We start from the raw sequence: 72,089 nt of genomic DNA, 5'->3' as shown, positions 1-72,089 counted from the left end.
CAAAGTAACAATGCGGAAGCGATCGAATCGCGATATTGACTGTCTAGGCATGGTTGAACTACAAACACGACCCGTGTACCACATTCCTAGTGGAATGACTAACTGATCGGCTATGGGCGCTGCTCATGCATGGTTGTTTATATCTTTGGGTGGCTTTAGTGACATCTCTGAACTGTCAAAGTGACTGTCTGTGATAACAATACCCACAGTCAACGTCTATCTTCAGGAGTTCTGAGAACTAGGGTGATGCAAAACGTTTTTTGATGTGTGTATGTTTTAATTGATCTTGATGCTATAATTCATGTTTATTCTGCAATATTAAAACAAATATAAAGAAACAACTCATTCGAGAGAAACGGTGTGTCATTTTGCCACACCAGGCAGGAAAAAATGCCATGTTGACAAAATAATTGTTTACACTATAAAATCATAACTTCACAAATGTTATTTTGAATTTTTTATGCATATGTTACTCTTAGAAACACAGTCTAATGTAAAATGGCATTTATGTAACTTTAAATTGTACAAATGAGCTGTAAAAGACAATTAACATATCCCTAAGTCACTTAGGTCTCCTTTTCCTTGACGACCTATACCATTCAATTCGTAATTTTCAGATACAAAAAACCAATTCCCATCTCCTTGGTAACCATCTCACTCTGTACTTCAACCAGAATGTTCACAGACTTAATCTCGCGAAGTCTGTTCACATATTTTGTTAATTTTTAGTTTGAAAACAAATCTACCGTGGAACGAAATACTACTCAGTTTCACATACCTTCCTGTGCGAAGAAACGCTGCAGTAAATTTCGTCATTGTAATACAGAAACATTCACTGAAAACAGTACACTTAAAATAAAATGGACAGTACGCTAAAAGTCCTATAAAATGATGCCGTCACCAGTCAGTTGGTCGAGAAATTGGTTTCAAATACAATGATGTCACGCAGGGTGCGTATTATGTATGGTCTAAATTACAGTTTCTTACCTCATGAAACTAACAGCTCCTAGTACACGTTCGCTTTCACGTCGTGTGTGATGTCACTATGTTAAGGAGGATGGAAAGCTTCGGTCATGGAGAAGAACCTTCCGCGAAAATTTTAGCTCTTGCACGTGCGGGCCCGCGCCCTAACCTACTTTTCACGAAGCCATTGCTGTCACCCTGCCTCACCTTTCTGCCGTGAAGACCGCCTCAGTTTACTGCTAGCTAGCGGCAGTTTCCGGGGATTGCCATCGCTCAACATGCTGTCACTGGCACCCACCAGACGCCGCCACCCACTGTTTGCTAATAGCTCTACGCCAAACACAGAGCCTGTGGCTGTATGTCTCGTAAAGGAAGAAGTAATCACGTTCTTCTTTGTCAACGCGTAGAAAAAGGAGTATCAAACGTTCACATGAGCAGTATGAACTACTTTACTAAGGAAACTGCAACTTTTTCATTTGTAATTATTTTCTGTGAGCCACTGTTACAGTCATTTCTTGTATGCACGGTGTAAAGTGTAATGTTTGACCCAGTGCCCGAATGTCAGTATGCTGCACATACAGAGGAGTACGGTTTTTTCCAGCTGCCAAAGAAATATATATACAGGGTGTTACAAAAAAGTACGGCCAAACTTTCAGGAAACATTCCTTACACACAAAGAAAAGATGTTATGTGGACATGTGTCCGGAAACGCTTAATTTCCATGTTAGAGCTCATTTTAGTTTCGTCAGTATGTACTGTACTTCCTTGATTCACCGCCAGTTGACCCAATTGAAGGAAGGTAATGTTGACTTCGGTGCTTGTGTTGAGATGCGACTAATTGCTCTTCAGTACTAGCATCAAGCACATCAGTACGTAGCATCAACAGGTTAGTGTTCATCACGAACGTGGTTTTGCACTCAGTGCAATGTTTACAAATGCGGAGTTGGCAGATGCCCATGTGATGTACGGATTAGCACGGGGCAATTGCCGTGGCGCGGTACGTTTGTATCGAGACAGATTTCCAGAACGAAGGTGTCCCGACAGGAAGACGTTCGAAGCAATTGATCGGCGTCTTAGGGAGCACGGAACATTCCAGACTATGACTCGCGACTGGGAAGACCTAGAACGACGAGGACACCTGCAATGGACGAGGCAATTCTTCGTGCAGTTGACGATAACCCTAAGGTCAGCGTCAGAGAAGTTGCTGCTGTACAACGTACGTTGACACGTCACTGTATGGAGAGTGCCACGGGAGAACCATTTGTTTCCGTACCACGTACAGCGTGTGCAGGCACTATCAGCAGCTGATTGGCCTCCACGGGTGCACTTCTGCGAATGGTTCATCCAACAATGTGTCAATCGTAATTTCAGTGCAAATGTTCTCTTTACGGATGAGGCTTCATTCCAACGTGATCAAATTGTAAATTTTCACAATCAACATGTGTGGGCTGACGTGAATCCGCACGCAATTGTGCAATCACGTCATCAACACAGATTTTCTGTGAACGTTTGGGCAGGCATTGTTGGTGGTGTCTTGATTGGGCCCCATGTTCTTCCACCTACGCTCAATGGAGCACGTTATGATTTCATACGGTATACTCTACCTGTGCTGCTAGAACATATGCCTTTACAAGTACGACACAACATGTGGTTCATGCACAATGGAGGTCCTGCACATTTCAATCCAAGTGTTATTACGCTTCTCAACAACAGATTCGGTGACCGATGGATTGTTAGAGGCAGACCAATTCCATGGCATTCACGCTCTCCTGACCTCAACACTCTTGACTTTCATTTATGGGGGCATTTGAAAGCTCTTTTCTACGCACACCCGGTACCAAATCTAGAGACTCTTCGTGCTCGTATTGTGGACGGCTGTGATACAAGACGCCATTCTCCAGAGCTGCATCAGCGCATCAGCGATTCCATGCGACGGAGGGTTGATGCATGTATCCTCGCTAACGGAGGACATTTTGAACATTTCCTGTAAGAAAGAGTTTGAAGTCACGCTGGTACGCTCTGTTGCTGCGTGTTTCCATTCCATGATTGATGTGATTTGAAGAGAAGTAATAAAATGAGCTCCCTAACATGGAAAGTAAGCGTTTCCGGACACATGTCCACATAACATTTTCTTTCTTTGTGTGAGGAATGTTTCTTGAAAGTTTCGCCGTACCTTTTTGCAACACCCTGTATATAAACGACGCGGTACTGTGCTTCTCCGTACTGAAACACCGCCAGCACCGATGTTAAACATCTGTGGAGTTCTTGACCTAATGTGTTTGCAGGTCACTCACGAACACAAACTCTCACAAGAACTAATTTTATTCGTTGCAGCCCTAAATGTCTTAGTACTGCTACCCTCTGGAAAGCTGTGGAACCTACTAGTCCTACATTAGTAGGTACTCACATAAAATGCTGAGGAAAAGCCTCACAACTGCCCACCGAGAAATTGGTGGTGTTCCAGGAACGAGATACGGTTCTGGAAATTCGTCAGTCAGAGACGAATGGTGAAATAATTTTACTGACAAAAGTGAATACAGATGGGGAATCTGAAGAGGTAGCAGACTTTGGAAAGGGGCTGATTATTATGGTCTATCACGCTGGAACGGGCATGTCAGGAACGCTTAAGCTGGTCGGCTCTTTACGTGCTACTATCGTTATCCTCTATGTGAAGTGGCTGAAAGACAGTAAAACGACGAGCGGGGGACAAGGTGTTGAAGATTCATTAACCACAGGGGGCTGAAGGCTTATCCACTTCGTGAAGCAGGACAGGCAACGACCTGTAGCTTATATGACGACAGACTACAATAATGGTGAAGGTGCAAGTGTTTTAACCTTGTTGTTCAGCGCACACTATTGAACATGACTATCCACTACAGACGAACGTTACACTTTGCTATTTTCACACTACCACATAGTTACGACTGAAGGTAGCACGAGGTCTCTAGATTGGACCATGAACCAGTGGAAACGTTTCATGTGTCCAGACGGATCACATGTCTTGCTCACCAGGTAGATGTTCATTCCCAGACAAGCTCTTATCCAGGTGAACGATTTCTCGAAACATGTAGCACTGCAAGCATGCAGGCCAGTTGAGTCAATATTATTTTACTAAGTGAGATTCACCTGGTATGCCACGGGATGTGTGGTAATCTAAGGCACTATGCCAGCTATAGGCTGTATGAACGTTACTGCTGGCCACCCATATCCCAACACACTATACATCTCTCCTACACGGATGGCACTTTGCATGAAGGTAACTGCCTGTGTCACAAGGCGAGAATGGTGCCACAGTGGTTTGTTTGACAAGACTGTGAACTGATGGTAATATCTTTTTACCAAATTCGCCACATGTGAACCCGACTTATAACGTTTGGGACGCTATTAGGTACCAGTTCTGTGCACACAAAGCATCACCCTGTAATATACAGGAAATGCGTGACCTAAGCCTAGGCATGTGTTACCACATACGTCTGAGGACCTACCAAAGGCTCATCAAATCCATGCTAAATTGAATCGCTACTGTATAGTGTTCCAAATGCGGTACAACACCGAGCGAGGTGGCGCAGTGGTTAGCACACTGGACTCGCATTCGGGAGGACGACGGTTCAATCCCGTCTCCGGCCATCCTGATTTAGGTTTTCCGTGATTTCCCTAAATCGTTTCAGGCAAATGCCGGGATGGTTCCTTTGAAAGGGCACGGCCGATTTCCTTCCCAATCCTTCCCTAACCCGAGCTTGCGCTCCGTCTCTAATGACCTCGCTGTCGACGGGACGTTAAACTCTAACCACTACCACCGCGGTACAACACGCGATGTTTAGAAAGGATAGATTGCGTGCAACCGGTGGTGGAGTGTTCGTCGCTGTTAGTAGTAGTTTATCCTGTAGTGAAGTAGAAGTGGATAGTTACTGTGAATTATTATGGGTGGAGGTTACACTCAACAACCGAGCTGGGTTAATAATTGGCTCCTTTTACCGACCTCCCGACTCAGCAGCGTTAGTGGCAGAACAACTGAGAGAAAATTTGGAATACATTTCGCATAAATTTCCTCAGCATGTTATAGTCTTAGGTGGAGATTTCAATTTACCAGATATAGACTGGGACACTCAGATGTTTAGGACGGGTGGCAGGGACAGAGCATCGAGTGACATACTGATTGCACTATCCGAAAATTACCTCGAGCAATTAAACAGAGAACCGACTCGTGGAGATAACATCTTGGACCTCAGACCCGAACTTTTCGACTCTAAGTGCAGAACAGGGAATCAGTTATCATAAGGCCGTTGCAGCATGCATGAATATGGAAGTTAATAGGAATATAAAAAGGGAGGAAGGTTTATCTGTTTCGCAAGAGTAATAGAAGGCAGATTTCAGACTACCTAACAGATCAAAACGAAAATTTCTGTTCCGACACTGACAATGTTGAGTTTATGGAAAACGTTCAAGGCAACCGTAAAATGCGTTTTAGACAGGTACGTGCCGAGTAAAACTGTGAGGGACGGGAAAAACCCACCGTGGTACAACAACGAAGTTAGGAAACTACTGCGAAAGCAAAGAGAGCTTCACTCCAAGTTTAAACGCAGCCAAACAGAAGCTAAACGATGTCAAAGTTAGCGTAAGGAGGGCTATGCGTGAAGCGTTCAGTGAATTCGAAAGAGAAATCCTATGTACCGACTTGACAGAAAATCCTAGAAGTTCTGGTCTTACGTTAAATCAGTAAGTGGCTCGAAACAGCATATCGAGACACTCTAGGATGATGGCATTGAAACAGAGGATGACACGCGTAAAGCTGAAATACTGAACACCTTTTTCCAAAGCTGTTTCACAGAGGAAGACCGCACTGCAGTTCCTTCTCTAAATCCTCGCACAAACGAAAAAATTGCTGACATCGAAATAAGTGTCCAACGAATGGAAAAGCAACTGGAATCACTCAACAGAGGAAAGTCCACTGGACCTGACGGGATACCAATTCGATTCTACACAGAGTACGCGAAAGAACTTGCCCCCCTTCTAACAGCCGTGTACCGCAAGTCTCTAGAGGAACGGAAGGTTCCAAATGATTGGAAAAGAGCACAGGTAGTCCCAGTCTTCAAGAAGGGTCGTCGAGCATATGCGCAAAACTATAGACCTATATCTCTGACGTCGATCTGTTGTAGAATTTTAGAACATGTTTTTTGCACGAGTATCATGTCGTTTTTGGAAACCCAGAATCTACTATGTAGGAATCAACATGGATTCCGGAAACAGCGATCGTGTGAGACCCAACTCGCTTTATTTGTTCATGAGATCCAGAAAATATTAGATACAGGCTCCCAGGTAGATGCTATTTTTCTTGTCTTCCGGAAGGCGTTCGATACAGTTCCGCACTGTCGCCTGATAAAGTAAGAGCCTACGGAATATCAGACCAGCTGTGTGGCTGGATTGAAGAGTTTTTAGCAAACAGAACACAGCATGTTTTTCTCAATGGAGAAGCGCCTACAGACGTTAAAGTACCCTCTGGCGTGCCGCAGGGAATTGTTATGGGACAATTGCTTTTCACAATATATATAAATGACCTAGTAGATAGTGTCGGAAGTTCCATGCGGCTTTTCGCGGATGATGTAGTATACAGAGAAGTTGCAGCATTAGAAAATTGTAGCGAAATGCAGGAAGATCTGTAGCGGATAGGCACTTGGTGCAGGGAGTGGCAGCTGACCCTTAACATAGACCGAATGTAATGTATTGCGAATATATAGAAAGAAGGATCCTTTATTGTATGATTATATGATAGCGGAACAAACACTGGTAGCAGTTACTTCTGTAAAATATCTGGGAGTATGGGTGCGGAACGATTTGAAGTGGAATGATCATATGAAATTAATTGTTGGTAAGGCGGGTACCACGTTGCGATTCATTGGGAGAGTCCCTAGAAAATGTAGTCCATCAAAAAAGGAGGTGGCTTACAAAACACTCGTTCGACCTATACTTGAGTATTGCTCATCAGTGTGGGATCCGTACCAGATCGGGTTGACGGAGGAGATGGAGAAGATCCAAAGAAGAGCGGCGCGTTTAGTCACAGCGTTATTTGGTAACCGTGATAGCGTTACGGAGATGTTTAACAAACTCAAGTGGCTGACTCTGCAAGAGTGGCGCTCTGCATCGCGGTGTAGCTTGCTCGCCAGGTTTCGAGAGTGTGCGTTTCTGGATGAGGTATCGAATGTATTGCTTCCCCCTACTTATGCCTCCCGAGGAGATCACGAATGTAAAATTAGAGAGATAAGAGCGCGCACGCAGGCTTTCAGACAGTCTTTCTTCCTGCGAACCATACGCGACTGGAACAGGAAAGGGAGGTAATGACAGTGGCACGTAAAGTGCCCCCCCGGCACACACTGTTGGGTGGCTTGCGGAGTGTAGATGTATTTAGTAAGGGGTCGTAATGTTTTGGCTTGTCATTATTGACAGAGTAGCTAGAGGTGTAGAAAACACCACACAAAAGACTATGTCACAGCTGTTGCTTATCAACATTTTAAGGCACATTTGCAGGCTGAGTGGTTATTTAGGAAAAAGTCGTAGTGATAAGTTGAAAAATAAAGATATATTAAAAAACCACAGATGAAATCCAGGGCTGTGCAAGCATTGCCTGCAGCCGCTGGAAAACAGAGGAAGAATTACGATCGTCAGATGACAAAAGTATAGGACGTTTTGTTTGATAGGTCCTGTTCAGATCGGACGTGTGTGGCATACCGCCATTAACATTGTATTATTTCAATATTTTATTCACGAGTTTCCATCACCGGAACACGTAATCACATGATGTAAATGTGTATTTAAACTATGTTTCTATCTCAGAATAGAATTATAACTAATTCATGTATGTTTTCTTTTGTGTCACTAGTTATTTGTAAGATTGTTGAGTGTTTTGGCTTGGCAAAGAAAGGATCCGTAAATTAAGAAGATAGTCGTCCAGCACGAACCATCGATGTCTTCGGGTGCTGATCTCAAATACGATGTCCGATATACATAAAAGATAAAAGGCGAATCTGCAAGAGCGCTGTCATAATTAACATAACGGACAAAGATGCCTTGCCCAAGCACATAAAGCAAAGTTTGTAAAATATCGAACATAATATCCGTATTGTTATCTCTGTTCTGTGTATGTGAAGTTCAGATACGAAAAATACCAAAATATATATACACTCCTGGAAATGGAAAAAAGAACACATTGACACCGGTGTGTCAGACCCACCATACTTGCTCCGGACACTGCGAGAGGGCTGTACAAGCAATGATCACACGCACGGCACAGCGGACACACCAGGAACCGCGGTGTTGGCCGTCTAATGGCGCTAGCTGCGCAGCATTTGTGCACCGCCGCCGTCAGTGTCAGCCAGTTTGCCGTGGCATACGGAGCTCCATCGCAGTCTTTAACACTGGTAGCATGCCGCGACAGCGTGGACGTGAACCGTATGTGCAGTTGACGGACTTTGAGCGAGGGCGTATAGTGGGCATGCGGGAGGCCGGGTGGACGTACCGCCGAATTGCTCAACACGTGGGGCGTGAGGTCTCCTGGGGTATCGGCGAGGACCATTCGCAAACGTCTCCATGAAGCTGGGCTACGGTCCCGCACACCGTTAGGCCGTCTTCCGCTCACGCCCCAACATCGTGCAGCCCGCCTCCAGTGGTGTCGCGACAGGCGTGAATGGAGGGACGAATGGAAACGTGTCGTCTTCAGCGATGAGAGTCGCTTCTGCCTTGGTGCCAATGATGGTCGTATGCGTGTTTGGCGCCGTGCAGGTGAGCGCCACAATCAGGACTGCATACGACCGAGGCACACAGGGCCAACACCCGGCATCATGGTGTGGGGAGCGATCTCCTACACTGGCCGTACACCACTGGTGATCGTCGAGGGGACACTGAATAGTCCACGGTACATCCAAACCGTCATCGAACCCATCGTTCTACCATTCCTAGACCGGCAAGGGAACTTGCTGTTCCAACAGGACAATGCACGTCCGCATGTATCCCGTGCCACCCAACGTGCTCTGGAAGGTTTAAGTCAACTACCCTGGCCAGCAAGATCTCCGGATCTGTCCCCCATTGAGCATGTTTGGGACTGGATGAAGCGTCGTCTCACGCGGTCTCCACGTCCAGCACGAACGCTGGTCCAACTGAGGCGCCAGGTGGAAATGGCATGGCATGGCATGGCATGGCAAGCCGTTCCACAGGACTACATCCAGCATCTCTACGATCGTCTCCATGGGAGAATAGCAGCCTGCATTGCTGCGAAAGGTGGATATACACTGTACTAGTGCCGACATTGTGCATGCTCTGTTGCCTGTGTCTATGTGCCTGTGGTTCTGTCAGTGTGATCATGTGATGTATCTGACCCCAGGAATGTGTCAATAAAGTTTCCCATTCCTGGGACAATGAATTCACGGTGTTCTTATTTCAATTTCCATGAGTGTATTTATATTGGCGACTTCGTGACTGGACGCATTATTGTATATACTACATTGTTTTCCTTTGTTACATGTTTTATCGGAAACTACAAATTGGATTCGAGACTCTATTGTTGACCAACTAATACCAATAATTGGAACCGATGTCTGGACCTTAAATTATGCTGCAATCTCGGATTCAAGGTAAGACACCGCATCTGCACATCAGCAGTTTGAACAAGTTCTTTGCGAATAGTAGCTTGCTTACTCACTATCAAAATTTCCCATTTACGAAAGTGTGAATTACGAGTTGAATTCCGGTCACAAAACTATTTTCTATCAGGCATATTGTACGACAACAGTTCTGTGCGATTTAAGATAGCAAGCAGCCATTAGATGTAAAAATTTAATCAATACGATTGATAATCACAATCTTTTGTTCAAGCATTGTCACGCTGCGAAATTAATATTTACATTACAACACATGTGTACCAGCGATATTGCGTGTGACACGGTAGTAACCAGGATGCATTCTGCAATAATGAAAAGCCAGAAACGACAAACGGTGACAATTCGACTCCGACATCGTAACAAATACTCAAAATGATGAAAGTTCCTGGCAGATAAAAACGGTGTGCCGGACCGATACTCTAACTCGGGACCTTTGCCTTTCGCGGTCAAGTTTCTACAATCTTTTTCCAATTTATTGATAATATTCCACAGTAGTACATAATTTTCAACTGTTTTTGAAAGTAATAAAGCAAACTGAAATTAATGACAGGTTCCTTAACATTTTAGAAAAAAAATCCAAGTCTAAACCAGATAGTGATGTTCGTTACTTGATCGTATTTGTTTTTCAAGGATCAAATTGTCTCTCGTTTCTTCATGTTCTGAATCGCATCCTCGAAAATGGAGTTCACATGACTGTTCTGATGAAGTTGGCGTATGTATCATACTAATTATTCATCTGAGTTACGCAAGCACGACTCACTCCCCGTCCTCACAGCTTCACTTCTGCCTGTACCTCGTCGCCTACCTTCCAAACTTTAAAGAAGCTCTGCTATTAGTGTCTTATATGATTTTTATAAGAGAATGTGTGAATGTGTGAATTTGAACGTATACCAGAGTATCCTGTCAAGAATTGCAAAATTTTAAGTGCCGTAGGTAGTAAGTCTTTTAGAGTTAAGAAACAGGAATTTTTGACTGTAAAGGTAGGTAATAGAACCGTACAACAGCCATTACTAGTCGTCCAAAACCTGGTTACAGATCGCATATTAGGTTTTGATATTTTATGTGAGAAGGGTAGCACTATTGACTTCTTCAGACGTAAATGTATACTTAGAGATAACGGCAGTGAAATTTCAATTGATCTGGATACCAGGACTAAAACATGAAAAATGTTGTACAGGGTACAAGATTCAATTAATACACGACACTGATGAAGTCGATGCACAGACACACGCACCTGATACCGAGATCGAGGATCTTAAAGTTGTAATTAGTGATAAGTTGTCACAAACCACAGCTGTCACACAAGACGAATGCAATGAACTCTTTGATGTATTGTGTAAATATACATGGTGTTACAAAAAGGTACGGCCGAAATTTCAGGAAACATTCCTCATACACAAATAAAAAAAAATGTTATGTGGACATGTGTCCGGAAACGCTTAATTTCCATGTTAGAGCTCATTTTAGTTTCGTCAGTATGTACTGTACTTCCTCGATTCGCCGCCAGTTGGCCCAATTGAAGGAAGGTAATGTTGACTTCGGTGCTTGTGTTGACATGCGACTCATTGCTCTACATTATTAGCATCAAGCACATCAGTACGTAGCATCAACAGGTTAGCGTTCATCACGAACGTGGTTTTGCACTCTGTGCAATGTTTACAAATGCGGAGTTGGCAGATGCCCATGTGATGTACGGATTAGCACGGGGCAATTGCCGTGGCGCGGTACGTTTGTATCGAGACAGATTTCCAGAACGAAGGTGTCCCGACAGGAAGACGTTCGAAGCAATTGATCGGCGTCTTAGGGAGCACGGAACATTCCAGACTATGACTCGCGACTGGGAAGACCTAGAACGACGAGGACACCTGCAATGGACGAGGCAATTCTTCGTGCAGTTGACGATAACCCTAAGGTCAGCGTCAGAGAAGTTGCTGCTGTACAACGTACGTTGACACGTCACTGTATGGAGAGTGCTACGGGAGAACCATTTGTTTCCGTACCACGTACAGCGTGTGCAGGCACTATCAGCAGCTGATTGGCCTCCACGGGTGCACTTCTGCGAATGGTTCATCCAACAATGTGTCAATCGTAATTTCAGTGCAAATGTTCTCTTTACGGATGAGGCTTCATTCCAACGTGATCAAATTGTAAATTTTCACAATCAACATGTGTGGGCTGACGTGAATCCGCACGCAATTGCGCAATCACGTCATCAACACAGATTTTCTGTGAACGTTTGGGCAGGCATTGTTGGTGGTGTCTTGATTGGGCCCCATGTTCTTCCACCTACGCTCAATGGAGCACGTTATGATTTCATACGGGATACGCTACCTGTGCTGCTAGAACATATGCCTTTGCAAGTACGACACAACATGTGGTTCATGCACGATGGAGCTCCTGCACATTTCAGTCGAAGTGTTATTACGCCTCTCAGCAACAGATTCGGTAACCGATGGATTGTTAGAGGCGGACCAATTCCATGGCCTTCACGCTCTCCTGACCTCAACCCTCTTTACTTTCATTTATGGTGGCATTTGAAAGCTCTTGTCTACGCAACCCCGGTACCAAATGTAGAGACTCTTCGTGCTCGTATTGTGGACGGCTGTGATACAATACGCCATTCTCCAGGGCTGCATCAGCGCATCAGGGATTCCATGCGACGAAGGGTTGATGCATGTATCCTCGCTAACGGAGGACATTTTGAACATTTCCTGTAACAGTGTTTGAAGTCACGCTGGTACGCTCTGTTGCTGTGTGTTTCCATTCCATGATTAATGTGATTTAAAGCGAAGTAATAAAATGAGCTCTAACATTGAAAGTAAGCGTTTCCGGACACATGTCCACATAACATTTTCTGTCTTTGTGTGTGAGGAATGTTTCCTGAAAGTTTGGCCGTACCTTTTTGTAACACCCTGTATACAGGTTTTCAGCAAATGACCAGGTGTGATCAACACGTATATTTATAAGATAGAAGTTAAGCGTCACCAGATTTTCTTCCACAAAACAATTATGTGCCACTGTCTCAACGACCCGCAGTATGGCACGAGTTGAAGCAAATGCTAGAGTGGAAAATTATTTAACCTTCCAAGTCATCTTATTGCAGACCTTTGCTTGTCGCAAAGAAACCCAATGGAAGTATCAGTTGTTCTGGACACTCGTGCAGTTAAATTATTTTACGAAACCAGATAATTTACAATAGCAACTCCAAAAGTTTAGATTGTGGTGTCACCGCCAGACACCACACTTGCTAGGTGGTAGCCTTTAAATCGGCCGCGGTCCATTAGTATACGTCGGACGCGCGTGTCGCCACTATCAGTGATTGCAGACCGAACGCCGCCACACGGCAGGTCTAGAGAGACGTCCTGGCACTCGCCCCAGTTGTACAGCCGACTTTGCTAGCGATGGTTCACTGACAAAATACGCTCTCATTTGCCGAGACGATACTTAGCATAGCCTTCAGCTACGTCATTTGCTACGACCTAGCAAGGCGCCATTATCAATTGCTATGTATATTGTGATGCATGTACAGTCAGACCGATGTTCACCAATTATGGATTAAAGTATTCCACCATCTGCGTCCGTTTTTGTAAGTTCTAATTTCCTTGTCCTGTTCCAGACCTCACGCCAGCCTGCGTGAGCTTAAACGCGTGCCTTTCGGCTTCCTCTAACATTAGTGGGTTGGCTCTCCTGCCAATCCACAACATAGATTCTAGGTATTTTTCCAGCGTAGACTTGACAAATTCATTCTGACAAGTCCCGCTCACCCCAGATTGTAGAAAATATACTGCTGTCATATTTGGAGGGAACTTATCAATTTTGTGTTCTTCCCTTCTGTCTGAACGTCAGTTCTGGCGTGTTTATCACCGCTTTAGACACAGTACTTGGTGATGAATTAGTTGAGTCAGTCACTCACTACATAGATGACTTGCTCATAGCCAGCAAAACATGGTCCGAACAAATAGACACCTTACAAAGGATTCTGCACAAATTTGCACAAGCTGGAGCGACAGCTAATCTCAAAAAGTCGAGATTTGGTTGCAGATAAATCTAGTATCTTGGGCACATTATTAATGCTCACGGTATACGACCTGATCCAAGCAAATTAGACGCAATCAGGAATTTTCCTAGTCAACAGACTAGAAAACAATTTACATCTTTTCTTGGAATATGTTCTTTCTACCGACGATTTTTACCACGCCAACTTTTAAACAGCAAACATCTATGATACCTAAAAAAGAACCAGATGTGGATATGATCTGACCAGTGTCAAAGATTTCGATAGTATTACGCATGCAATAGACAACAATGGAGAGCGTGAACTGGTGAAAATTATTAGTTTTGCGAGCCGCACACTTAGTGAATGTGAACGGTCGTACTCTACCACAGAACTTTAAACACTCTCTATAGTGTGGGGGTTCAGGAAATTTAATTATTATTTACATGGTAAGCACTCAAAGAGTTATACTGAGCACCAAGCTCTCACATTTTTGTTAACCTTTAAGCTAGTACATGTCAGATTATCACGATGGGCTCTATCACTACAGAATTATTCTTTTGAAATTGTACACATTAAGGGTACGTCATAGCCGACGCTTTGTCTCGCCTACCAGGTTTGAATAAGAGTAATTCCGACGTGGAGAATGTAAATGACTACAGAATACTTCTTATGCATGAACACTATCACCAGTACTTCCCTGACTTATGCAGAAATATGTCAACATTGCAAAAATCCGATGCGCACTGGAACACGGTAAGAATTTTACTCACGAATCAACCTGACCATCCTCTATCAAACATATTTAATACATAATGATTTGTTATCGCCGACATCCTCGAGCCACTACTTGGTGTGTCTGCATTCCCAAAGACTCTGAACGAAACCTAATTTGGCACACACATTGTTTAGGGTCGTTTTGGTACCAAGAAGTGCTTAGCGAAACTCAGTACCTATTATTTTAGTAATATGAGACGCAAGAACCACAGTGTACTCAAGACGTGTGTGATCTGCCAGAAATCTAAACCTTTGAACTTATCCAAAAAACTGATCTACATTCCATTTTACCCAGCGAACCTTTAGAAATAAGAAGTACTGACATAAGTGGTCCACATCCCACAAGCAGTGGAGGTGAAAATACATCCTCGCATTTTATGATATATTCACCAAACACGTTGAACTGTATGCCATAAGATCAGCTACTGCTACAACCATCATCCGACATTTCTCATGTGACTACATTCCTCACGTGGGAAAACCAAATGCCATTCTACCCGACAATGCCGCATATTATACTGGATACAAGTGGCGAAAATTTCTAAAAGACAATAGCATTAAAAATATATTAATATCCAGGTTCAGTCCACAATGTAATCCCACTGAACGCGTGTTCCGTTTGGTTAACCGAATCATGAGGACTTACATTTCTAGTAAGCATACCAATCGGGTAACTTACTTGTCGTTATTCGAGTTGGTACACAATAACCTCAACATCTGCGAAACTCCCTACACTCCAAATGAACTCGTGTTCGATGGTTAGGAAGAGAACGATTGGACAACACCACTACCTAAATTTTATTTTCAACATGCAACCCATGAAGAAAAGGTAAGAGAAGTTTGCGTGAGGCTGACTGCGGAAGCCGATAGAAGAATCAAAGCTTATGCGCGCACTGTCAAAAAGAAGCAACAGTACAGAATAGGTATTAAGGTACTTGTGCGTACTCACCATAAATCAACTCTTCAGCGGCGCAACGGGAAGTCGCGTCTGCTGCACGACGGTCCTTACATCATCAGCATTCCACATCCCAATGCATATCTGCTGCATAATCCTAAGACAGACAAAACTATTGGACTATATGCTCACCGTGATCTAAAAGTATACTATGATCAACGATAGACACACCTAAGTTATGCACAACTATCAAATACACGTACCTCACAGTACTTCCACAGAGAAGCTACGTAGTATAAGAATTTTATTTCAGCTGTTCGTGTTAGCAGCAGAAGGGGAAAGAAGAGATTTATCTTCGCCGAATACTTACAGCAGCCACACAAAACTTAAAATTATATATAAACTTCAAAAATGTCTGAAGAAGACATTTTCAGCCTACGAGATTGACTATTTGCACCGTCAGTATTCAACTACTAACGACTGATTGACGTAAAAGAATTATTTTACAGCTGACATGTTCACCCAGAAACCGGATACGCTTCTCACCACTGAACATGCATACTTACAAGCAGTTAAGGCCATGCTTACGAGGCACACTTACACTCGTGTCGCGAGTATTTTTCTTTTGAGACTTATGTTAGCTCATGCTTTTGCCTATTAGTAGATATGTGCTTGGTCTTAATACTGGTGCGAGATGTGGTGTCTAACCATTTTTTATTTCAGGTGCCATCATTTTCACAACGCAAAACAAAATTTAAATCTGTCATGACTGTAAAATTCATGTAAACCTATTTGAAAATGTTTTTATTTAACCAATCGTGCTTGTAAAACACAACGAGAAATATGTTGCGATATTTGTGTAAAATCCAAAATGTAACATAGTTATACGTATTTGTACCTATGTAAAAGAACTTATCTGTAACACATTTCCATGCATGTATCTGTATTTATGTAAAACAGAAACAATGTATGCTCACTTGTGTACAATACCTGTACTTTTAAAATGTTAACATATGAGAAAGTTATTTGATCTGTATAACCAGGAACTATTTGTGGACGTTTTCTGTTCATAACTAAACTTGTAACCACGAGAAACAGGTGTGCCATTCAATACACAGAAAAGGAGAGTATTCAACATACAGGGTGATTCAAAAAGAATACCACAACATTAGGAATTTAAAATTCTGCAACGACAAAAGGCAGAGCTAAGCACTATCTGTCGGCGAATTAAGGGAGCTATAAAGTTTCATTTAGTTGTACATTTGTTCGCTTGAGGCGCTGTTTTCTGTGCCATTTCAGCCAATAAAGTTTTTGGTCCCTTTTTCTTCGAAGGTGCTACTGTAACTGGACTACAGTATCTGGAGATGTTAGAGAATTGGCTGTTCCCTCAGCTCGAACAAGAAGCACAACAATTCATATTTCAGCAGGATGGAGCGCCACCACATTGGCACTTATCTGTCCGTAACTACCTGAACGTCAACTACCCGAGGCGATGGATCGGCCGCCAGGCAGCCCGTGACAGAGCACTTCATCACTGGCCTCCAAGAAGCCCTGATCTTACCCCCTGCGATTTTTTCTTATGGGGGGTATGTTAAGGATATGGTGTTTCGGCCACCTCTCCCAGCCACCATTGATGATTTGAAACGAGAAATAACAGCAGCTATCCAAACTGTTACGCCTGATATGCTACAGAGAGTGTGGAACGAGTTGGAGTATCGGGTTGATATTGCTCGAGTGCCTGGAGGGGGCATATTGAACATCTCTGAACTTGTTTTTGAGTGAAAAAACCTTTTTAAATACTCTTTGTAATAATGTATAACAGAAAGTTATATTATGTTTCTTTCATTAAATACACATTTTTAAAGTTGTGGTATTCTTTTTGAATCACCCTGTATAATGTAATGTATACAGACACAATGAACTATTTATATTTGATGGTGGATGACTTGCAATTAGGTGTGGTACATCAACTCTCCATGGTGGGCCTCCACCAGCACTCTCTAAGCAATAGAGGTCTAACCTCAACGGCAAGCAATACAATGCAAAATCATTTCCCTCCCTGGCCAGCCGGCAATGAACGTTGTTCGGAATGGTTCTCTAGAGTTAGAGCATAACCGACACGACCAGCAACCATCGAACCGTCGGTGTAAACAACGCCAGAGCCCTGATACATGGTAAGGATGGAATAAAAGCGGCGGCGGAAGGCCTCTGGAGGGACTGAGTCCTTCAGGCCCTGTGCCAATCCGAGCTGAAGGCAAGGGCGGCGCACGCACCACGGAGGTGTACGCAGAGGGGCCTGGAAAGGTGGTGGAAGAGGGAAAACCTCAAGCCCTGAGAGCTCTCTGACTCGGACCACAATCGGACAACCCGACCGGGGCCGACGTTCTGGGAGACGGACGACCGACTGTGGGAACAGAAGACGATAATTTGGATGCCCAGGCAAGCTAAAAACATGGGCAGCATAAGCGGCCAGTAAACGTTGGCGCCGTAACTGCAGTGGAGGGACACCTGCCTTCAAAGTAAGCTGTTCACAGGGCTGGTCCAGTGGCAAGGCGTATCCCGCTGTGAAGGATTGGGTCCAGCACCTGCAACACAGGATGTAGCTGCTCATATTTCCGCCTTGCCTCGGTGTAGGTCAGGCGGTCCAGGGTCTTATATTCCATTATCTTCCTTTCTTTCTGGAATATCTTACAGTCTGGTGAGCAGGGGGAATGGTGTTCTCTGCAGTTAACACAGATAGGAGGCGGGGCACATGGAGTATTGGGATGCGAAGGACGTCCACAATCTTTACACGAGATACCAGAAGTACAGCGGGATGACATGTGCCCGAACTTCCAGCATTTAAAACACCGCATCGGAGGAGGGATATATGGCTTGATATCACAACGGTAAACCATCACCTTAACCTTTTCGGGTAAGACATCACCCTCGAAGGCCAAGATGAAGGCACCGGTGGCTACCTGATTATCCCTCCGACCCCGATCGACGCGCCAAACGAAGTGAACACCTCATCGTTCTAGGTTGGCGCATAGTTCGTCGGACTGCAAATGAAGATCCCTGTGGAAGATGATAACCTGGCCCATGTTTAAACTCTTATGGGGTTTGATGGTGACGGAAACATCCCCCAACTTGTCACAAGTGAGCAACCTCCGTGACTGGCCAGAGGATGCTGTTTTGATGAGAACTGACCCAGAGCGCATTTTGGACAAGCCCTCCACCTCCCCAAACTTGTCCTCTAAATGCTCCACAAAAAACTGGGGCTTGGTCGACTTAAACGATTCACCATCAACTCGCATACATACGAGGTACCGGGGTGAATAATCTCCACTGCCTTCTTTAGCCATACGTTCCTCCCATGGAGTGGCCAGGGAGGGAAATGATCTTGCATCGTATTGCCTGCCGTTGAGGTTAGACCTCTATCGCTTAGAGACTGCTGGTGGAGGCCCAGCAGCGAGAGTTGATGTACCACACTTAATTGCAGGTCATCCACCATGATGCCACCCACTCTGTCCAGAGGTTCTCCCCACGGGCGCCACCCAGCCACAGCAAAGACCAACTGGTAGGATGGCCTTTGCCGGGAGTCCTGATGCCCCAGAGGGATAGGCGTCAACTCCTCGGCACATGTGGGGAGGTAGCAGCTCAGGCATCAGCAGTGCAATCCCTGTGTAGTCAGGGGGCTACCACCAAGAGGTCACATGACGACCCCACCACAACGGACTGGCTACTGTGCTGGTTTTCGGGTGTCAAATACCCTTAATAAAGGGAGCAAAGATGGAAGTGCACAATGGAGGGAATGTAGGCTACTCTGAACACACTGCAACCGATGTAGCCGGAAGCTCAGTGTAAGTCCAACTCCATGACAATAACGAATATGCCAGATCTTAGGGCAAGATGGCTATAGAATGCACCACGTAAGGCGTCCTTCCCCAAACAGTAGGCACTAACGAAAAAATTTTGAAATGGAGTGGTCAAACCCCTTTAGGGGTCCTTCACATTAAAGGCCGACATAGTTGAGGCTCCTTTTAGTCGCCTCTTACGACAGACAGGAATACCACAGGCTTATTCTTACACCCGAACCCACAGGGGGGTCTGGAGGCTGGCAGCTGGCCACCACCCGTCATTGCATGTCGTCTGCCCTTATAACACCCACTCCAACCAAGGGCCTTCCCCACATGTGCCACCCAGTATCAGCAAGGACCACCTGGCAGGATGGCCATTGCCGGAAGTCCCAACACCCCAGGGAGATAGGCATCTACTCATTGGCATACGTGGGGAGTTAACGGCGCAAGCATCAGCAGAGCAATCCCTGTATTGTCAGGGGGCTGCAACCAACAGGGTACATGGCGGCCCCAGCACAATGGACTGGCTACCATGCTGGATATAAGGTGCAAAGAAGTCTATGGTTGTCATCGGCGCAGAAAGCGACGCTGCATAGTGCATGGCGGAAACCGCACCCAGGAATTTATCCTCGCCCAAGAGATGGACAATGAACGAAACTGCAATGTGACGATGAGAAAGGGGTCCAAATATTTCAATGCACTATGGACACGATGCACCATGAAAGGTGCCCTTTCCCCATTGTCTCGCTCTTCGGAAAAATTTTAAAGAATGGTGATCAAACTCTACAGGGGACCAACACAAAGGCCAAAACGTGTGAGACTACTTTTAGTCGCCTCTTACGACAGGCAGGTATACTGTGGGCAAATTGTAACCCCCAAACCGGCAGGGGGTCGATGATAAATGAGTAGGCCGAAAATTGAGAGTCTCCTATTCACCCCTTACGACAGGGAGGAATATTTTGGGTCTATTCTAATCCCCAAACCCGCAGGGGGAGGAGGGGGCATGAACTTCCTGTGTAGCGCAGAATCAATAGCGTGCAAGGGAATAGGACACTGTGCCACATCCTGTCCTCTGCAGGCCACCCAGCAGAATGGCAGAATGACACCAGCTTACCCTGGCATTGGAGCAACTTAAGTTGGTCATGTATCAGTTTTTTCAAGAGTGATGGCTGATTTTCTGGGGGAGAAATTGGTAGATGAGGTCACTGTTCGAATGTGCGAGTTGCCAACAGTATATCTACATAAATAATGTATCAGTCCACTAGATAGGGTGCTGGAAGTAAGATGATGCCATAGAGATCAAAGGGGCTGCCTATTAAACATAAAATTTGCGTTATTCGTGTTTGTCACTGTGTGACTGGAATAGAAACCTAAGTTAACGTTCTGTCGCTGCATGCTGAAGAAATAATGGAGAGATTGGTGCCAGAAAGATATACGAGGCGTGAAAAATAAGAATTTATTTTCGGAATGCACTTTTCTCAAGCAGTAGCAATAATGCAGTCACAAGTGGGCATCATGTGTGTTCAGATGATCTACAGTGATTCGAACACATTACGTGCAGATATTAACTTGCCACAGGATAGGACTGAAGATCATAGAAATTTACAACATGAAGCTGGTCACAGAAAACACTGTGGTCCCATGTTCATCTCCCCAGAAGAGCTGCCATGTAATGGAGAAATTGTGAGGTTGTTTGCAGTTACACATCCTAGCATCCTGGATACTGAGAAAAGGTTGTTCCGAATTTTAGGGGGCCTTTCACTACGTTTTCCAGTTGAATCAAAATTCCAGCCAGGTGTGCACATGGCCTGGACTCACTGCGATTTCCTAATCGATCTTCACTGGTCGTCTCTCTGACATCAGTGTACAGTAGTACCAATTTGAGTGCATGATACACACCAGAGGTACCATTGTGTTGCTGTCATAATCAGCTCTATCTGGAACATGCCAAGAATATTCAAGAGAAACGAGTTACACGTTACCTTCTTCAATGAAGTTGATCTCGTGTACTTGAGCCAAGGAAGCAGAATCTTAGCAGGGAAGCAATGCCTGCTGACATATGCCAGGATGTTGCCACACCTGTTGCTGCATCATCGCGAGTTTTTTATAGGTCTGACGAGAAAATTTAGATACATAGCCCAAATCCACACAGCCTCATTACCGCCCAGTTGGTTCGTTTAAAAGAGGGGGAAGTGACCAAACTGCTAGGTCATCGACCCATTGTGCCGATGAAAAATGCCACAAGGGTGAAGATAAAACAACTGACAACACAAAACAGGGAGAAAGGAAAAACCACAAGAACGACAGAAGAGCAAACAACAAAAGAGGACAATAAAAGCACAGACAGACGAAAGAAACAGGTAGAAGAGAGATTGAAACAAGACAGCGACTTCCCAAGGCTGGCTGACCATGAGAAAAGCGAGAAGCCAGCCACTCTGCAAAACATTAATACCTCCAGCATAAAAACACTGTCGTGGAGGACACGGAGGAACAAAGGACACGCGCTGAAACTTAGATAGAATGACGTAATACGTAAAACCAAATCAGATGATGAGGCGTTGTCTGATAAAATCAATGATAACGAATACGGCAATCTAAGATTTCGGCACAGGGCAGTTAAATTAGGACAGTGCACCACAATAGGGACCACTATCAACTGGACGCTGCACGGACATTGAGGCAGGTGCTCACAGCGCAGGGGGTAGCCATGGGTCGCCTAAGCGTGGCCAATGCGGAGCCGGCAGAGAACCACAGAGTAACTGCTAAAGGCTCTCGTCTAGGACTTGCACACATTCATAGTCTCCTTAATGGTACACAGTCTGTTGTTGGTTCGTTGGTTGGTTGGTGGGTGGGTTGGTTGTTTCGTTGGTTGGTTTAAAAGAAGGGGAGGGACCAAACTGTGAGGCCATCGATCCTTCGTTGCGATTAAAATAATTCCACAACGATGGGAGTAAAACAATCGAGACATACAAAACAGCTGGAAGGAAGGAAACAACCACAAGAACGACAGAACGGCAATGAACACAAACGGACAAAACTGGACAAGAAAACCGCAAACAGATGCAAGAAACAAACCAACTTACCATGGCTGGCTGACCATGAGAATAAAAGCAAGATGCCAGCCACTCTAACACATTGAACCCTCCAGCCTAAAAGCACTGAGGTGGAGGACACAGATGAACAAAAACTTAGATCGAATGATAAGACCTACCCTCACAAACAAACTATAAAACTAAATCAGCCGATGAGGCGTTGTAAGAAAAAAATTAGCGGCAACGAGTCCCGTAACCTAATTCTTTGTCGCAGGGTAGTCAAAGTAGGACAATACTCCAGATTATGGGCCACTGTGAACCGGGTGCCACATCGACACTGAGGCAGCTATTCACAGCGCAGGAGGTAGTCATGGGTAGCCGAAGCGTGGCCAATGAGGAGCTGGCAGAGAACCACAGAATCCCTGTGAGGACCGCATGGAGGATTGGTTGGTTGGTGGGATTGAAGGGACCAGATTGCTATGGCCATCGATCCCTTTTTTCAAAAACTTCAGACACCCACACAGAACAAAAAGGAACAATAGAGACAAGAGATACAAGAGATGACAGGACAAGACAGACCCAGACAGAGATCAGACAAAAGGGATTAAAATCACACACAGTGTGACAGTGGTTGGCCGAACAGAGACAAAAAAGGAAACTCCAACCACCTAGAAACACTACAAAAATAAGTCTAAAATCGTTGTCCAAAGGCCAGACTCAGAACAAAAAATGACACTCAGATTAAGTGATAAAAGCCACCTGCATGAATAAAACGGAAGACTAAGCCTGCCACGAAGTATCATCTGTTAAAATGGCAGGGAGCGTATCAGGCAACGCAAACGTCTGCCTGAGCACAGCTAAAAGCGGACAGGCCAACAAAATGTGGACCACCGTTAAGGACGACCCGCAGCAGCATAAGAGACGGGTCCTCATGACGCAGTAAATGGTTGTGTGTCAAGTGGGTGTGGTCAATGCGGAGCCGACAAAGGAAAACTGAGTCCCTGAGAGTGGCTCGCATGGATTACCACCACACATTCGTCGTCTCCTTGGTAGGACGGAGTTTGGTGTGGTCAGGTTGCGCCAATCAGCAACTGCAATGCCAATGGAGCTATAGTAGAGAGAGGTCGTCAGCATACAAGGGAGCTGAACAGACGTTCCCACCGCCGCAGCGAGCCCGCTAATTGCAATTAAAAACAGGCGGACAACAGATCCCTGCGGTACCCCGTTTTCCAGAACTCGCGGGGGGGGGGGAGGGGGGGGGAGAACTTATGGGAGGCCGCAACTTGGACAGAAAATTTCATATGGAAGCCGTTTCTGCTAAGGCTGAGTTTGGGCCCTTCTTTGGTATTTTACAAATTTGTTTAGGGATTGGATGCTTGATTTTATTGACTGGTAGATGGCTGAGGTGAGTATTACTTTTGTTTTAATGGTTTAATAGCAAGTAGGCCACCTGAGTGTTCGAGACGTCTGGTTCCTGCTTCTCGGCACCACTGGAGAACTGGAAAGCAACCAGTCACGGGAAACAGTCTACCCTGAATCAGGCAACTGTACTAACAACATGGCCTTCTTAATTCGCTCGCTCCCTACCGAAAGGCTGCAACTCTTGCCAATGGCAAAATTTAAATACTCGACAGCCCCATAACTAAGAAAGCACCCGGAAGTTACAACATTTAAGACTTAGCAAAATTTCGCTAAGTCCTCAAAAATCAGCAAGATCCATGAAACCGCAAAATCATCCACTTTAAATAGCTTAAACTTTGACTGACGGCGTAATCTTTCGAAATTTTGCCGATCGGTAGGCAGCACTGCACTCTGAAACAAACCCGACACAAACAGGTAACCAACAGTCGTCAACAGTTGACAAGAGCGATTGACAACTTGCAACATTAGAGCAAGATTAGTGCACACTGAACAGTTTCACTATGCATCCAGTAATTAATGTTTCAATACCAAGACCCTAGCACAGACAACTTTTGCTACATTATGACAGAACCAGTGCGCATACTACGTGTCAACCCGTTCGTTCTCAGGACGCAAGAACCAGCGACACTAATTTTACTTTAGGTAAGTGTGGCGACCAGACCTCTCTTGCCACACTGATTTTAATGTGGGTCGAATAGCTGTTAAGGTACCTTTTCAGTCGGAACTAGACAGTTGTCAGCGTACTAACGCTATTCGCAAATGAAACCATTTGCGCTACTGCGCCTATTCCTTAATATCCAGTAGAAACCGAGTTCGGTGAGTGCACCACATTGACTAACCAAGGGTAGGTACTTCAAAAATGGCTCTGAGCACTATGGGTCTTAACAGCTGAGGTCATCAGTCCCCTATAACTCAGAACTACTTAAACATAACTAACCTAAGGACATCACACATCCATGCCCGAGGCAGGATTCGAACCTGCGACTGCAGCGGTCGCGCGGTTCCAGACTGAAGCGCCTAGAACCGCTCGGCAACTCCGGTCGGCTGGTAGGTACTTAATGCCCGCCGTTTGAAAATATTTTAATCTAATAATGTTCTTTATATTTTAAAATTAATTAAATATTTGTTGTTTCTGATGACTTCTTATACCATATTTCGTAATAACTTTCAATTTTTCAGTTAGAAGTAACCTAAAAATTTAAATCTTAGTACACGCGACTTTCCCCAACAAATGTCATTTTTGTTTTTAAGTTCAGGATCCTTCTCACAACTACGTATCTTAGAAAGGTATTGTGTCAATTGATCTTGAAGATAATTAACGAAATCTGTATTTTCAAAAGAATTTCTTGTTGTGGTCAGAAAGTACCTCTCCTCTCTGTATAGACATTACGGAAAATGCATTGGTATTGCTGAGATTGCGTGAAACGATATTTAAAGGTTCTAGACCCTTCTCGTACATCAGCACCTACTTAAAAATTTTGTGAGTAAACTGAACAAGTAAAGATTTTTAAATTTTTTCGTTTCTGTTTTGGTGGGCATGAAGCGATTATTCAGCCTCTCGCGCACGGACCGAAAAACTGCAAATGACCAAGCACTCACATCCTGACAACGTCATCAACTTTCTCCACAGACAGCTGAGCAAAACTATTCCCTAAAAATTCTTACCACTAGCGAAATTCTGCAAATCAAACTGAGGCAACAAACCAACACGCATGATATAAAATCTTGTACAATGTGCCTTGCACAGACAACAGACGGAGGCACGCTTGAACGAAACAAACCTTTGCCAACGTTAGCGAGACCACAGTGACTACCACAATCACAGCGGCTTTTGCAAACCAACAGCCAGCGCAAGTGCTACGTTCCTGTTGTATATCTTACAAGATACGTCTTAAACAATCCACAGTCTGCACAAATCTCACACACACCGCAATATAGAAATACTGCTGAACCATGATGCCAACGTCCGTAATTCAACGGCGTTAATCAACAGATAAGAGAGTTTACACTAACAAATGCAGCTAGCAAGTGAGCTTCCAGACAGTTTGCATATGACAGTAAAAAAGACATCTGCAACAACAAAGCCACATAACTGTGGAAACACCACCACCTAACGACACTCAAGCATCCAAAACATGATGTCACTGTGCGCCGGAAAACATACTCCACGCACACATAAACCACCTCCCCATGGAGGTGATTTAGCGTTAGAGGGTTAAGATTGTCTCTAAACAAGGTGCCCGACGTCGCGTAATTCATACGCGTCACTGCAGTCAGGAACCACCAACGGAATTTTACTGTAAGTACACACTCGTCCTTGACCACGTCGTACTAAATCAGGAAGGGCATCCTCTAGCTTTCAACAACCCCCGTAAAAACAATATGTATACACCACTTAAGAAATCAACGGTTCATCGCAAAGTACACTACACCGCGCCATGTGAGGCAATAACGCCGACAGCCGCTTCCGCACTGGTCGATTGGACAAGAGGTAGTGGCGGGCCGGACAGTGTCTGTCTGCTGCGCCAGGAAAACGGCCGCCAGATTTCGCCACAGTTGTAAACAGCGCCACGCACTGAAGGACGCGGGAGTTCAAATTCCCGAGCGTGATGATCACTCGTCTCAGTGTGCTTGCTTATGAAATCAGCAAACATTAGAGTTTTTGAACCACCTTTTCCATCTATATCTACGTGATTACTCTGTAATTCAAAATTAAGAGCCTGGCAGAGGGTCCATCGAATCACCTTTAAGCTACTTTTCAGTGCGCGGAAAAGACGAACACTCCAGTCTTTCCGTGTGAGCTCTGATTTCTCTTATTTTATTATCATGATTATTTCTCCCTATGTAGATAGGCCCCAACAAGTATTTTCATACTCTGAGGAGAGAGTTGGTGATTGAAATTTCATGAAAACATCCTGCCGCAGCGGAAAACGCTTCGTTTTAATGGCTGCCACTCCAAGTGTTGTATCATATCCGCGGCAATCTCTCCCCTTTTTCGCGATAATACAAAACGAGCTGCCCTTCTTTGAACTTTTTCGATGTCCTCCGTCTATCCTATCCGATGCGGATCTCACACCGTACAGTACTGCACCATAAGATGGCGGACAAGCATAGTGTATGCTGCCTCTTCAGTAGGTTGGTTGGTTTGTGGGATTAAAGGGACCAGACTGCTACGGTCACCGGTCACCGGTCACCGGTCACCCACACAGAATAAAAACGAACAATGGACATGACAACAGACGACATAGGACAAGAAAGACGCAGACTGAGACCAGACAAAAGGAATTAAAATCACACAGAGTGTGACAGTGGTTGGCCGACCATAGAGACAAAAAAGGAAAAGCCAACCACCGAGAAACACACTAAAAACTCCGACTAAAATCGTAGGCCAAAGGCCAGAATCAATACAAAAAGGACAAACACATACATTAAGCCTCTTCAGTAGGTGTGTTGCATTTTCTATATGTTATGCCAATAAAACACCGTCTTTTGTCGCCTTCCCCACAAGTTTTTCTGTGTGTTATTTCCAACGTAAGTTGTTCGCAATTGTAACTCCTAGGTATTTAGTTCAATTTATGCCCTTTAGATTTGATTGGTTTATTGTGTAACCTTTCAGCTCTGATGTGGATGAGTGGATTAACTCACACTTCTGATTCTTTGGGGTCAATTGCCAATTTTCGCACCACACAGATATCTAGATCGTTTTGCGATTCGTTTTTAACTTCTGGTGACTTTACTAGACAATAAACGACAGCATCATCTGCAAACACCATAAAATGGCTGCTCAAATAGTCTCCTGAATCGTTTACATATATAAGGAATAACAGATGACGTATAACACTATCCTGGGGTACGCCAGAAATCTGTTTTACATGAAGACTTTCCGTCAATTACTACGAACTGTGACCTTCTGACAGGGATTCACGAGTCCAGTCACATAACTGAGACGATAGTCCATAGGCACGCAATTATCGGAAGTCGCTTGTGGGTTACGGTGTCAGAAACCTTCTAGAACTCTACAAATAAGGAATCAAATTGAAATCCCTTATCGACAGCACTAAACACTTCGTGTGACTAAAGAGCTAGCCGTGTTTCACAAGAACGATACTTTCTGAATCCGTGTTGACTGTGTGTCAATAGACCGTTCTCTTTGAAATAATTCATACCATTCGAACGCAATATATGTTCCACAATGCTGCTGCATATCGACGTTAATGATATGGGCCTATAATTTAGTGCTTTACTCCTACTACCTTTCTTGGATATTGGTGTCACCTGTGCTAGTCTTTGAGTATGGATCTTTCACCGAGGGAGCGGTTGTATATGATGGTTAAATATGGGGTTATTGGATCAGCATACTCTGAAAGGATCCTAACTGGTATAAAATCTGGACTGGAAGACAGCTTTTATTAAGCGATGTTGGCTTTATACAGGGTGTTACAAAAAGGTACGGCCAAACTTTCAGGAAACATTCCTCACACACAAAGAAAGAAAGTATGTTATGTGGACATGTGTACGGAAACGCTTACTTTCCACGTTAGAGCTCATTTTATTACTTCTCTTTCAAATCACATTAATCATGGAATGGAAACGCACAGCAACAGAACGTACCAGCGTGACTTCAAACACTTTGTTACAGGTAATGTTCAAAATGTCCTCCGTTAGCAAGGATACATGCATCCACCCTCCGTCGCATGGAATCCCTGATGCGCTGATGCAGCCCTGGAGAATGGCGTATTGTATCACAGCCGTCCACAATACGAGCACGAAGAGTCTCTACATTTGGTACCGGGGTTGCGTACACAAGAGCTTTCAAATGTCCCCATAAATTAAAGTCAAGAGGGTTGATGTCAGGAGAACGTAGAGGCCATGGAATTGGTCCGCCTCTACCAATCCATCGGTCACCGAATCTGTTGTGAGAAGCGTACGAACACTTCGACTGAAATGTGCAGGAGCTCCATCGTGCATGAACCACATGTTGTGTCGTACTTGTAAAGGCACATGTTCTAGCAGCACAGGTAGAGTGTCCCGTATCAAATCATGATAAAGTGCTCCATTGAGCGTAGGTGGAAGAACATACTGACGAAACTAAAATGAGCTCTAACATGGAAATTAAGCGTTTCCGGACACATGTCCACATAACATCTTTTCTTTATTTGTGTGTGAGGAACGTTTCCTGAAAGTTTGGCAGTAACTTTTTGTAACACCCTGTATTGTCCTTCCCACTCCTAAGTTCTTTTTAGGTGATTAAACTTCGTGTTTAAGCACAAAATTTTCCTAGGCAGGCCATACGTTGTAAGCACGTGATGTGTTCCTCATATCATGACCAACGAATACTTCATAAATGTTAAGACAGTCGATCTATGTACGTTCTGCACACGATAACATATACGCCCTTTTCCTCAGCTGTAACTTTTATTTCACTTTACTAGTAAATTCATGGTTAGAAGTTAGGTTTGTGTCTTGTCCCAACAAGTAACTATCACACAGTTTATGCGCAGGCGCAAGGTATTGTGTCCGCCTACGCGGGCCTCATGACGCTTAAGATCAGTTCCAGTACAGCACTCGTGGCTGCCGCATCGCTGTCGCGAAGTGGGGCCGAGGTAGTTCAGATAAGTTTTTACAGTTTGACGATAATTAATGGATTTGTAGTTTCAGCTTGACGATGTCCACTATGGACAAACGGTAGTTGCTTTTATTCTGAAGAAGGTTGGGTTATCCCGACTGAAACCTAGGTAAATCTAGGTAAACTTTGCAACTGAGGCTGTTGGTTATTAAAATTAAAATTAATATTTATACAGTTGCTGGCAGGGTCGAGAAATGTTGAAAATATTCAACGTATTTTCCATGGTAAATTGGTTCCGCATTAACGCGCTATCATATCTACCAAGTTTCGCTGTCATACGGTAATTGCAGTCTTCGCTGGACCTTAGCGACTAGCTGCACTTTAATTATAACCTCACGGTACTTTGGACAGAGCACGTCTGACATTCGTATATACAGAAATATTACAGTTGTCGACTGCCACATCAGAATAAAAATTTCCAGAATTTTCTGTGGTGCCGCCCGCGCTGGCCGAGCGGTTCTAGACGCTTCAGTCAGGAACCGCGCGACTGCTACGGTCGCAGGTTCGAATCCTGCCTCTGGCATGGATGTGTGTGATGACCTTAGGTCAGTTAGACGTAAGTAGTTCTAAGTTCTAGGGGACTGATGACCTCAGATGTTAAGTTCCATAGTGCTCAGAGCCATTTGAACCATTTTCTGTGGTGAACAGTTCTCCTATTCATTAATAAGCAACAGTTCCATATTATAAATATTTTCCGGGCTAGTTTTATTTAGCCGATGTGAGAAGCATTAACTTTACTATTATTTGTCAGTTAATTCTTCAGACATGAGAAAAGTGAAAGAATAGATCACTGGTGGTGGTTTAATTGTATCCTTGGAATTACTATGTAATCTTAAGTTCGCGTTTGACTTTTAATTAACTGTAAGAGAAGACCTGCTGCTGTCTGACAGCATTCATAAGCGTTTCAGACCAGACCAGTGGAACTGCCGTTGTACACTACGTAGAGACCGCAGTTAATCTCCCATCTGGCTAGGTACAACTTCCTCTGCCTCTCAGGAAAAGTAAGTCTCACCTGTAAGTTATCAGAGTCCAGTGTTATATGCGATTGCAGTGTTTCTCGGCGTATTCCACTGATGAATTCTTCTCGGGTTATCAGCCGGGTGGTGGTGTCGTCTTGTAGCAACGTTTCAATGAGTTTCGTACCCATCATCTTCTGGCAAAGTGTCGGGATGCTGCGTTCTGCATATCTATATAGCTGCTTGGCCGTCGTCCGCTACTGTAGGCCGGCAAATCAAGTTCCTCCGGAAGGGGGTATCGCGTCGGTAGAGTGGGGTGATGGGGGGGGGGGGCGGCGTGGACCGGCGTCGAGACCCTGTGGCTATCCAATCTGTCTGCGGACGCCGCTGCATTCAGATCGGAGCGTTCCTGACGTACTTTGTCAATTGTGGGATTCCACGCTGCACTGAGCTGAAAACCGTTATCCCTGTTTACTAAATTGTTGTGCAGAAGTATCTCCACTGCCTCTTTGAAGGCCGAGTCCCAGAAACCGTTGGAGCTGCACAGCTTCTTCGTTTTTTCGAATTCTAAGGTATGTCCCTCGATAATGCTATGTTCCGCTACAGCGGACTTGTTTGTCAGTCCTCGTCGTACATCCTGATGTGTTCAGTACAGCGCTGGGTGATACATCGTTGTGTCTGCCCGATATATTCCATCCCACATTCGCACTCAGTACTATAAATGCCCGGCGTCTGCAGCCCCAGTTGGTCTTTGGTTGAGCCAAGTATATCTTTGACTTTGACAAGACGACGCCACCACTCGGCTGATAACCCGAGAAGAATTCATCAGAGTCCAGTGGTAATACAAAACTAAATATTTTTTTATTTCCAAGTCAATAATACGTTCCATAGCTCATAACTCGCCAGTTGTTATCCCTGTATGAAAATATTTTGGTTCTAGCCATTAGATCCCCAGCCACACACAACTCTGCCACTGAACAATACGAGATATCTGAGACCTTGCTTTTCCTGGGGTTCCAAGAACGACTGCACACAAAACGATGATTAACCTACTAGTTACAGGTATGCTCTGACGCTGACAGAGAAGTCAACACCGGCACCCAGAGGCATCTGCCGAGTAACACCACCGCACAACGTCAAAGGTATCGACCTGCGTGATACCCACTATTAACAAAGCCTATCCTTGCATGACCTGTCGCAGGCAGCAAGAAAACCGCTACTACTGTTACAACCCGACCCATCTATCGCAGAGGTCTTTTTTTCCCTTGGCTCTTGCCTTGGGACCTTTTCCCCTCTGCCCTTCAAACCGCTACCCTTTGTTCAACATTCGACCCAGTCTACCTCCAGATGAGCGCGTATTAATGGTTAACCTTAACCAGACGTACGCAAACATCGCAGTACCCACAACCTGCGACACCTCACTTTAGTGAATACTAATCCTTATGCAGAGATGGCACTAGACCTTTTGTGTTGGCCATCAAGCCGGTGTGGGCATGGAGGGGCTCCACCTCTTTAAAATTAGAAGTAAATAAATAAATAAAACTACACTCCTGGAAATGGAAAAAAGAACACATTGACACCGGTGTGTCAGACCCACCATACTTCCTCCGGACACTGCGAGAGGGCTGTACAAGCAATGATCACACGCACGGCACAGCGGACACACCAGGAACCGCGGTGTTGGCCGTCGAATGGCGCTAGCTGCGCAGCATTTGTGCACCGCCGCCGTCAGTGTCAGCCCGTTTGCCGTGGCACACGGAGCTCCATCGCAGTCTTTAACACTGGTAGCATGCCGCGACAGCGTGGACGTGAACCGTATGTGCAGTTGACGGACTTTGAGCGAGGGCGTATAGTGGGCATGCGGGAGGCCGGGTGGACGTACCGCCGAATTGCTCAACACGTGGGGCGTGAGGTCTCCACAGTACATCGATGTTGTCGCCAGTGGTCGGCGGAAGGTGCACGGGCCCGTAGACCTGGGACCGGACCGCAGCGACGCACGGATGCACGCCAAGACCGTAGGATCCTACGCAGTGCCGTAGGGGACCGCACCGCCACTTCCCAGCAAATTAGGGACACTGTTGCTCCTGGGGTATCGGCGAGGACCATTCGCAACCGTCTCCATGAAGCTGGGCTACGGTCCCGCACACCGTTAGGCCGTCTTCCGCTCACGCCCCAACATCGTGCAGCCCGCCTCCAGTGGTGTCGCGACAGGCGTGAATGGAGGGACGAATGGAGACGTGTCGTCTTCAGCGATGAGAGTCGCTTCTGCCTTGGTGCCAATGATGGTCGTATGCGTGTTTGGCGCCGTGCAGGTGAGCGCCACAATCAGGACTGCATACGACCGAGGCACACAGGGCCAACACCCGGCATCATGGTGTGGGGAGCGATCTCCTACACTGGCCGTACACCACTGGTGATCGTCGAGGGGACACTGAATAGTGCACGGTACATCCAAACCGTCATCGAACCCATCGTTCTACCATTCCTAGACCGGCAAGGGAACTTGCTGTTCCAACAGGACAATGCACGTCCGCATGTATCCCGTGCCACCCAACGTGCTCTAGAAGGTGTAAGTCAACTACCCTGGCCAGCAAGATCTCCGGATCTGTCCCCCATTGAGCATGTTTGGGACTGGATGAAGCGTCGTCTCACGCGGTCTGCACGTCCAGCACGAACGCTGGTCCAACTGAGGCGCCAGGTGGAAATGGCATGGCAAGCCGTTCCACAGGACTACATCCAGCATCTCTACGATCGTCTCCATGGGAGAATAGCAGCCTGCATTGCTGCGAAAGGTGGATATACACTGTACTAGTGCCGACATTGTGCATGCTCTGTTGCCTGTGTCTATGTGCCTGTGGTTCTGTCAGCGTGATCATGTGATGTATCTGACCCCAGGAATGTGTCAATAAAGTTTCCCCTTCCTGGGACAATGAATTCACGGTGTTCTTATTTCAATTTCCAGGAGTGTAAAAAAAAACACGTAACGAGCATGTTGGTAGGACAATAGGGGACTGTTCAAAGAGTATAATTTCAGTTTCAGTAGTGTATTCTAGCATGTTTCCTAACCCAATCAGAAAACATTACGATTAAAATAACTGGTATAGGATTTGTGGCTAAATACGCGTCTGTTGTGAATCAAAGCGAGAATGACGACCTTTATTAAAATATTTTCGTGCGATTACGAGAGTAGGAGATCGATCTGGGTTTTACTGGTTAAATATGTCGGTTACTGGTTACCGTGTAAGTACGCTGTGTAGAAAAATCACGTACGTAGTTCGACTCCTGGACCATGTCGATTAAGACAGCGGAACTTCTTACGACTTCGCAAGAAGTGGACAAGATTCACCGGAGTGGACTGCATCCACAGTGTTGTTCAGCCGAATACGCAACACGGCATAGGTTTCTTCTGTGTGATCAATGATTAATTCCATGGATGTAATTCTACGACTAATGAACGCAGAATTCTTATAAACAGTAGTGCAACCGTAACCAGTATAACAATTTGGGACATCTTCACTTTCGGTAACAGATGTTTCCCTTTTACGGTATCCGTAATTCTCTTCATGTCCCTAGACATTTTCGTTCTCTTTCTTCGTAGTTCCTAATTTTGACACCCAGTCTCTCATTTAACAGGAATGTTGCATTTTCATTCGAATTTCTTCCGCTATTTTGATCTAACATTTCAAGGGTATAGATTCATATCTTTCTTCTAATATCACTATATCTTGGCTCGTTTGATCTTTTCCTTCCGTCCATAATTCGTCATTAAACTAAAAACAGTCTAATCTCTCGCATGCCACCATGCTCCCATATAACACAGATTTTAAAATAATTCTCCACACTTGCCTGTAACTTGGACGAACCATTTTGAATACAGCTGTCGTTTTAAGAAAATGAAATGCTGTGTAATGTGTTGTCCCTTCACCCTAGTCTTTCAATAGGGGAACTTGTACTGAATAAGCGAGTATTCAGGTCTTACTTGAGATTAACACCTGAAAGTTCTTTAATGTTTCAGTTATTCAACTAATCAGTACTCTGGTTAGACTTTCCTCTCAGTGACGAACATTCCAACTGGTTCTGCCCCCTTCTTCTGCTACTGGATCTCCTCCTATTTTTTTTATCTCCTAGTAGGCCGTTTGTTATTATTATTTACGCCGTAGTGCTAAAAGCTGATTATCGTAGGGTCAATCTAGCTTTGAGGCGAGAATATAAATTGTACCACACAGGGTGTAATATGCTTGAACCGATCGACTTGTTACAATGGTAAGGCACTGTACTCGCATTCGGTGGGAAATGAAATGATCGTATGGTACTGATGGCCGGAGGTTCCCACTTGGAGAAGTTCGGCCGTCGAGTTGCAAGTCTTTTCAGTTGACGCCAAACTGGCTACTTGAATCTCGATGATGAGGAAAGATGATGAGGACAACACAATACTCAGTCCCCAACAGAAAAAAATTCCCGACCTAGCCGTAAATCAAACCGGAGACTGCTGCATGCCTGTCAAGCGCGCTGGCTTTCAGCTAAAGGGGTGGACATTCAGTAGAAGAGAGGTTCAAATACCAGTCCGTAAATTTATATTTGTGTCGTCTCTGTAACAGAGGGTACATTTTCTTTGACGAAGACACCACTAATGTCCTTCCACATATTATCCGAGCAGGTCGGTCGTGTCTAATTGTGGTATCGTCAAGAGATCGCGGTGCCATGCCAACGTCGGCAAGGCGTATCGATACCAGAGACATTAGTGTTAGCTCGCTACTATCCACAACGACGTACAGGAGACGCTAATGAAGACCACGCCTCCAATATGAGCTCTGCAGTGCCCTCAGGTTGATATCAAAACAGTGTCAAGGATGTAAGAGCTCGCACAGTTCCAGACCTCATCTGAGCGAGTGAACATCATAGTATAAAACCGAAAAGATAGTAAAAGTTTCTGATAGACTTCATCATTTAAACGTGGAACATTGTACTGCAAGACAACAGTTTGTTAATCTGTGTATCTAGCAATGTTTTAATAGCCAATAATTGTAACTTACCAAGCAATCCTGTTACAAAGGTCTGTGACATATTTAAGTAATGTCATAAAGTGAGTTAATACGAGTACACTGAAGCGCCAAATAAACTGCTGTGGGCATGCGTAGTCAAATATAGGGATATGTAAACGGGCAGAATACAACGCAGCGGTCGGCAACGCCTACATAAGAGAACAAGTGTCTGACACAGTTGTTAGACCGGTTACTGCTGCTACAATTACAGTTTATCAAGATTTAAGTGAGTCTGAACGTGGTGTTATAGTCGGCGCACGAGCGATGGGGCACAAAATCTCCGAGGTAGCGATGAAGTGAGGATTTTCACTTACGACCATTCCACTAGTATACCCTGAATATCAGGAATCCAGTAAAACATCAAATCTCCAACATCGCTGCTGCTGGAAAAAGATCCTGCCAAAACTGGACCAATGATGACTGAAGAGTATCGTTCAACGTGACAGAAGTGCAACCCTTCCGCAAATTGCTGCAGATTTCAGTGCGAGGCCATCAACAATTATCAGCGTGCTGACCATTCAACGGAACATCATCAATATGGGCTTTCGCAGTCGAAGGCCCACCCGTGTACCCTTGATGACTGCACGGAACAAAGCCTTATGGCTCGGCAGGGCCCGTCAACACCGGCATTGGCCTGTTGATGACTGGAAACATGTTGCCTGGTCGGAAGAGTCTCGTTTAATATTGTATCGAGCGGATGGACGTGTATAGGTATGAAGACAACCTCATGAATCCATGGATCCTGCATGTCACCTGGGGATTGTTCAAGCTGGTGGAGACTCTGTTATGGTGTGGGGCGGGTGCAGTGGAAGTGATGTGGGACACCTGATACGTCTAGATAGTCTCCGACAAGTGACACGTATGTAAGCATCTTGTCTGATCACCTGTATCCATTTACGTCCATTCGGCATTCCAGCGGACTTGAGCAACTCCAGGAGGACAATGCGACATCCCACACGTCCAGAATTGCTACAAGGTGGCTCCAGGGACACTCTTCTGAGTTTAATCATTTCCGCTGGCCACCAAACACCCCAGATATGAATATTATTGAGCATAGCTGTGATGCCTTAGAACGTACTGTTCAGAAGAGATCTCCACCCCTCATAGTCTTACGGATTTATGGACAGTCCTGCAGTATTCATGGTGTCAGTTCCCTCCAGCACTACTTCAGAAATTAATCGAGTCATGCCAAGTCGTGTTGTGGCACTTCTGCGTGCCTAAGGGGGCCGTACACGATATTAGACAGGTGTACCAGTTTCTTTGGCTATTCAGGGTATTTCATGTGTTCTAGTATGATGAGCCTTCTCGCAGAGCAATCATAGAACCCACAGTTCCGCCAGACGAAAGTACTTTCACCCGATCAAACACAAATGACCCTGTCGTCAACTGTACATTTCTTCCTTCTTTCTGTATGTCTTCTGAAAACATTCTCGTCTTATCGTTGCAGAACGATAAAGGCGAACATTTACACCCTCACCTGGATACAGACATACCACATAGAGGCCCACCGATTATAAGCGCTCATCACAGTGAAAAATTGGAATTTTAGGAATTTTAGGGTTGAATGTCCGGTTGTTACTTCCGCTCAAAAGCAGCTGCTAGGTTTGTTAGCGAGTCTATGGCTTCTTGGTAGAGAAACGCAACATAGTTATTAATTACTTGGTGCATTTATATAAAATCCTATGTTTTTCTTAACGTTTCCGTTATCGACATTAATAGTAAATAAAGCTAAATGATTCTCTTTTATATTTTTATTTTATTTAGGTTAAACGTTGGTCAATTTATTAATTTGAGCGTGGTACGCGTACAAATGTTGAGAGACTCGATTTCATAACGTGCAGACGAACTACTGTTACCAGAGTAATAAAGTGAGAATGGAAACTAAAACAAATTACTTTAGGTACCAAAATAGGTGTCGTTACATAAAAATTCGACTTCTATAGCAACCTAGAAGGCAAATTAGAGGGTATAATAATAGCGCTAGCTATTACGTAGCAGTACTTTTCATACTTGTCATTGTTGCGATAATAATGAGGCAACATTTCAGACTTCAGCACTGGAACCGTAGCCGAGGACTGTTGAACTTCAGCAGCCGTTTAGCTAAAATGTCAAGAGTCACTGTTTCCTTCAACTTGTGTTAACCAAATTCTCAACACGGACGGTTGAGCGGTCAATAATCGGGATGTCTGCAGTGTCTCATGCTAAGACCAGTCACTACCGTGACCACGACCATTTGAGCGCAACAAGCCGCTCACTAAATCAGTTGCTTCGGTATCTACACGTGGTTTTTAGTGTGTGAAAAATGTTTCAAGTTTACCGATAACGAATGTAAGGTGCAGCTCCAAACACGAAGATAATGTTAACAAAACGTTGGCTAAGGTTAACAATAAATGACTAAATCGGCACTTATTACAGGTGCAGTATTGTCTTCGATATATTGCGACATCGATAGTTTTTATTACAGACGTCAGACCATCCGACGCGTACTAGTTTTATTAATTTCAAATTCTGTAATTACGAGTGTATCCAGCATTCGAACTCTAAATAACTGTACATTTAATGAAGTCTTTGTGAATGCTGACAGCGACCTGAAGCGTAATCAATTTAACGGCGACTAAATATTCATTTCAAACAAATGAGTTTAATTCGTGCATATGAACGAAATCTGATTACTATCGATACACATGGTCTAGCAGAACGAGTAATATCGAAGTGTAACTAGTGTGACATGTTGTTATGATTACCGATATTAAATCACCTTGGTGGAGCTGCAGGTATGGAAACACAGGATGGTTGTTACATCACAACAATGGTTCAAATGGCTCTGAGCACTATGGGACTCAACATCTTAGGTCATAAGTCCCCTAGAACTTAGAACTACTTAAACCTAACTAACCTAAGGACATCACACACACCCATGCCCGAGGCAGGATTCGAACCTGCGACCGTAGCAGTCCCGCGGTTCCGGACTGCAGCGCCAGAACCGCACGGCCACCGCGGCCGGCATCACAACAATGTATGCGGACAGGAATGTTGGCAGTTCGTCAGAAGCCCCACTCTTTGGAAGTCAGTAGCATACATATATTCACATGTAGACCACTGAAATTGCTGTATTAGCTTCAACCCACTTTAATTGGAGTGGTGGTTTGGACGTGTTAGAGAGTCAAAAAGATAACCAAATTCCATGAAATGTTTGGTATCTCTGAAATTAGTGAAGAAAGACACTGTTGTCACTTTGAGTCAAATAAGTGACGAAGTCTGATAGTTCTCTAACTCCTGTTTCAATGATGAGATTGGAAATTTTGAGCTGGTACTGTCGAATCAATGCATCGAGTACAATAAGTATCTCTCTTGTTTTCTTCTTTGACTTTTAGGCTGGTACGTAGAAAACAATGCCTATTTGGTTGTCGGCATTATTATATTTGGATGTACTTCATAATCCGCTGAATGTTGCAAAGTAAGTTCCCCTGAATCTTATAATTTTTGTACCGTGTAGTATTTCGCAAACACCACGCTGAACGGATGAAGCTGCTCAATATTTCATGTATATATACTTGAAACTATAAACGATTTATTTGTTCTGTAAGAGTTATAGCTGGAAAATTAAGGAGACGTCAATTCAAGATCTTAATAAAATTTAACAAGTAGTTAATAATTAATGTAAAGCACCACAGCTACATTAACAAACATTTGTTGTGTCACAACTATTTTCGTTCTCTTATAACATCATCAGGTTGCCTGAAGTTAAAGAAAACAAGAAATCAGGCTAAAAGCTACAGTATGCTGTTCTAAAACAACGTAATCGACTGTGACACAACAAATGTGTATTAATACATCCACGGTAGTTTTTCTTAATCAATAATAATAATGTCATTTAGGGTGGAACTCAGTGTCATCAAGGTTAGTCAGACGCCACCGACTCTCCGGGAAGCTTGGTGGCTATTTCTGAGTGATTCATACGAAAACTAAATTATGAGACTAGTGCGATTTATTTATTTTAATATTCATAGAAATACTCTGCATAGTACTTTTTGGGAATCCGACCCGTCGAATAGAAGCAAAACAGAGTCATGGAGTTACACTACTGGCCTTTAAAATTGCCACACCAAGAAGTAATTCAGATGATAAACGGGTATTCATTGGACCAATATATTATACTAGAACTGACATGTGATTACATTTTCACGCAATTTGGGTGCATAGATCCTGAGAAATCAGTACCCAGAACAACCACCTCTGGCCGTAATAAAGGCCGTGATACGCCTCTGCATTGAGTCAAACAGAGCTTGGATGGCGTGTACAGGTACAGCTAGCTGCCCATGCAGTTTCAACACGATACCACAGTTCATCAAGTGTAGTGACTGGCGTATTGTGACGAGCCAGTTGCTCGGCCACCATTGACCAGACGTTTTCAATTGGTGAGAGATCTGGAGAATGTGCTGGCCAGGGCAGCAGTCGAATATTTTCTGTATCCGAATGAAGGGTAAAGCCACGGGTCGTAACACATCTGAAATATAGCGTCCACTGTTCAAAGTGCCGTCAATGCGAACAAGAGGTGACCGAGACTTGTAACCAGTGGCACCCCATACCATCACTCCGGGTGATACGCCAATATGGCGATGACGAATACACGCTTCCAATGTGCGTTCACCGCGATGCCGCCAAACACGGATGCGACCGTCATGATGCTGTTAACAGAACCTGGATTCATCCGAAAAAATGACGTTTTGCCATTCGTGCATCCAGGTTCGTTGTTGAGTACACCATCGCAGGCGCTCCTGTCTGTGATGCAGCGTCAAGGGTAACCGCCGCCGTGGTCTCCGAGCTGATAGTCCATGCTGCTGCATACGTCGTCGAACAGTTAGTGTAGATGGTTGTTGTCTTGCAAACCTCCCCATCTGTTGACTCAGGGATCGAGACGTGGCTGCACGATCCGTTACAGCCATGCGGATAAGATGCCTGTCATCACGAGTGCTAGTGATACGAGGCCGTTGGGATCCAGCACGGCGTTCCGTATTACCCTCCTGAGCCCAACGGTTCCATATTCTGCTAACAGTCATTGGATCTCGACCAATGCGAGCAGCAAAGTCGCGATACTATAAACCTCAATCGAGATAGGCTACAATCCCACCTTTATCAAAGTCGGAAATGTGATGGTACACATTTCTCCTCCTTACACGAGGCATCACAACAACGTTTCACCAGGCAACGCCGGTCAACTGCTGTTTGTGTATGAGACATCGGTTGGAAACTTTCCTCCTGTCAGCACGTAGTAGGTGTCGCCACCGGCGCCAACCTTGTGTGAATGCTCTGAAAATCTAATCACTTGCATATCACAGCATCTTCTTCCTGCCGGTTAAATTTCGCGTCTGTAGCACGTCATCTTCGTGGTGTAGCAATTTTAAGGGGCAGTAGTGTATTATACGTAACCTTTCGGGATGAATGGTTTTACGCTTGGACGGGCGCTTATGCAAACGGCGAGTGGTGGAAAGCTGTAAAACTTGTTTCATCTATTGCTTTGTCTAATAAGAAGACAATTAAATTTATTTAACAGCAACTTGTGGACGAATGACATGTGAATCTTGTAGAAAATGTTTTCGGGACGTATTCTGCCCTAGGATCAATCCAGTAAGTCTTCACGGAAGGACGGTTTACAGGTCATGTGGAGACTGCGCGAACTACAAGCACCTCAGGCGCAGAAATCAAAGAGCGAATTACTTAGACCCTCGTTTATGTCACGGAGTACGGAAGGCGGTGATTCACGTCAAGAGTTACACATACCATACTGAGAAGCATGTGGCAGTGGTCGGGAGGCGTAAGGTAACCCTGGTTTACCGGCCGCAGCAAACACCTTGAACTGCATGGAATCCCGTAAAAATTGCCGGTGCGTGATCCTATTCGTCACTAAAATTCTGTTTGCTAAGAGCTGGAGATTGGCAAAGAACATGAAAGCTCATGCTTTCCGGAAGATAAAGATCCAAAGGAATTGTATACCGTTGAAGTTAATTTGAACGCTGAGGACTATTAGTCTTTCCTGACCAAAAAGTTGTCGGTTTACGGTGGACAAAGAGACGTGGACATGGACTTCGGGGAAAGGAATGAATATCACAGTTTAACGTCCCGCCGACAGCAAGATCAATAGAGACTGGGAAAAAGTCAGACGTCTGAAAAACTTGTCTGACCAGAAATATAAGGGGCAGTCACATGAAAACGGGACGGATGAGAAAAAGTAGTTGAACTGTTTATTTCAAAAGTTATCGCCATAACTGCTAATACATTTATCCCACTATAGCACAAGACTCTTAATGTCTTCATGGGAAAATGTTTGCGGTTGCCACTAGTCAACCCTCAGACATGGTTGTTGCTTACTAAATCAACATTTGTAGAGTAGAATTAACGGCAGGACATTATATCCAAACGTGTTTTGCTTAACTTGCAGTTGGTGTCAGCGTCCAGGCGCAGCTTCCTTTACGTAACCTTGCTGAAAACGAACGCGGTAAAAGTGTTGATTTAGATGTGACTGAAGGATGATTTGTGATAACCACTTTTTATGTTCACTTTACGCAGTTTAAGAGACCGAAGCTCACAAGCATTTTCAAATGGTTCAAATGGCTCTGAGCACTACGCGACTTAACTTCTGAGGTCATCAGTCGCCTAGAACTTAGAACTAATTAAACCTAACTAACCTAAGGACATAACACACATCCATGCCCGAGGCAGGATTCGAACCTGCGACCGTAGCGGTCGCTCGGCTCCAGACTGTAGCGCCTAGAACCGCACGGCCACTCCGGCCGGCCCAAGCATTTTCACATGCACTATGTCACAATACTCACACAAAAAATTAATATGCAATTTTTCATTGATATGCCAGCTTCTTACCAAAGAGTGTCGTGAAGCGAACCGGTAAACAGCAGAATTACAAGTGACGCCAGCTTCAAAGCATATTTTAATTTAATATTGTTCTAGAAGCATCCAGAACATCCGATGATTCAGATTGCTTGTACACACATCTCCACTTTAAGATTTAATACAACTGCAAATAAGCCTGTTTCTCGAAAATGAAAAAATTTTGCAAATTAAAAATTTTTTGTGGGAATAAAATGTATTTGTGTCACGTCAATATAAATTAGACATTTTTCATGTAAATGCTATGACATAGGTATATATTTTATAAGTTGCTAAATTAATGAAATGTAAGCAGTATTTTTTGTGAAAGACCTTACATTGATTTTATAAGTCAGACATAAAAACAAGGTTGTATTTTATATTTTGTTGTGACATTGATGCGAAGACTAATTTTCGTAGCATAATCCGGTAGCGTTTAAAATAATTCATAAAAACTCGACTGACTTTGGACAAGACAGAGATTCGGCAGAAAACTAAATCATTGTGTAAATATCAGAAACCATAAATGAGATATTTTGTATCCGAAAACAAGTGCAACCATAGCTGAAAAGTTACTAGACAATCTTGGTTTGTTGTAGTACTGAACCATGACTGTACCCAAGCACGCACCTGGTCACCCGAAGTAAATCGATGGCGACGAATGTCTTTCTTCAGTGCTAAAAGGTATGGAAATCGCATGGGAAGAGTCGGGACTGAATGGAGGATGTGTAAGGGTATTCCAGCGAAACTTCTGCAGATTACTCGTAATAATGTTGGCAACATATGTCTCCATATGCAACCGCAAACTTTTATCCATGGAGTATCTGACCGTCTTGTCTCGCATTGGGCTACATGTATGAACATTTACGGCGCTTACGTGTGAAATAATAAAGAATTTACGCACTTTTTTCACAAATGTAAATTTCTATGTGTAGGATGAAAAAGTTGCAACTTCTGTGTGGTCCTTGTCACCATACCAGGATGGAAAACGCACTGAGGTATGTGCACATAAATTTGATTTTAAGAATGCAGAGGGAACATGAGTCACTTTAGTTCAAGCTTTAGGCTGACATGTTTTAATGAGTTGTGCATGCTGGTCCAAAAATTGTACTAACCTTGCTCTAATCAGACTGAGCTTTTCTCACGCTACCGTCTTATCAGACACTAGAAACAGCTGTTACTCTGTAATATCTCTTAGGAATGTCTTACTGAATCGGATACTAAGCGCTCTTTGCTTCTGCGTCTGACGCTCACTTAAATTTGGTTATTACTCACAAGCCCCGATAGACAAAACTTTTCCATTACTGCACTGTCTCACGCCTCTCCATTGACAACATGCGTCCGCACTCGCATACACCTACTTACACAGCGCAACGCTAATGCAAATGCAGAAGGATAATTTACAATACTAATGCTCAAGTACATGATGTTGTATGTGTTAATTACTGGACAAGTGAAACCTACAGTATATACAAAAAGCTGTGTGTATTATAACTGCAAGATAAATCGCCTTTGCAGTGTACACAAGAAGAGTTATATTGTTTACAGATGGCTCGAATTTACTTTCCATGACACAAGCATTAAAAATTTAACTTTAAATGTTTAAGTTCCCACTACTAAAGAATTCCTTCCAGTATTTCGTTAATTCACTAAATTACACTGACATATTTAAGGTATTTACATATTACGTCGTACACATGTTTTCTTGTTACTGTTTTGAATGTGTTGGTTTCAAAGTTGTAAATCTGGAACTCTCCTACATGACACATGACATGGACGACAGTTGCTGGAGGCGGAAGCTTCTTCCTCCTTAAATCCGTTTCCTTTCTTCTCTTCCTCACCTTCACCATTTCTGCGCGCTTAACTTTCGATTACAAGTTTCAACATATTTACCAAGACGCCAGTATTCAGTCTCCAGCTACACTTTCGTTAAGTGTTAACTCCTCCGAAACTGCTTCACTTTCACTTCTTTTTCATCACAGTACCTCTGTCACCTTCTGCTCGATCTTATCCCAAAATACTGTTTCTGTCCTCAACACACAACCCGTATCTTCATAAAAGTACACCGGCGGAAAAGAATCGCAGCACCAAAAAGGAGTTGTGCGACATAAACAAAAGTTGGTAGGCATATTTCTACATCTGAAAGATGATGTCTATAAATATTTAGCATCCAGTCGCATAAGCGTGTCCCCTATTTACCGGGTAATCAAAAAGTCAGTATAAATTTGTAAATTTAATAAACCACGGAATAATGTATATAGAGAGGTAAAAATTGGCACACATGATTGGAATGACATGGCGTTTTATTAGAACCACAAAAAAAAACAAAGTTCACAAAATGTCCGACAGATGGCGCTGGACAGCAAAACGTCAGTGAATGCGCATGGCAATCGTGTATAAAAGGAGCTGTAATGAGAGAGAGAATCAGATGCGCCAGCAGTCGCAGCATGTTGACGTTTCCTGAAAAGGCGCTTTTAGTGAATCTGTATTATCAGAATGGGGAATGAGCTAGTTCAGCGTTACGATCCTATCGCCAACAGGAAGGGGATTCGAACGGGTAAAGGTCCGTTGACAAATGCAGCTGTGGAGAGAATGATTTCGAAGTTCGAAGCCACGGGTTGTTTAGACGATAGACCCTGTAGTGGCCGACCGAGCACAAGGAGTAATGCTGCTGAGACGGTTCAGGAAGAAATGGAGACTGTAGCGGGTTTGTCTATGCACGGGGAAGTCAGCGCTCGTGCAGTCGCACGTCGCACCGGCATTCCATACACTACTGTTTGGTGGGCACTTAGGCGTACCCTCCAATGCTATCCGTACAAAATCCATCGGCATCATGAACTGTTACCTGGCGATTTAGTGAAGCGGAGGGCATATGCGGTGTGGGCGTTTCCAAAGATGGCGGAAGATGACGATTGGTTGAGTAACGTGTTGTGGACCGACGAAGCTCATTTCACGCTACGAGACAACTGCAGAATTTGGGCTACCGAAAATCGTATAACTGTCGTGGAAACTGCTTTGCACGACGAGAAAGTCACGGTATGGGTTGGATTTACCACATCTACCGTTATCGGGCCTTTTTTCTTCGAGGAATGCGTGATTCTGGTTTTATAACTGCTACCGTGACGGTTGAGAGGTACGCCGATATGTTACAAAATCGCATCATCCCCAGCCTGGCTGATAAACACCTGCTGGAACGTACGATGTTTATGCAGGATGGCGCTCCACCTCATATTGCTAGACGCGTGAAAGATCTCTTGTGCGCGTCGTTTGGTGATGATCGTGTACTCAGCCACCACTTTCGTCATGCTTGGCCTCCCAGGTCCCCAGACCTCAGTCCGTGTGATTATTGACTTTGGGGTTACCTGAAGTCGCAAGTGTATCGTGATCGACCGACATCTCTAGGGATGCTGAAAGACAACATCCGACGCCAATGCCTCACCATAACTCCGGACATGCTTTACAGTGCTGTTTGCAACATTATTCCTCGACTACAGCTATTGCTGAGGAATGATGGTGGACATATTGAGCATTTTCTGTAAAGAACATCATCTTTGCTTTGTCTTACTTTGTTATGCTAATTATTGCTATTCTGATCAGATGAAGCGCCATCTGTCGGACATTTTTTGAACTTTTGTATTTTTTTGGTTCTAATAAAACCCCTTGCCATTCCAAGCATGTGTGTCAATTTGTACCTCTCTATCTACATTATTCCGTGATTTATTCAGTTTTCAAATTTATACTGACTTTTTCATCACGCAGTATATTAGCGCCACTGTAAAGATGCAAGCCAGGTTTGCTTTAAATACATGCTGTAGCGGTCGTGACCGTTAGTTACCTTCGACATTGGACGTGGTGAGTAGATATCAGTCAAGAATGCCTTTAAGGTGGCAACGACGCCATTATCAGAACCTCACTGGTCCTGAACGAGGTCGTGTAGCAGGGGTACGAGAACTGAGGTTCCTTATTCGATAATCCAGAAAGACTTGGCAGGAATGCAGCCACTGTACATGATAGCTGTTGGCGATGGTCGCGACAATGTGCAATCGCAAGAACACCATCATGTTTGGTATATGGCCCTGGCGCATCCTACATTATCTGCAGCAGCAATCTGAGGAGCAGTTGGCAACACAGTGACACAACGAACTGTTACAAATCGGTTACTTCATGGGCGGCTCCAAGCCAGACGGCCTGTAGCGTGCATTCCACGGACTCCAAACAACCGCCATTTGCGACGTCAGTGGTGTCATGCGAGAGCTCGTTAGAGGGCAGCGTGGAGGTCTGCTGTATTTCCTGATGAAAGCTGGTTCTTCCTCGGTGCCAGTGATGACCGTATGTTGGTTAGAAGGAGTCCAATTAAGGCCAGCAACCAACCTGTCTGCGTGCTAGACACACCTACCTGCACCTTGAGTTTGGGTCTGGGACGCTATATCGTTTGACAGCAGGAACACCCTGACTGCAGAATTGTACTCAATCTGGTGATTCGACCTGTCGTGCTGCTATTCACGAGCAGGGGATGTTTTCCAACAGGATAACGCTCGCCCGCATACCGCTATTGTAACCCAACACGCTCTCGAGAGGGTCACCATGTTGCCTTGGTCTGCTCTGTCACCAGATCTGTCCCAAGTCGTGCACATAGGGGACATTATCGGACGACAATTGCAGCGTCATTCACAAACAGCATTAACCATCCCTGTACTGAATGACCAAATACAACATGCATTGGACTCAATCTGGTGATTCGACCTGTCGTGCTGCTATTCACGAGCAGGGGATGTTTTCCAACAGGATAACGCTCGCCCGCATACCGCTATTGTAAGAGAGGGTCACCATGTTGCCTTGGTCTGCTCCATCACCAGATCTGCCCCAAGTCGTGCACATAGGGGACATTATCGGACGACAATTGCTGCGTCATTCACAAACAGCATTAACCATCCCTGTACTGAATGACCAAATACAACATGCATGGGACTCAATCTGGTGATTCGACCTGTCATGCTGCTATTCACGAGCAGGGGATGTTTTCCAACAGGATAACGCTCGCCCGCATACCGCTATTGTAACCCAACACGCTCTCGAGAGGGTCACCATGTTGCCTTGATCTGCTCTATCACCAGATCTGCCCCAAGTCGTGCACATAGGGGACATTATCGGACGACAATTGCAGCGTCATTCACAAACAGCATTAATCATCCCTGTACTGAATGACCAAATACAACATGCATTGGACTCAATCTGGTGATTCGACCTGTCGTGCTGCTATTCACGAGCAGGGGATGTTTTCCAACAGGATAACGCTCGCCCGCATACCGCTATTGTAAGAGAGGGTCACCATGTTGCCTTGGTCTGCTCCATCACCAGATCTGCCCCAAGTCGTGCACATAGGGGACATTATCGGACGACAATTGCAGCGTCATTCACAAACAGCATTAACCATCCCTGTACTGAATGACCAAATACAACATGCATGGGACTCAATCTGGTGATTCGACCTGTCGTGCTGCTATTCACGAGCAGCATTCCAGGGGATGTTTTCCAACAGGATAACGCTCGCCCGCATACCGCTATTGTAACCCAACACGCTCTCGAGAGGGTCACCATGTTGCCTTGGTCTGCTCTATCACCAGATCTGCCCCAAATCATGCACATAGGGGACATTATCGGACGACAATTGCAGCGTCATTCACAAACACCATTAACCATCCCTGTACTGAATGACCAAATACAACATGCATGGGACTCCATCCCACAAACTGACATCCGGCACTAGTACAACACAGCGCATGCACGTCTGCATGCTTGCACTCAGCAGTACGTCACTTAACACTGGTTATTGGTGAACCAGCATTTCACATTTGCAATGGATTATGTAGTGCTTACATTAATGTATGATGTTGCAATGTTAATCAGTTAAATGTGTACCTAAACAAATGTATTCGCTAAATTTCATTGCTATACATTAATTAATTTTTTGGTGTTGGGGTTTCTATTTGCGTCAGTGTACTTCCAAGTCTGTGACTACCTTTCCATTTTCTCAGCTGTCTTTTTGTTCATTTAGTAGGATAAATGTTAATTTTTATCTAATCGGGTAGAGTATTTCATTTACATAAACAAATAATTTGCACATTAATATTACATGAAAGTACAACTAAAGAACACAGTTACAGATAAGGTAACGAACCTTAAAATATACTTGTTCAATTTTAGCAATTTTATGTAAGGATAAACAGCAAAAACACAAATTAAGTCAACATTAAAAGCATAGACAATAAATAAGATAAAGAACACTATGTGAATCTCCCTGTTTTAATTATAGACGAAAACCTTCCCATCGCAGTAAGGTGACAAAACTTTTTCATTCCGCATCTGTGATAGTTTTGCCCACACCTTCCGACGTTTTCTTGCGTTCTTGTTAGGGGCTGTATTAAATGTTATTTCTACTAGCTAATCTCAAATAAAATGAAATATGTAACTCAGAAAAATGATATCTTCCATGCCACTCGTAGCACCTGGACCTAAACGTAGAAACAATAAAGAACACTTTTTAAGTACAGCTGTGTTGAATAGGATGTCTACATAGTGTTCTATGACAGTTACAGAATAACAGTAATTTCCCAAAATATTAATGAGGACTTGACCATTACTGGCACTGTCGTTTATAATTCTCGTGACCACTGGGCTAAGTCTGTGTCTTTACTAAGATGGTATCTGTTCTTTCCGACATGTCCGAAAGAACAGATACCATCTTAGTAAATATATAGTTAAGGCTCACCGACCACTTGACCATCTTCTTCTTCTGTGCGAATGCACAAACCGTGCCCGAACTCTTACGGGAATCGGCAACGCGCCGCGAGTAATGAGTATAATGGGCGGGGGGCACTACGAATGTAGTGCGGGACAAAACGTTGAGAATGTGGGTTTCGCGGGAGGCGTGCCAGAGATAAATGCCTGCAGTCGCGCTATCCTCTGTGTCTTCGGTAGCTCAGATACATAGAGCGTCTGCCATGTAAGCAGGAGATCCCGGGTTCGAGTCCCGGTTGGGGCACACATTTTCATCTGTCCCCGTTGACGTATGTCAACGCCTGCAAGCAGCTAAGGGTGTTCATTTAATTGTAATTTAAGTCTGTGTCATTTGGCAAGAAAAAAGGCTTCTATAATCGTACATCAGTATTGGCCAGAGATATTCCTAGGTTTGAATTCCACTAGGAACATTGCGCCACACAACAAGGACGGTACAACGTAACGGCATGGAGATTAACGAAACGGAGGATAACTCCCCTAACGTCATTGCCAATCCGTTCTGCCAACGTGAACCATTATTGTTACACTTCATGAAATAGTTTCTCGTCTGTACAGCAGTAACACGAAAACTATAGGTTGCTGCAGTCGTGAACTGAGTGACACTATAACATTTTTTGTTATCGGACTGTACCAGCTTAAGACCTTGTAGCGATCTAGTTGGTCCGGTACTCCTTCATGAAATAATTTCTCGTCTGCACAGCAGTAACACGAAAACTATAGCTTGCTACAGTCGTGAGCTGAGTGACACTATAACATTTTTTGTTATCGGACTGTACCAGCTTAAGACCTTGTAGCGATCTAGTTGGTCCGGTACTCCTTCATGAAATAATTTCTCGTCTGCACAGCAGTAACACGAAAACTATAGCTTGCTACAGTCGTGAACTGAGTGACTCTATAACATTTTTTGTTATCGGACTGTACCAGCTTAAGACCTTGTAGCGATCTAGTTGGTCCGGTACTCCTTCATGAAATAATTTCTCGTCTGCACAGCAGTAACACGAAAACTATAGCTTGCTACAGTCGTGAACTGAGTGACACTATAACATTTTTTGTTATCGGACTGTACCAGCTTAAGACCTTGTAACGATCTAGTAGGTCCGGTACTCCTTCATGAAATAATTTCTCGTCTGCACAGCAGTAACACGAAAACTATAGCTTGCTACAGTCGTCAACTGACACTATAACATTTTTTGTTATCGGACTGTACCAGCTTAAGACCTTGTAGCGATCTAGTAGGTCCGGTACTCCTTCATGAAACAATTTCTCGTCTGCACAGCAGTAACACGAAAACTATAGCTTGCTACAGTCGTGAACTGAGTGACACTATAACATTTTTTGCTATCGGACTGTACCAGCTTAAGACCTTGTAGCGATCTAGTAGGTCCGGTACTCCTTCATGAAACAATTTCTCGTCTGCACAGCAGTAACACGAAAACTATAGCTTGCTACAGTCGTGAACTGAGTGACACTATAACATTTTTTGCTATCGGACTGTACCAGCTTAAGACCTTGTAACGATCTAGTTGGTCCGGTACTCCTACACAGGCCGTTCAGAGGCCTGTTTAAGTTTCTCTGCTACGTAACGAGCCAAGAGAAACCTAAAGAAAATGAAGACACGAACGAATTAAGACACTGGCTACGAGCGGACATTGATTGAAATCAATAGCGACGGTTGAAAATTTGTGCTGGACCGTGGTTCGAGCCCGGGTCTGCTGCTTACGAGGCAAATTTTCTGACCGCTAAGCTATCCAAACACAGAGGTCGTTGCAGCTGCACGGGATACCCTAGCAAACTTCCCGCCCGACACAAATTCTCAACTTATCCATTCACTGCTAATGTAGAACTCCTTGGCACTTATCCTCCTTACTCGCAGCATTTCGCTAGTCTCGTAATAGGTCGGGCTTGGTGTGCATCTACACTGTAGAAATCATTTTCCGTCTCGCTTAATTATGTACATGAAAATTGTTGCTAAGTTGCAGGGTTAAGTTACAAGTGGCGAATTAACCTCTTCTTCTAGTTTTGAAAACTGTCGTAATAAGAATAGTACCCTGCCACGCTGTTCTCTGAATCAATAGGGAACGAAGTAGCAGGCCATAGCAGCAAGAACGGTTTCAGCACTGCGACAATGGGCCGGAAGCCAAGAAGCATCCAGGGGTGTCTGTAGCCACTCAAAAATGCTTTTATATTATACCAAGCCGGATTATTCGTTGAGGTAAATGATAAAACTAACTGATTGTTTAAATATAATTAGGGAGAAAGAGGCGCTTGATGGGTATGTGAAAAAGTTTCATCTACAGCAAAGCCATGTTTTAAATGTATTTCTTAGTTCTCATTGGCAGTTTGGAATTACACTCCTGGAAATTGAAATAAGAACACCGTGAATTCATTGTCCCAGGAAGGGGAAACTTTATTGACACATTCCTGGGGTCAGATACATCACATGATCACACTGACAGAACCACAGGCACATAGACACAGGCAACAGAGCATGCACAATGTCGGCACTAGTACAGTGTATATCCACCTTTCGCAGCAATGCAGGCTCCTATTCTCCCATGGAGACGATCGTAGAGATGCTGGATGTAGTCCTGTCGAACGGCTTGCCATGCCATTTCCACCTGGCGCCTCAGTTGGACCAGCGTTCGTGCTGGACGTGCAGACCGCGTGAGGCGACGCTTCATCCAGTCCCAAACATGCTCAATGAGGGACAGATCCGGAGATCTTGCCGGCCAGGGTAGTTGACTTACACCTTCTAGAGCACGTTGGGTGGCACGGGATACATGCGGACGTGCATTGTCCTGTTGGAACAGCAAGTTCCCTTGCCGGTCTAGGAATGGTAGAACGATGGGTTCGATGACGGTTTGGATGTACCGTGCACTATTCAGTGTCCCCTCGACGATCACCAGTGGTGTACGGCCAGTGTAGGAGATCGCTCCCCACACCATGATGCCGGGTGTTGGCCCTGTGTGCCTCGGTCGTATGCAGTCCTGATTGTGGCGCTCACCTGCACGGCGCCAAACACGCATACCACCATCATTGGCACCAAGGCAGAAGCGACTCTCATCGCTGAAGACGACACGTCTCCATTCGTCCCTCCATTCACGCCTGTCGCGACACCACTGGAGGCGGGCTGCACGATGTTGGGGCGTGAGCGGAAGACGGCCTAACGGTGTGCGGGACCGTAGCCCAGCTTCATGGAGACGGTTGCGAATGGTCCTCGCCGATACCCCAGGAGCAACAGTGTCCCTAATTTGCTGGGAAGTGGCGGTGCGGTCCCCTACGGCACTGCGTAGGATCCTACGGTCTTGGCGTGCATCCGTGCGTCGCTGCGGTCCGGTCCCAGGTCGACGGGCACGTGCACCTTCCGCCGACCACTGGCGACAACATCGATGTACTGTGGAGACCTCACGCCCCACGTGTTGAGCAATTCGGCGGTACGTCCACCCGGCCTCCCGCAAGCCCACTATACGCCCTCGCTCAAAGTCCGTCAACTGCACATACGGTTCACGTCCACGCTGTCGCGGCATGCTACCAGTGTTAAAGACTGCGATTGAGCTCCGTATGCCACGGCAAACTGGCTGACACTGACGGCGGCGGTGCACAAATGCTGCGCAGCTAGCGCCATTCGACGGCCAACACCGCGGTTCCTGGTGTGTCCGCTGTGCCGTGCTTGTGATCATTGCTTGTACAGCCCTCTCGCAGTGTCCGGAGCAAGTATGGTGGGTCTGACACACCGGTGTCAATGTGTTCTTTTTTCCATTTCCAGGAGTGTATTTCATTGATAATGATGAATGTCATTTCTGATTTATGTTTAATAAGCAAAAATCGCAGACCAAACGCTTATGACACAGCAGGCTGGATTCATATTGGGAAACTGGGCACCAATCAAATCCTCTCCCTTACAGAACTCTTAGAGAAAGGATTTGAAAACAAACTACTCACAGGTGTAGCTCAGGTAAACTTAAATTTTGCATACGATACCGTCAATCACTCAGTCATAGAATACTCATGAAAAAACTCTGCATTTAAGAACCATTAGGTCACAAAAATTATTGATCTCTGTTGCAAAACAGACTGTTTTTTGTAACACTGGTGGGTAGAAAAATTCGTTGGCGTCGACAAAACAGAGGCGTCGACAAAACAAACGTCTCGCCCAGAGCAATGTCGTGACCTCCGTTTTATTTAATAAATACACAAATGATCAACCAATACCAGATTGTGCTACCTGTCACGCTCACAACAGGCAAACAGAGAGCTGAACCTCGAACAAGGAAAGAGCTTTGAGGAAGAGGAAAGAAAACTGGAAAACTTGGAAGAGGAAAGAAAACTGGAAAACTTGTTAAACATCATGCCTGAATGTTACCAAAAGCATTCCGTCAAACCATACCCCAAGAAAACACAAATTAGCGCTTTTCACCTTCTCTCAGAATGGGCAAACAGGAACCTGAAAGTCACCTGGAATGGCAGCAGCCTGGAACACAACGCCAAGAAGTTGCCGCCAGGAATAACATCTTGAGGGAACTAGTAATGGGAAGCCAGACCAGTTGCTTTAAGAAGAACTTCTCAAGCTGTTTGTTTATCCACTGCCATATACGCACGATGACCCCTATGATCCAGATCTGCACATCCAAAGAAGAAGGGTCAATAAAAGCCTAAATGTCATATGTAGGCTAATAATAAAATGCATGAACTCCACACTACTTGGTAATCTGTATTAAGCAAACGGATTCTCAGATCCTCAATCCTGAAGAATTGCACATGAGCATACAGAAAAATTTTAACAGACTTTAGATGAGCGCCACCCTCTACAAAATGCCTCACGCGGCCCTGGAACACTTAAATCACGCTAGAGATATCTTGCAACCGAGCTAAACAAACACACTAACGAATATATCCAAATGGGACCTTAAAGACGAAGCAGGCAACAAATCTGATTGTGGTGTACTTCAGGACATGTAGCATCTTGACGCGTTAATACCCGGTAAATAGATTTTAAAACTGGAATTTCTGAGATTTGATACAAATTGGAAAATAATTGCTGCTCGGGGTAGATGTCACCAGATGGTGGTTGCGCGCGTGTTGTCGTCCGCAATACTCTCAATTCAGCGCACTTCTTTTTTTTTAAAAAAAAAAAAAAAGAAAAGAGAAAAAAAAGAAAGATCTGTCAGCGCTTGAAGGCGAGTTCAGCGAGAAGCGGACTGCGTAGGGTATTAAAACCACCAATAAATTCAATTACCCGTGTGGACCTGTGTCCGACTAGGGTAGACTGTACGACAACATCATTGTTAGAGGACGAATGATCGAATCATCCAGTGTATGGTTTGCCAGAAAAATTCCACAAGATACAAGAAATGACCTATACAGGTATCCAAGTGACTTACTGCATAATACTCAATGAAAATCAAACGATCAGTGTTCGGTCGTTAACGTCCACTATAGTCCGTGAGAAGAGTGATTGGTACTGACAGTTCCGGCGGGCAGACGGCGCTGTTGCCGAACGTGGCTCACAGCACGCGGCGCTCTGTCTGCTACACGCATTCTCTAGCAGCAGAAATAAAAGAGAGACAAAATACAAGTCGTATTGGTACGCGTGAATTTATTTAAAGTTGATGCTTGAAATATATTAACTCGAAAACTGATAAGAGCTATTTAGTACAAGTATCTAAGATGCTGAAACATAATAAAGTTATTTGTTAAACTTCACAACTGAAATAAAAACTATTTCCGCAAGTTGTTGAACATTAGCAGTTTTGGTTTCCATTGTTAAGTATTAGCATTATTAATTTGTTCTACTACAAGCTACAGAATAATTGGTCAGTGTATTAAGAGTTATAATCTGAAGAAAGTACTCACAATATGATGATCTGGTTGTAGATCGATAGCAAACTCCCTCCTTACATTCCTGAATACGTTGTAGTTACTGTAATGGAAAAACACCACTCACATCACTGTCAGAATCTGATTTGACATTGTCTTCCTCAGCACTACTCGAACTATCACTGCTCTCTCCCAGATGTATAATTAAATTTTCGATACATTCTTCCACAACCCCTTCGGTTTTGGCCGCCTCTCTGATGGCACTTGCAGTGCTGTTTACAATTTTTGCCCACGTCTCGCTTGTCACTTTATTGATAGCTGCTGGAAGGAGAGTTTCCACTTCAGAGATCGTGAATTTTTTATTGTTTGCAGCAATGTAATTTAGTGGTATGGAGGAAGCCTAACGATTTCATGCCCGTGCCTTTTAGCAATCTCGTGAATTACATATGTTGGAAATTGGGGTTTCTTTTGTGCCACAATTTCGAGCAGTTCCGCCTTTCTTAAATCTTCTCTGAAATCTACTTTTCGCCGTTTCAACCACTGAATGATATCGTCTTTTTTTGTTGCCAAGGTTGGTGCCTTATCGTGAACAACGGAATGATAAGGCGCATTGTCCATAACAATCACTGATGGACTTGTCAGATTCGTCATAAGCGATGTCTCGAACCATTCTTGAAATACTACACTGTTCATTTCTTCATGGTAATCTCCCGTCTTTTTTGACCGAAACATTTTCAGGCAGTTTGGCAGAAAACTTTTCGATGTTCCTGCATGTAAGACAATAATACGCCCTCCTTTGCCAACAGGCACTGCCATTGTCCCCTCGGGCGTTCCATCATTCCAGCCTCTACGTTAAGAATTGCTGGCATTGATCCAAGTTTCATCTAACCACACTATACATTCGAATTCCACACCCATAATCCTGCGCAGAAATCTGCACCGCCATGCAACTACATCTGTCCTTTCCATTAATATTTTGCGTCCGTTAAACAGTGAATAGCTGAAGCCTATGTCTTTCAACACTGTACGCAATGAAAATTTGCTCCCTTTAAAAAGATCGTCTTTCTGAAGCGACACCTGTAATTTAGATAGAGTGGGATGTTCCCTTCTCTTATAATAGCTGTATATATGACGACGAATAGCGTCTTTCTGAAACTCGTCCAAAGCTGTCACCTGCTTATTTCTCGGTCGCTTCTTTCCTGGTGTGTGCAGCTTTGTTGTGCCACTCTCGTCACAATCTACACTATACTGTTCTTTCCCCATCTTTACAACAGTGTTCTTACTTATTTTCAATGCTGCTGCAGTTCTCTTCACAACCTGAACAACAGGAATTAAGGGCCCACCTTTGTCCTTTTCTTTCTCAAAGTAAACCCTCACAGAGCACACGAATTCACGGGCCTGGGTGTGTAGCACACTTTTCTTCCTCCGTTTCACTTCTTGTGTTGGGCTGGTACTACCCGCCGCACTAGACATTGTTTACAACGAAACATAAACAAAGAAACATGCGAATTCAACTTCAGACAAACGACGAACGATCGCACCGCCTGCACGCGAGACACTGGTAAGTTTCATAAGCGCGCGCGACCGGGTTTCAGAGCGGCAACGTGGCCCTTGCTACCCGCTCAAAGTCAGGCCGTCATTGGCTGCCTGCCTGCGGTCGCTAGGCAACGGAAAGACGCTACCGAGCTGTTAATACCAAAGACTCGTCTCCCAGACTATAACAATGTAACGGCGATTTCTCTGTTGCAGCCGCACCAACCTGAGAAAATAGCATATGAATTAAAAAACACAGAGAAACGAAGAGGTCTGAAATGTAATTGAAAGGCAGAACAATTTTGACATTGTACTATACTAACGAAATTTACATAAGATTTCCATAGGAATATTTACAAGAGCGCAGCAGAATGGCCACGGTATCTTACCAAGATAACACACGAAAGGAAACTCTAACAAGGTTATCGAAACATCAGAACAAAAATAGCGGACGAAAGGAACTGGTCTATCGTTTGCATCTATCTAGTAGGCATGAGGTTTTAACGATCGATACATCAAAATAAGTGGGCAAATTCAGTAGATGCACAGATGCATCGTTTACATGGTTATTGTACGAAATAGTAATACGTGCAATGTCTGACAGACCTTCAAGGCTTGAAGGTATACGAAACACTGACTGTCTTGAGGTCTTCGACCATCGTTAGGGTGAGGCCATGATACCGTAAGTTGCGTCGTTTTCATCTTATAAGGTAATTTAGTGCGTAATGGCAACTGGTAATGGTTAAACATACATGTACAGTAACAAAATCAGAAAGTACCACAGACAGGAGAATCAGACAACAAAGTTGATCAGTTATTTACATATATCGCGTTTGCTACAGAAAACTGTGATTCATTTCCAGTTTTTAAAGCATAGAGCCATGGATCAGTCCGAGATTCAAATGATCAAAATTTTCAGAGAAATATAGAGTGCTTCAAATAAATGATGAAGATCTTGCTCAGCTGTGAACTACACATAGTGTAGCAGATTTCAATAATTTAATATCGTAAGTCTGTATAGAACGAAGCGTGGATGAATTGTAATTCAAACCATGACTATTGCTACAAATTTGGCTTGATACAATGTTAAGTTGACTCGACGTCTCCATGGATCGATCGTCAGCAGTGGTCAAGAGGAAATGTTCAATTTATATGGTCACAATGTAGACACGATGTCCTTCGTGGATGGATTAGGAACATCCTTCAAAGAAATGTAAATTTATAACTCACAGTAGACTCACAGTCCTCTGACGGTGGTTGACAGAAAAAACGTCCAAATAATGTGAATTTGTACAAAAGAAAAGTAGGTCTTCTCATGATGAATAGTGTTGAAATCTTCTTAGAAAATGGATGTGTGTAATACCAAAGTAGACTCACGGTCATCTGCTATAGTGGTTTATGACAATTTTTTTGGTGATGTAAACTCAATGTAGACTAGCTGTTTTTATATTCTGCACGCCCGGAAGAAAAAGCATGGAGTGATGGGGGTAGACAGGAAGAGAGGCAGGTGCCTCCTCCTCTAGCTGATAACCACATGCAGCTGCCCACCTACACCGTCATCGTAGTGGCGGTATGCGGAGGCAAGATGCGTTAAGTGCGCAGGCGTGCATAGTAAGACTCTGTGAAGTGTTGCCAACACGCAAGGCTGCCAACGCTGCATTCTGAACTGATGCCTCTCACAGTACGCACATTCTTGTTCTACACAAAACTTTGATCACGATCCGCTGCACTAGGTACTTGTTTATTATATATACTGTCTTTAGGTTGTTACCATACAACCTGTCTGCTGACTCGACAGTTATTAGGGTTCAGGGCATGTAACGTAAATGAACAACGCGGCTTAACAGACCAGAAAGATTTCTTAAACTCTCATTCATATTAAAGTGAGAAAGTGGCGCCACACCCACCCTGGGTTGTACATATGTGGCATATACGGAAATTTTAACTGATGTTGCAGAAAGATGTAGAGTTTAAGATTGCTTTCACCCTGTCAACAATCAGGTTCATAGCTGAGTCATATGGTCGACTATCGCGCGCGGACACGCAACATGCAAGTTCGCGAAACTTCTAAGCTCGTCGTACGTGTGCTTCATTTGTGATAACATCTGAGAAAAATGCGTTACCCGCAAGAACACAAGATTACAATGTCCCAGGATTCACAATACATCAGCATCCGGCGGAGACCAGGCAGGGGTGATTAAACACCATTACTGTATATTACGCGCACAAACAAAGTTGACACTCGGCGCGGTGACTGATGGGAGCGTCTGTAAATGGGAAATGCTTTTACGGTGGCTCCCATCAGCCGCCGTGCCGAGTGAAACTTTGTTTGCGCGTGTAATATATTCTCCTGTTACATGTTTAGTGCTCTCACACAGAAGTGAGAAAGTTTTGCTTCGCCGAAACGCTAGCCTGTTTATTCACTTTATAAAATGTCTGTGCACCGGTGCTAGTCACACAACTGTCTATAAATAAGCTGTGCATAATGTTTGCGTTCTAGTCCCAGGATTGTGACAATAGTCTTTCCGAGATTCTCATACGTGATATCATACTCTGTCAGTTATAATTAGTCCTCTGACAAGCAACTGCAAACGGTAGGTTAGGATCGGCTATGCTTTTCAGGTTTGGAATATACCAGCAGACACTTGCAAATGGCCCATGGTCTAACAAATTAAAGAACGTGAACAAAAGTTTGGACATCAAGTCTCCTAAACCTGTGCACAGTGGTGGCTGTTGTGTAGGAGCACAAGAGCACAAGAACACACTAACTTTCGACACTTTTTGCCGGCCGGGGTGGCCAAGCGGTTCTAGGCGCTTCAGTCTCGAATCGCGCGACCGCTACGGTAGCAGGTTCGAATCCTGCCACGGGCGTGGATGTGTGTGATGTCCGTAGGTTAGTTAGGTTTAAGTAGTTCTAAGTTCTAGGGGACTGATGACCTCAGATGTAAAGTCCCATAGTGCTCCGAGCCATTTGAACCATTTTTTTCACCGAGCGAGGTGGCGCAGTGGTTAGCACACTGGACTCGCATTCAGGAGGACGACGGTTCAATCCCGTCTCCAGCCATCCTGATTTAGGTTTTCCGTGATTTCCCTAAATCGTTTCAGGCAAATGCCGGGATGGTTCCTTTGAAAGGGCACGGCCGATTTCCTTCCCAATCCTTCCCTAACCCGAGCTTGCGCTCCGTCTCTAATGACCTCGTTGTCGACGGGACGTTAAACACTAATCACCACCACCACCATTTTTTTCGACACTTTGCGGATTTGTCGCTTATTTTTCTTTGAATTCTGTCAAACGTAATGTAGATGTGGTAATCTGGAAAACACGGCACTAAATCTGCCACGCTGTGCTACATTGCTCCTCTATACTCTTTGAAACTTGCCATCACAGTCGTGAGCACACCTTCACTTGTGCACGTTTTAAGAAGCTTCTGCGCATGCGCAACTGGCGTGACGCAATTGCCTTTCAGGCCGAATACATATGGAAATGAAGTCCCATGCTTCTTGACAGACCATAGGGGGAACGATGCGGGAGACCCGCATCGCCGAACTAGGCAAGGTCCTAAGGGAGGTGGTTTGCCGTTGCCTTCCTCGGACCGTAATGGGGATGAATGGTGATGAAGACAACACAACAACAACCAGTCATCTCGGGGCAGGTGAAAATCAGTGACCCCGCCGGGAATCGAACCTGGGACCCTGGGCTTGGGAAGCGTGAACGCTACTGCGAAACCACGATCTGCAGACGATTATATACAGATTTAATAAACAATGTGCACGGTTCACGGCGTGCACTGCTAGCCCTTACAATTCAACTACAAGTTTAGGTCAATGTTGTCAGTTGGCAGCACACTGCAGTCGACTTTTATCCACATTCGCTTGACATAAATCCTGCTAGACAGTAGCACACTCCACACATATGCCAGTTCATTCACTACACAGGGTGAAGCGAAATTCGAGCACTCGGGCTTCGCAGTGCGGCTCCTTACATGCCACTGATAAAAAAAAAGTCTGTCACAAAATTTCGTCTGGCTAGTATATCCAGCAGACAAATGGCGTTAAAGAGTGGCAATCTGGCAACACCGTAACCACATATATGGTAACTACCTCTGTCAGCACATATTACTTGCGCTGTACAGCTGGTTCATTGGATAGAGTTTTGGGTTAAGATGCAAGAGGTCAATGGTTTGATCCTGGTTTGAGGCATATGTTTTTAATTTGGTATATGTAGTCCAGGTGGTACGGTACCTGGCATCTTAATCGTCAACAACGATTGCAGCAAGTCCTCTAGATAAGACTTTTATCCATTGTGGATGTGGAGCACTGCGACTGTGGTGTGAACAGGTTTTCAGAAATTACTGCAACCAGTCGCCTTTTATTTAGATGTATTTTATTTAACCATGACCGGTTTCGAGCTGCCTAGCAACTCATCATCAGATGGTGTAAACATTTAGTGCTTTTTTGTACCCATTGTGTGGGTGGTTGAGTATCTGTGGAAATAAATCTTTTTGCAGGTATATATATCTCTTTTAAGACGTATTTTTGAAACCATTGTGTCTTGTTTTTCACAATATCACAAGTTAAAACTTTCACTAGATGTATATTACTTTTATGAGGCACAGTTGGAAACATATATCTCGTTTTTCGTAAACATCGCTGAACACACTTAGCCACAGATACGAATACAGGTCCTCTAGATAACATTTGCACTTACATCCTACAGTCGTAGAAATGGAAGAGTGGTTAGCTTTTAAAGCAGCCTTTTCCACGTCGTTGGCGTGAATTTATTCGCACCACTTCATTTACTAGATGCGAAACCTGTTTTCTATGTACCCTTCAGCAATGGTACCATAAATGAGTACCAAGTATTATTCTTGCCTCGTTCAGGTTCATTACATTTCATTGAGGCCTTACCTGACCAGTAAGAGTAGCAACGTGCTTTGCGAATACTGTGAATGGTTCCAACAAGAACAGGAAGCCAACGACGACTTCGTGAACACCATAACATGGTTGGATGAAGCAGCATTCACTCTTGAGGGTATCTTCAATATGCACAATGCCTACCATTGGTGTGGATATCAAGTTTGGTTTGGTATCAACTTCTGGGCCGGTATATTGGGCGACAGGTGTTTGGGCGCCTACACATTGCCTGACTGGTTGATTGCACGAAGGTATCAGGCATTCCTCTCAAATTGTCTGCCTGATGCGCTGGAAGATGTTCCACTACATGTTTGTCAGAGGATATGGTTCCAACATGATGGTACACTTCCACACTCTGGTACTAATGTGCGACAGTATCTGGAAAGCACATTTCCAGGGAAATGGCTCGGACGTGGAGGTCCAGTTGTATGGCGACCGCGTTCACCTGACCTAAATCCCCAGGATTTCTTCCTGTGAGGACACCTGAAGGAGCACGTGTACTCTACTCCGCCGACGAATGTGGAAGAATTGGTAGTGCGTGTTCATGCTACTCTTTTTACTGTGGATGCAGATTTTCTGCAAAGGGTCCAGAGCTGTATGATCTGGCGGGTTGCGTAGCGTCTGGACGTACAGGGAGGTTGCTTTGAGCATCTGTTGTTCTGAGGACAACGTATTCTGTAGTGAAGGTCATGCGATCATTAATATGCGCATTATTACTGTCACTGGTTGCTAACGTGCGACATCTTAACTCTCATATTACGTGTAGTATAAATGATAAGTAGATGTTGTGTTATTGTACTGTGCTGTCATCTTTAGCATTTCGAAACTGATATTTTGTTGTAGTTATTCTGTCCAATTACAGGTCATTTGTTTCAACTGTCTATTTCTTATTTGTCTAACCACATGTTTGTTATGTTCAGCGTTAAGAAATGTTGTAAATTTAGGATACATGTGACCTAAGAAACGCTGTGTATTACAGTAAAATATTTCAGAAGAAATTAGCAAATAAAAAAGAAATGCGCCCTACCTAGAGTCGAGCCCTCGCCCTTCTGCATGCTAACTCATAACTATTCACTGCACCATCTGTACAGCACGATAAACATGTGCTGACACAGGTTGTTACCACACATGTGGTTACAGTGTTGTCAGAGTGACGGTCGGATGTACTCGCCGGACGAAATTTTGTGACTGCCAAAATGGCTCTGAGCACTATGGGACTCAACTGCTGTGGTCATCAGTCCCCTAGAACTTAGAACTACTTAAACCTAACCAACCTAAGGACATCACACACACCCATGCCCGAAGGAGGATTCGAACCTGCGACCGTAGCAGCAGCGCGGCTCCGGACTGGAGCGCCTAGAACCGCACAGCCACCGCGGCCGGCTTTGTGACTGTCATTTTTTTATAGCTGGTATGTAAGGAGTAGCATTACGGAGCCTGAGTGCGTGAATTTCGCTTCACCCTGTATAGTAAAATTAGATCGGTCATCAGGATATGTTATAGTTGTACTGACAGAAAAACTTATTTCAAGGTATTCTGAATGAGATATAGCACATTAATTTTGTGTTTTACCATACAGTAATCCGTTTCAGCCGCTGAGAACCATAGAGCACGTCATCGTCGATTTTATAACATTTATTCATCCTTCTGACATTGGTTGAACTTATTTTGGGCCAGGTTTACCTGTACTGTAGGCCCACAATGTACGTATATCTAAACATTCACGAAATGCTGTCTCACTGATTTCTCTGATATTCACTTAAATATGGGGACGAAGACGGTGTGCTTTCGGCCGTTACAACTTTCAGCGCCTCATTTGCATTCTAATCAAGTGACCTTGCCGGTAGGTAGTACTACTTATAAACTAATTTCTGCAAACGGCTGCTTGTGTTTGGAGTTGGTTGTCCACTGTGCAGGAATCGGCTTTCCTGTGCTGTGTCAACACGAACTCTGTTGAATCTGTATTAAGCCAGGAAACAGGAAAGGTTAGCCACAAAGGAAGTAGGGCCTCCCAGGCCAGATCCGTTGTCTGAGAAAGTGACGAAATCAAAGAAGCGTGACTAGAAGCGAACATTTGAGAAAGAGGTGTATAAAAGCTTAAGTTGTTGTGTGGGCGCAACGTAACAATGCCTGATTTTCAGACGGGAAGACGATTCGTTACCTAATACACGAATTAGGAATCATGTACATTTGTCCGAAGAAATAAAAAAGCAGTAAAACTCCCACTTACAAAAAAATGCGAAATAGAGAGTAGCGGAAATTTAAACATTATTTCGTTCTTGCGTAAACTGTACTTAATTATGTACAAAATATCAAAATTTCACAAAAGTAATTCTTCCTTTCCTCAGAAAATTTGTGCATCTTATTATTATTATTATTGACAGCGGTTGGCCGGCCGGAGTGGCCTAGCGGTTCTAGGCGCTACAGTCTGGAACCGCGCGACCGCTACGGTCGCAGGTTCGAATCCTGCCTCGTGCATGGATGTGTGTGATGTCTTTAGGTTAATTAGGTTTAATTAGTTCTAATTTCTAGGGGACTGATGACCTCAGAAGTTAAGTCCCATAGTGCTCAGAGCCATTGACAGCGGCTGAAGTTGTGTAAATATGTTTATAAGCATAACTGTTACAAAGCAGATGCTATCTATTTCGCCCTCTGATATTTATTTGAATTTAAAAAAAAATTGTGGACACCCAGAATGTACATCCACGAGCCGCCGCCGCCCGTACATTTCAGAAACAAAGCAAAGTCACCTTAGCCAGGAAAACAAGTCGCGAAAGTGTAGGCCAGCAAGGCAATATGACGCGCTTTAAACATTTACCCAATAACTCACGTTCTGTATCATATTCAGGACACAGACAAAACATAGAAACAAACAAAGCATTAATACAAATACAATTGCAAAAACATATCATACTACACATTTAAGCCAACCCAAAGATCATAGAACCTAAATTTGGTTTGCTAATTAAGCACTAAAGATTACTTCAACTCAAGTGTTTAGTTCTCCAATCTTAAAATTACTATATACAGTCCGATTATAGAGATCTGTATCTCATAGAAAATTGTAGAATAGCGATCAACGCTAAGTCCATGTGTGCTGCAATGAACAGTCCTTGTAATGACTGGTCATGACTGTTCTAAATGGTTCAAATGGCTCTGAGCACTACGGGACGTAACTTCTAAGGTCATCAGTCTCCTAGAACTTAGAACTACTTAAACCTAACTAACCTAAGGACATCACACACATCCATGCCCGAGGCAGGATTCGAACCTGCGACCGTAGCGGTCGCGCGGTTACAGACTGTAGCGCCTAGAACCGCTTGGTCACCACGGCCGGCGTCATGACTGTCCTTATGGGACTTGCTTCAAGCACAAAAAGTCATCCTGTTGTAGGTAATTACACTCAAACTTCTCTGCCTAGTGGCGCAATTAAAGAGAGGATCGATATCCTCAGTCAGTAGTTTTCAGATTAGCACTTACATTACATAAGAGAACAAACTAGAGAAGTAATAGGTAATTACACTCGAACTTGAATGAGATTTTCACTCTCACTCTGCAGCGGAGTGTGCGCTGATATGAAACTTCCTGGCAAATTAAAACTGTGTGCCGGACCGAGACTCGAACTCGGGACCTTTGCCTTTCGCGGACAAGTGCTCTACCAACTGAGCTACCCAAGCACGACTCACGCCCGGTCCTCAGAGCCTTAATTTTGTCAGTACCTCGTCTCCTACCTTCCAAACTTTACAGAAACTCTCCGGCGAACCTTGCAGGACTAGCACTCCTGAAAGAAAGGATATTGCGGAGACATGGCTTAGCCACAGCCTGGGGGATGTTTCCAGAATGAGATTCTCACTCTGCAGCGGAGTGTGCGCTGATACGAAACTTCCTGGACGATGAAAACTGTGTGGCGGACCGAGACTCGAACTCGAATTCGAGTCTCTGTCCGGCACACAGTTTTAATCTGCCAGGAAGTTTCACACTCAAACTTCTCTGCCTAGTGGCGCAATTTAAGAGAGGACCCATATCCACAGTCAGTGGTTTTCAGATTAGCACTTACATTACCTAAGAGAACAAACTAGACGAATAATAGGTAATTACACTCAAACTTCTTGTGCCGAGTGGCGCAATTAAAGAGAGGATCCATATTAGTCAGTGGTTTTCAGATTAGCACCTACGTTACATACGAGAACAAACTAGACAAATGACAAGATAAAAATATTAACTATTAGGTTACACTTACACACATTACTAAAATTCATAGAGCAGGAGGCACTAACCACTTTGTTAAGGACACAATCTTTTGCAAAGATCTCGTCGCTACCGCTGTGGAGGCCGACTTGTCATTGTTGTTACGGTGGGCCGAGTTAGTAAGTTTGTGAAACGGCTTCTGGTGCAGTACGCCGCTACGACGATTTCTCCCAGCCACTATTACACAGCTATGCCCCAGGGTCAGGTAACAGGATAGGAGAACGAAGGTTCTACAATACTCCAACAAATGATAGGTCACGAAGTCACACCAATGAATTAAAAGCTTTACTTGTCTTTGTGACTAGTTGAATAATGAAGTCTGCAACATTCCTTGTAATGTAACACAAAAAGGCCCTCAATGGCTAAGTGCAAATAATCGCAGGTAAACTTCACAGTACATGGCAAATGCAATTTACAACTACTGTCTGTTCACTTCTTAGAGTTCACTAAAAGACATTCCCTGTCTAAGGCAGCCCTGGAGGATGACCTACTACCAAGTGGGCGAGAGCTGATCTTCTGTCGTCCGACGAGTAGGTTTCTGCCCGCTGTCGTCCGGTTAATGACGGTTTGTACTCGGCCGGCAACTGGCCGATGCGAAGTCGATATCTTCTTCTCCACTGCTAGTCCGTCCGACCACAGAATCTCTTGCCGAGGGCGCAGAGCGCTATCAGCGTTATTTACACTGTCTATAGCGCTGCCAACATACTAACAGGCTACTTACAACCATAACTCTTTGTCAGTATTGCTCTGATTTTACAATACATCATTATGCGAAGTGTAATACTTGTGATTTAGCTGAAGCACCATAACATGCTTAACCTTAGACCCATAGGAACCGCATCCCTTAACGCTTGCATGATCTTACACATTTACAAATAATAACGTCGATAAACAGGCTCCTGTATTAAAAACATTTTGTAATCCGTCACCTGCTCCACAAGTTCACTAAAGTAAGCAGAACGCACCATAGCCTTGGTAGTTTTCACTTCCTTTGATATGGACAGTTTCAAAGTAATTTCCTTGCAGAAACAGTAGCCTACACAATCCGTCAATCTCCGGTGGAGTAGCCGGCGATTTAAAAGAAAGCTTAAAGCTTTGTGGTCGCTAAAAAGTTTGGCTACCGATCGCAGATAAAATAACTAAACTTGTTAAAAAGGCCACGCTACACCGAGGATCTATAGCTCCATCGCCAGTATGACGTCTCACACTCTATCAAAACGCTGCAAGCGAAACTGGTAACACAAACACCCATTCTGCTATCAGTTTCTAGCTTCAGAAAATAGGATCCGAGTCCTGTGTGCGACGCATCTTAGGCGATACAAAAATCCTTCTCCATATCAGGACGGTGCAACATATCAGGGGCGGACCAGCATAGCTTCAACTCTGTCATAGCTTCTTCGCATTGGGGAGACGGGGCCAGGGATCATTTTACTTTAACAAAGCCAGTAGATCTGGGTTGTTTAAAGGCTGATTCAAAATGTACCGTTTAAGGAATGTTGTCATGCGCAGAAACGCAGTCAACTGTTTTCTGGATGCTGGAAGGGGCATTTGGCTATCGCTTGTATCTTATGCGGATCGGGCTCAGTACATGCTGCAGATATATGTCCTAAAATGTGAACTGTTGTTTACCAAATTTCGACTTCCCCAAATTAACTATCATTCATGAATCTTAAAATCCTTGCAAAACTTGCCCCAAGAGGTGTATGTGCTCTTCCCAAGGAAAGTGTGGCTGTTAACAGACCGTCATCGTAGACTGTAACTTTGTCCAACAAATCCGACCCAGAGCAGTGTCAAGGGCTGTAATAAACACACCAGAACTAATGTTCAGGCCGAAATTGATACGATCGTCCACGAAGACAAAAACAGTATACTTTCTAGAATCCTTTGACAATCGGATCTGCCAATACGATGTCGGAGATGGAGTGTTGTTCCGAATGTCATTTAAGAAAACTTTTATAATAACTCACACATTAAGTGAGCCCAGAACTTAAGACTTTACTATAGGTAATAATGGACTAAACAGGGACAAAATGAGGACTCAATAGTGTCCAACGCGAGCATCCTGGCTAATTTCTGTTTCGCCACTTCCCTTCTGGTTGGTTGGTTGGTTTGCGGCATTAAAGGGACCAGACTGCAACGGTCATCGGTCCCTTGTTCCAAAACTTAAAAACACCCACACAGAGTAAAAACCGGAGAATGGAGACAACATACGACACAGGACAAGAAAAACTCAGACAAAATAAATTAAAATCACACAGAGTGTGACGGTGGTTGGCCGACCATGGAGACAAAAAGGAAAAGCCAACCACCAAGAACACATTAAAAACTCAGTCTAAAATCGTAGGCCATAGGCCAGAATCAAAACAAAAAGGACATAAAAAACACTCAGATTAAATGATAAAATACCCCTGCCCGAATAAAACGCAAAACTAAGTCCGCCATGGCACAGTCGTCTGTTAAAAGGGCAGGGAGCGTGTCAGGCAGTGCGAACGTCTACCTGAGCACAGCTAAAAGCGGACACTCCAATAAAATGTGGACAACCGTCAAAACTGAGCCGCAGCGACATAAAGGTGGGTCCTCATGTCGCAATAGGTGGCCGTGCGTCATCCATGTGTGCCCAATGCGCAGCCGGCAGAGGACAACAGACTCCTTGCGAGGGACCCGCAAGGAGGAACGCCACACATCGGTAGCCTCCTTTATGGCCCGAAGTTTGTTTAGTGAAGGCAGAGCGCGCCATTCAGTGCCTCAAAGTTCGCTAATTTTGCGGCGTACGATCCCTCGCAAATCAGTCTCCGGGAGGCCAATGTCCAGAGATGGTTTACTGGTGGCCTCTTTCGCCAGGCGGTCTATATATTCATTGCCCGGGATACCGACATGACCGGGGGTCCACACAAAGACCACAGAGCGGCCGCAACGGGCAAGAGTATGCAGGGACACATGGATAGCCATCACCAGACGAGAACGAGGGAAACACAGGTCGATAGCTCGTAAACTGCTCAGGGAGTCGCTACAGATAACGAAGGACACACCTGAGCAGAAGCGAATATGCTCTAGGGCACGAAAGATGGCGACCAGCCCAGCAGTAAAAACGCTGCAGCCAGCTGCCAATGAATGTTGTTCATAGTGGTCCCCTTAGAGCTTAACCGACACGACCAGCAACCATCGAGCCGTCAGTGTAAACAACGCCAGAGCTCTGATACGTGGCCAGGATGGAATAAAAGCGGCGGCGAAAGGCCTCCGGAGGGAGTGAGTCCTTTGGGCCCTGTGCCAAGTCGAGCCGAAGGCAAGGGCGAGGGAGACACCATGGGGATGTACGCAGAGGGGCCTGGAAAGGAGGTGAAACAGGGAAATCCCCAAGCCCGGAAGAAGCTCTTTGTAGCGGACCGCGATCGTACAACCTGACCGGGGCCGACGTTCTGGCAGATGGACGACCGATGGCGGGAACAGAAGACGATAATTTGCATGCCCGGGCAAGCTAAAAACGTAGGCAGCATAAGCGGCCAGCAAATGTTGGCGCCGTAACCGCAGTGGAGGGACACCCGCATCCACGAGTATGCCGGTCCGGAAGGCACCAGTGGCATGTCGTATCCCGCTGTGTAGGAATGGGTCCAGCACCCGCAACGCAGAAGGGGATGCCGAACCACAAGCCAGGCTCCAATAATCCAGACGGGAATGGATTAACGCCTGGTAAAGCCGTAAGAGGGTAGATCGGTTGGCGCCCCAGCTGGTGTGGCTCAGGCATCGCAGAGCATTTAGATGCCGCCAACACATCTGTTTAAGTTGCCGAATATGAGGCAGCCAAGTCAACCAGGCATCACACCCAAAAACCTGTGGGTCTCCACCACAGCAAGAACTTCGCCGGCAAGATAAAGCCGCGGCTCCGGGTGCACAGTGCGTCGCCGGCAGAAATGCATAACGCAGGTCTTGGCAGCCGAAAACTGATAGCCATGCGCTACAGCCCAAGGCTGCACCTTGCGGGTAGCGCCCTGAAGCTGACGTTCAGCAGCTGTAATGCCAATAGAGCTATAGTAAAGGCAGAAGTCGTCAGCATACAAGGACGCTGAGACAGACGTTCCCACCGCCGCAGCGAGCCCGGTAATTGCTATTAAAAACAGGCAGACACTTAAAACAGATCCCTGTGCAACCCGTTCTCCTGAACTCGGGAGGAGCTATGTGAGGCTGCGACTTGCACGTGGAAGGTTCGATGCGACAGAAAATTTCGGATGAAAATCAGCAGTGGACCCCGAAGACCCCATCCATGAAGCGTAGAAAGTATGTGATGACGCCTTCCGCATGTCGGAAAAGCCAGCGATGAGGTGCTGACGGTGGGCAAAGGCTGTACGGATGGCCGACTCCAGGCTCACCAGATTGTCGGCGGCGGAGCAGCCTTTACGGAACCCACCCTGAGAGGAAGCCAAAAGGCCCCGAGACTCCAGTACCCAATTCAAGTGCCGGCTCACCATCCGTTCAAACAACTTGCAAAGAACGCTGGTGAGGCTAATGGGGCGGCAGCTGTGCATCTCCAAAGGGTTCTTGCCAGGTTTCAAAACGGGGATGAAAATGCTTTCCCGCCATTGCGATGGAAACTCACCCTCGACCCAGAGACAGTTGTAATGGTCGAGGAGGCGTCGCTTGCAGTCCACTGAAAGGTGTTTCAGCATCTGACAGTGGACGCGATCTGGCCCAGGAGCGGTATCAGGGAAAGCGGCGAGGGCACTGTGAAATTCCCACTCACTGAATGGAACATTGAATGTTTCATGTTCGTGGGTGTGAAATGAAAGGCTTCGACGTTTCATCTGCTCTTTAATGAAGTGGAAGGCCAGTGGGTGATTCGCAGAAGCGGAACTCAGAGCAAAATGCTCTGCCAAGCGGTTGGCAATTACATCGGAGTCAGTACAAACTGCTCCATTCAGTAAGAGCGCAGGAACGCTGACAGAGGTCCGATAGCCATACAGGCGTCTAATCTTGGTCCAGCCCTGCGATAGAGAGACATGGAGGCCAATAGTGGATACAGGCTCGCAGCCGTTTGAAGGTGATGAGGTGTTCAATGCAGGGATGTCGCTTGTCACGCTGTAGCGCCCGCCGGCGATCTTTAATCGCCTCAGCCATCTCAGGCGACCACCAAGGCACAGTCCTTCGACGAGGGGACCCAGAAGAACGGGGAATGGAAGATTCTGCGGCAGTAACGATGGGGGTGGTGACCGAGCGAACCACCGCATTAATGGCGCCATTTGACAAAGTTCGTCATGATCATCTCATAGAATTGTTAGAAAAGAAAACACTTGATAAGAAAGACATCCGCATTATATACAACCTCTACTACAATCAAACCGCAACCGTGAAGGTAGAAAATGAATTATCGAATGATATAGAAATAAAGAGGGGTGTGAGACAAGGTTGCGTTCTCTCACCCTTATTGTTTAATATGTATTCAGAAGACATAATCCAGGCAGCTCTATCAGATGAAATAGCTGGCATTAAAGTGAATGGGCTAAACATTAAAAATGTTAGGTTTGCTGATGACACTGTACTACTAGCTGGAAACCTCAAAGATCTACAATATCTTCTTGACAAAGTCGCAGAAAAAAGTGAAGAATTTGGCTTGACTCTTAACGTAAGCAAGACTAAGTTCATGGTGATATCTAAAACACACCAACAAGAAAATCTTACAAGCAATAGGGAAAGAGTCGATCAAGTACGTAAATTTAAATATCTCGGAACAATTGTAAATGAGGAGATTGAAAGCTCAGAAGAAATTAAATCGAGAATAGGACAGGCCAGAAGTATCTTTAATAAGATGAAAAATGCATTCTGTTCGAGAGACATTTGTTTAAACACAAAAATGAGGTTGCTAAGATGCTATGTATTCTCAAAATTATTATACGGAATGGAAGCGTGGACATTGAAAAAGAAGGACATGAACAGTTTAGAAGCTTTTGAACTGTGGGCATATAGAAGAATACTTAGAATTAGTTGGGTGTCGAGGATTACTAATCAAGATGTCCTAAGAAGAATGGGAAAGGAAAAACAATTAATTAAAACTATTAAAGTAAGGAAGCTACAATATTTAGGCCATGTTATTAGGGGAGTAAATTACAAAATATTGCGAATAATACTAGAAGGGAAAATTTGTGGGAAGAGAACGAGGGGTAGAAGACGGACATCCTGGATTGACAATCTAAAAAATTGGTACAACTGTTCAACGTCAGAACTCCTTAGATCGGCCAAATCAAGATCAGAAATTGCCATGATGACAGCCAACCTTCTTAGAGGAGACGGCACATGAAGAAGAAGCAGAGAGAGGATCAATAGCAGCAATGGAGGAGAATAAGTCCCAGTCAGCCTTATTCATAGCCCATCTCCTAGGGTGCCCTGAAGAGTGACACTGTGGCAGTGACACAAAGATCGGAAAGTGGTCACTACCACACAGGTCATCATGCACACTCCATTGGACAGAAGGTAAGAGGCTAGGGCTGCAGATCGAAAGGTCGATGGTGGAGTACGTACCCTGCGCCACGCTGAAGTGTGTGACGGCACCATCATTTAAAATGCAAAGATTGAGCTGTGCCAATAAATGCTCAATGATGGCGCTTCGACCTGTTGCCACTGACCCACCCCACAGAGGGTTATGGGCGTTGAAGTCGCCCAGTAACAAGAAAGGTGGCGGCAATTGGGCTATCAGCGCAGCCGGGACTTGCTG

General features: G+C 44.6%; 1 pseudogene; it reads left to right on the top strand.

Moving 5' to 3' along the window:
- The first annotated feature begins 19,648 nt into the window (after positions 1-19,648).
- Positions 19,649-56,515, top strand: LOC126195709 (PHAF1 protein CG7083-like; annotated as a pseudogene).
- The last annotated feature ends 15,574 nt before the right edge of the window (positions 56,516-72,089 follow it).

This window comes from Schistocerca nitens, chromosome 7, assembly GCF_023898315.1.
Source record: "Schistocerca nitens isolate TAMUIC-IGC-003100 chromosome 7, iqSchNite1.1, whole genome shotgun sequence".
Taxonomy (NCBI): Eukaryota; Metazoa; Arthropoda; class Insecta; order Orthoptera; family Acrididae; genus Schistocerca; species Schistocerca nitens.
The sequence above is the reverse complement of the archived record's forward strand: the minus strand, read 5'-3'. Positions and strand labels throughout refer to the sequence as shown.